General features: G+C 28.7%; 2 protein-coding genes across 3 annotated transcripts in view; both read left to right on the top strand.

Moving 5' to 3' along the window:
* Positions 1-15,062: 15,062 nt before the first annotated feature.
* LOC111679154 (runt-related transcription factor 3) lies at positions 15,063-32,853 on the top strand. Of its 2 annotated transcripts, none has more exons than XM_023440664.2 (5): positions 15,063-15,812; positions 22,537-22,650; positions 24,535-24,636; positions 31,094-31,288; positions 31,384-32,853. In XM_023440664.2, the coding sequence occupies exons 1-5, from the start codon at positions 15,284-15,286 to the stop codon at positions 32,247-32,249; spliced, it is 1,806 nt and encodes a 601-aa protein (XP_023296432.1). In that variant the 5' UTR covers positions 15,063-15,283; the 3' UTR covers positions 32,250-32,853. The 2 variants fall into 2 exon arrangements, with proteins under 2 accessions (XP_023296432.1, XP_023296431.1); XM_023440663.2 differs by having other exon boundaries at positions 24,520-24,636.
* Positions 32,854-71,043: 38,190 nt separating this feature from the next.
* Positions 71,044-72,089, top strand: part of LOC124419022 (endochitinase A-like) — a 3,959-nt gene continuing 2,913 nt past the window's right edge. The window contains exon 1 of the mRNA XM_046947141.1: positions 71,044-71,065. Coding sequence (XP_046803097.1) covers positions 71,044-71,065 — 22 coding nt within the window. The remainder of the gene's footprint in view (positions 71,066-72,089) is intronic.

Raw genomic sequence — 72,089 nt, 5'->3', positions numbered from 1 at the left:
CAAGACGATTAAATAAAACACAAACAAACATTCCTACAAGTGAGTGTTGTACTCTAAAAAGCAGATAAACATACTCCCCACTGCATAAAAACAAACAGAGAGTCAAAAGTAAAAGAAATTAAAACACACATGGAGCAAACAACTAATTAAAACCTACATGCATATGAAAACAATTAAAAAAGGATGTATGCAGATCACACAAATACTCTCACAGCAATAAAAGTGAAATAAAAAACAACAAAAAATGAAAACCTGCAGGCATACCAAACAGTCAACCAACCATTAGCAGCCAACTTTGCAGAAGCAACAACAATTATTACACTAACAAACACATAACTGTAAACTCTTCTCCATTTGATAGAAAATTATTTTGGATATTTCATTTGTTGTTTTTGTTTTAATTTTAATAGCAAAACAACACTTGCGCTCTCATGTACTCAACATCTCGTTCGTCGTCCTCATCTTTTTACAGCTCCAATATACAGCCAACAAAAACAACAACAACAACAACGTAAATTGAGTGTTTGTTTTTATTTCTGTTCAGTTCAGTTCTTTTTGTTTTTCTTTTTTGTGTTTTTTTTAATACAAAATGACTACTACCACTACTAGAGTCTAATACTACTACTGGTTGGCTAACTTTGGCGCTTGAAAATTCAACAACAAAATTAAAAAAAAAAAAAAAATCATAATAAAACAAATGAAATAAAATTGAGAAATTAAAAACACACACAGAACTAAAACCAAACTAAAAAAACGCAACCAAAATAAAATCAACACAAATTTTCCACACATCATCACTGACGCAACAACTAAACGCATTCTCGTCCTTCGTGTCATGTGCAAGAGTTAAAAAAAATATATATTGAAAATATAACGTGTTTAATTTTATTTATTTTTATTTAAAAAAAATGCATTAAAACAAAAAATATAAAATTCTGTGCAAAAATAAGAAAAAGAAATAAAAATTGTGTCAAAATTTCATTGCCGGTTGCAGGTTTTCCCAACAAGAAAAAAAAAACACAAATAGAAACCACCTCCAAAAAAACTCAAAAACCCACCCATCATCATATGTGGCCACATTTTAGTGGTTTTTGGGTTCAAACACAAACAACGTCTTCGGAAAGATAGTGAAAAAAATTTTGTGGAATAAATTTTAAGAACAAATATTTTCTAGTGCTTTTTTAAATAAAGAGGTAAAAATTGTTAAAAAATATTTAAAAATCTTGTAATAATTAAAATACATTTTATTTGATTTTTTCAAAATACAAGATTTTAAAAACGTAATTTAAAAACTGTAAAACTAAAAAACGTCGGTTTTTTTAAATTAAATATAAAATTTATATAATACGTTAAAAACCGTCCTTGCCTCTCAAAGTTTAAATATTAAACCAGTTTCGTGCCTGTATCTTGTCTACTTAGATGCTTTTCAATAGACTTTTTAAAATCCATCATTTGATGGAACAGTTTTTAACGTTATTGATAAACTGTAGATCGCAATATTCAAAACAATATCCTATACAAATAGTCTTCCATTCATATATAATGTATAATGTTATTCTAATAAGGAGAAAAATTGACAAAAATTGCGTGCGTTTCCAGTAGGTTAGTAGGTAGTATTGTAGTCTCTCAGACGGGAGCTTGTCTGTTCGATTCATATTAGAGACTAGTGCCTGTAGTAGGAATCGAAAAGACAAGCAAAGGAGTGTGCAACAAGCCCAATGAAGTATTAAATGTATTTCTAAGTATTTACTTCGTAATAGAGGGTACTGCCTTATAAATTGTTCATTTTTGAATACATTTGCTTTATTTTAAGAAACCGGTTTTAGAAATACACCAGATCCGGCTGCACAAGATATCTTTAAAAGTGAATATAAAATTATTGCAATATTAAGGAAAAATTCGGCGCTCTATGTTATTAGTCTAAACTCAGGCTTAGAGAAAACAAAATAATATATTTAATTATAAAGCAGTTGGAATAAAGCCTATTAAATTGGAAATCTGAGTTCTCAAAAATATCTATCTTATTTGATATTTCGGCAGTCAATTGGCTGCAGGATTCTATATGTTTTATTTATTACAAAACTACTACTTACTACTTGCGTGAAAATAATGTTGTCTTAATGTCTTAAAATTTCTGGAAAAGAACAGAATGTTGGGTGATTCAGAATGAATGTTTTGTGTCAGATGAAAGGTCGATTATTGATCGATGTGCAGTATTCCTGCGATAATGTTGTCAATGAATATTTCAGGGTTTATTCTGGTTTGACCTATAGGGTGTTAGGAAACGATATTTTGTGCTTCGGTCTTTATTTCAGTATATTTAAATATATTATGTATAGGAAAAATTCATACAGCAATAAATAGCAATCATTGCAGATTATATTTCTAGCTCATCTTTTGGTTGAAAAAAAAAAGAAAAATACACAATGAACTAAAAACGTCAAGATAGACGTTCACGTAGAGCACCTAACTTATCCACCAACTCCAAGATTGAACTATTATCACCCTCTTTCAAATTACAGTGTTTATCACACAACTATTGGGAAGAGATCTGATAAGACAATGCTTGTTATTTTTGCTTGGATTTATATGTAAAATTGAAGTTCCAAGTCTATCTCAATGAATCAACAAACGTTTAATTTCGAGTTTTTTTCTAAAGGAAAATTGCCTAGCCTTGCAAAAGATTCAGGGTTGAATACGACTTCTACCAAATTTGTGACACCTTGCTAACTGATCGACAACCGATCCAAAATATGTGAGAAAAACTTCAAAGAATCAATTCTCAGATATATTATATATTATAATAGAGTATATAATCTTTGTTCCATATTCTAGTAACGGCGTGAATGCACTTTATCTGGAAAAACTAACATTGAAAAGGAATGAGTTGAAAAGCTAATTAAATCACTTTCCACAACTTGCTCCTTGGCATTTTAAATATTTATTTTAACCCGGTGATGTCAATGGAGGCAAATACCTATCAGACTCGCTTCCAAATAAGGAGTTTAATAAGTATTTATAAAAAGATAGTTGAGTTAGTTGTTTTGCTTTTGTTATTAAAGAGGTAGCTGTGTATGAACCAGAAAATAATTTCAACTAAATGGGATTAAAAGTAATTCATTAGACTCCTTATGAGTAATGCAAAAGTTACGTAGTTGTCATTGACAAGTAACTTGTTGAGTAAGTACTAGAAATTAGAAGAAATTTGATATTTTAGATGATTATCAAAATATGTACATCAAATATCTCTATTTTTATAAGATAGAAAATTAAAAAAGCAAATGATTATCTATTTCAGTTTAACCTCGATTATTTAAATCTCTAGTAACAAAAAGTACGAAATTTAAAATTTATTCAAATATGTTCTTATTTATATCATATTTTGAATATTTTTTTTATTTCCGAAAAACTTTTCTTTTATTGAGTATGTTGGTACTAAAAATAAAAACTAATTTTTCATTTAAACTCAAATATGATTTTATTAATAAATTACCTCTAACAAAGTAAATTGCTCTTTAAATGAACAATTATTATTGTACTTAGTAATATATCCTTAAATTTAAACTATGTAACTTCAAAAACATTAAACAACTCATACTTCAATTCTAATTCTAACAAATAAATATCCTAAGGTAAACTATATACAATGACACTGTAAATGACAACATGTCAAAATAATTATTTTTTTTCTCTATTATCCCCTGTCCAAAAATTCTTTCTCTAAGAATAACAAACACAATGTCACAAAATGTCACAAGGAGGTGTTGCTGATGCAAAAGTCTTAAATAAAGTGTCGGCTATGAGTTTGTTAGAAATAATGCATTTAATATACATAAGTAAAGGGGCAAGTGATAGAGTCTGTAAATTAATAATAGTATTGGAAACACATTAAATACACAATGCTTGCATGTGTGCTACTCATTCCTTGAAAACAAAACTTACATTTAGATTTGAAGTAAAGAATTTTGCAACAAACTTGATAATTATTTGATTTGTAAAGAAGGAGTAGAGTTGGAGTAGGAGTTTTATAAGTTGGGAGAAGAACAAGGTTGATTACAACTGCATTTAAACATTTAAGGGTGTTATGTGATAAACACTTCTTATTTGTATATGGTTAGACATCTATACGTACGTACATAAATCTGTGTGTTGAGTTTTTGAATATAAGTGTGTATATGAAAGGACGTCTTGCAGTTTTTGTAAATTTTATTTAAGGAGATTTTTAATTAATTTTCATGCAACTAATCATGGGGCCTTTATAAAGGCTTTTTATTTCATGTCATAAATTCAATATTTGTACATATCAAATCTAAATGATATAGACAGAACTTGGAAACTAAACGTGGAATAAGAACTATAAAGAAAAGCTCGGTTTCGGCGATATATTGACTGGAACTCTACATATGTACTTCTTGTAATCCCATTGTAGTAGTGATTTTCAGAAATAATGATAAATTTCGTTGTCTTCTTAACATACATTCTTAATTCGTTCTAAAACGTGATGTCTCCTTTATTTCTAGAATTCAATTTCAGGAAAATTGATGTAAATCTTAGCTACTTCTAAGGCGTTTTCAAGGAAGACTCCCTTTGGTACGAGTCGTATTTTAGTACAACAATAATTTAAATATTTAAGTGCAGAAATTTCACTAGAATTTGTTTTATGGGAGAAAAATGAAAGACAAAGTACTGGTTCCAGATCGGTTCCAAAGTATAAGAGCCGACTCTACAAAGCTGCCAAGGAACATATTCCAAAAGTGAATTTTTCGAATAAAAAACATTGATCTCAAAGCCAAAGTACAATATCCAAAATCCTGGTTTCTAGAACTAGTTCTGTAACTGATAACATTTTTAATTACCCAAAGTTATTCAATACATTGTTAACCATAATTACTTGTAATTGAAATTTATCCAATTACAATTAAGCGTAATTGTAATTAAAGTTTTGCCCATTACAATTACACGTAATTGAAGTTTACCAATTACAATTACTTCTAATAAAAGAATTACTAATTACAAATGACATGTAATTAGAAACAAAAATAATCCAATTTATAAGTAATTGTAATTCAATTATAATTACAAATAATGAAAAATTTTTTAATTAATTGTAATTTGTAGAGTTTCAGTTACAATTAAGAGTAATTTTTATTGGATAAGCTTTAATTAAAATTACATTAATTGTAATTGAAAATGTAATCATTACCCCCCCAAGTCTGATTACAAGCGATGCTGTCATTGAAAAGTAGTTATTGGGAAAGTACATCTCATCATCAAATTTTTTCTGGGAACATATTAAAAAAGGCCCTTTTGTTGGTAAGCTACAACCCTAAATCCATATTTTCTACAAATATTAACAAATTTGTTACAAACTTTAAAAATCCAGAAATGGAAAGTCATTTAATTTGTTAAATTTCAACAAGAACAAGAAAATACATACAATTGATGATAGAGATGTGCACAGACAAAAAGGCAAGGGAAGAAACATACATACATACCTACATACATACATACATACATATGTAATCATGTAGAAATCTAAAAGTGTAAAGAACTCATTTGTAAAGTTAAAACTGCATTAAAGTTGGCAAAATGCAAAGTAAATTTTTTGCAACACGATAAAGATCATAATGATGATAATAAGGGATAATCAAACTTATACAAATGCACATATATAAAATATACATTTATATATATGTATATGTGTTAGATTTTGTAGGTATGTGTATAAAGAACATCATTGTTGCATATGTCTGCGGTTTTAGTAGGTTTGTTATTGTTGCTGCTTTACAAAAAAAAATAGATTTTTATTAGTATGCATTTTATTTTGTTAAATTGTAAATTTGTATTTGTTACAGTTGCAAATGTTATTGATGTTGCTGTTTTAAGACTTATGTATGTTGACATTGCATGTCATCATAAACAAACATGCACTCAAATATAGGAAATATTTTGATTTGTCTATATGCACATACTTCCGCCTATAACTTCCAACTGGTTGTCTAGCTATCTGGGCTCTCCCTAAATTTACACATAAAACATTTCTTCCTGCATAAATGTTTGTATGGTTCACTTCATTTATTCATTCATCTCTTCAAACCAATATTTCTTCGGAAATTTGTGTGTGTGTGCAGTTTGTATATTATGATTTTAGCACTAATTTTGTCATGTTAGTCATTGATTGAAGTTATGTTATGGTTTTCCAATACTCCGGTGTATATAAGTAAAAGTTTGTGTGTGTGTATAAATGTGGTTGTGTGTGTAACGGAAATGCAAATTATGTAATGTGTCAAGTAACCGGAAAATTCATTTTAATTGCTCTGAATCTGTATGGATTCTCTTCTACTTCATTCACACTGCAAATTTTTATCACATGAGTCTCGTAAATTACTACTACTGCCAAAGGTGTTTTAAAGGATATTGTTTGATTTTTATAAATGTGTGCATCTAAGTGTTAAGTTGCTGCAATTTGCAACGTATAATGGTTTTTGAGGTATTATTGTAAGAAAATACATACATATGTATATATATTTAGAGCGATAATTTAAAATAGTTTCAAAATCTTTAACTTAAAAGACAAAGTTTTATTAAAGTAGATTAAAAATATTTTACATATTTTTGTTATTTTTTTTTTCAACTTTTACAACTGCATCTATCTTCACCCTATAATATCTATTAAAATAAAAAAATACCGCCATGACGGTCTTTAAAAATACAAATATTATAAATATGTATATCTGACATTTCATCAACATAAAACAACAAACATCTATTAAATTTACATTACTGTAAACACACTTGTCATAAAAGAGAGACCACCCTACTAGAAGCCCTATTAAGTTGCATAAATATGTAGACATTCTTCATTAAAATTTAATGATCTTTATATTAAAGTCCACAGCAAACATTAAGGAAAACAAAAAAAAACATAATTAAATTGTAAACAAACAAACAATTTTTAAATATCAAAACGATCAACATGATCATTATTATTAGTCTTCTGTTATTGATCGCACGCGCTTGCGCCTAAATCCTTTTGATACTTGTTGCAACATGTGTGTAATAAAAATGAATGATCGTGTATGTCAAATTTTATGACTTTATTATGAATGTTATGAGTTTTTATCTAAAAAAAACACATTCACTCGTTAAATATTTTGTCTTGTTGTTGTTCTTTTATTATATTTTGTTTATACAAATTTTGTGTTTATCATAAAAGAAAATTATGAATTTTTGTATTTTGAATAAAAATTTTAAATTTAGAGAACTGTGTGTGGCTCTCTTAATATTCTTTAGGATTAAGGCCTACAATGGCAATTAAATTGAAATTACGCGGATCTATTCATACTCGTAGTACAATTGTAAAACTTGTAATAAAACTGTATAAACTAAAAAGCAGCATTCTTTGCTTTTTATCGTTCCTAAAATAAACATTTACCCAATTCACAATCGGTGTTGTATTGTTGTATATCATAATTTGTATTCCCTATACCACTATAGAGTAATAATATTATGATTTTGGGTTGATCTTTGTAACAAAAAAAAATCCCATATCCACCTTTAAGTATGCAAATCTATTCATAATCACTCTCTAAATGTCCGTCCGTCTGTCTTTCTCTATCCGTTCGCCCGTGTTTTAATGTAAATCTTGTGTCTTTGGACTAAATAAATATGTTAAATGTTATTGTATTTCTACAAAAAACGGAAAAACTTTCAATTTTGGTAATAATCTCGATTCATTTGCGCATAGTCCGCATACAAAGTCTCACTTAAGACATGAAGGTCAAAATTCACTAATATGACGATTCTTCATAAATAACTTTATTTGAGTCCCTCTAACACAATTAAGATGGAATTTTAATTCAGTATATTTTAACTCCAATGAAAAATATTTATGGACATTTTCAGCACTCTTCCTCATAATGTCTAACATCTTTATTCACAAACACAATTTTAATTTTGTAAATGGTTTATAAATAACATTTTGTATGGAAATTTTTGTTTATAAACCTTTTATAATATAAAAATGTTGTTTTTAAATAAGAGCCCAGTAAAAAATTTAATTACCATGGAAGGCGTTAAAATGCTAAAATTACTTGCTTTTAAGTCATTATTTTAACATTATTTCATTGGAGGCAAGTACTTACCACAAACGATTACAAGTAATGGGAAAAAGTTGTCATTGTAAATCGCATGAAAAACTGTATACATCTTCTATATCTTTACTGGCAAAATGACTAATGGATTAGAAAGTATTAATATAGTACATTATTAGTAAGACCTTATTAGACTACTTCTTGGTAATCGAGGAGATATCTATTAGTCATTGGAAAATATAACAACATATTTTCCAATGACTATAGATATCTCCTCGTAAGAAATTACAATTGAAAGCTATTACATAGTTTTTGCTAGGAGGTTATTCATAAACTTTTACCAAAGTTTTACAAATTTTATGTTCACACAAAATTGGTTATAAAAACCTTTGATACATGAGTTTTGAATAAAATCCATAGTTTTTATGTAATTTTTATTTTTTCTCTATCTCAGAAAATTTATAAACTTAACTAAGAACACATACAACATATATTCATATGTTTTCTATATTGTTCTGATTAATTGCAACAAATCACTATATCAAAACAAGTCTATAATAAAATTTTTCATTTAAATTAAGCTAAAAAAAACAAACACACAATTTAAGGAAAAATAAATTAAATTGCAGTAAATTTTCTAGGCTTTTTGTTCAACACAATTTTTCATCAACTTTATTAAATTAAAACCGACCAGTAGTTTTAGAAGAAACTAACAAACAAAAATCAGAAAGTACTGCTACACTAACATTCTTAAAAAGCAATTTTTCAATTCAGCAAACACATGTAAGAAAACTTTAACCAAAACCCAACAGTTTTTTGAAAGATTTGTGGTATCGCTTGGAGGCAGTAACTTCCATGACTTTTGAGTGTATTTGAAATGTTATGGAGAAAAAATCTCTCAGTGTACTTAAGATATTCACAAAGCAGCTCAATTATATTGAAGATTGTTAAAAATCTATTTAGGTCCAATTGTCTACTTCTAAGGCCAGACACAACTTCTGAAGAGTCACCTCAAACTGCAGGGAAATACTTCCACACACTTATAAACAGAAAAACCTAATCAACACTTAAAATTTTGCCAAAACAATTTTAATCATTTGATCCACAAAAACAACCACAAATAAACTCTTTTTTGTGGAAAGCATCTAAGAACAACACAAACATACAAAACACATATACATACGCACACTATATACATACGTACATTATTTAGAGCAGTATTTGTAAAATGCATTTGAAAATAATTCTTTTTCTCTTTTCTAAACTTTGCACTTGTTTCAAAGTGATTTATCTTTTCTTTTTCACATGCAACAACAAAAATTTCTGAAAAAATCTTGATAGAATTTTCAACACTCATACAATGTTATTATGCCACTTTGGGGTGCCCGAAATGCACACACAAATACACCTACATACTCTTATTGCTCAAACTATAGAAATGCATAGAAAACAGTTAGATTTTTTTCCATCATGTCCCCTGCTTTAAGTCTACAGTAATCAGGCTACAAAAGCATAAATTACATTTCCTGTATTTTTGAACATTTACTATTACCCTTCCATATACACACACGAAAGGAAATACTATTTTCCTGACACTTTTTAGCATACACTCACTCACACATTTGTAAGGCATGTTTGAAAATTGCATTTTCATCACAAGAGCTCCCAATTTTTCTACTGAAAAACAATTAAGGTCTAAAATTCTTAATTGTAGTACTCATTCAGATTTTTAGTCAACAAGACTTGATAGGCTGGAGACTGTAGAGAAAGAGAGAAAAGAAAAACAAACTGCAACAGCAATGGAAAATTTTAAAGATGTATGAAATCTAAACATTATTGCAACTGACATGCCATACATCTTTGCGTTTAAACACCAGGGTGTATGAGTGATTTTGTGTGTTTGTATGCGTACATATTATGTCGTTGTTGTCGTGGCTCCGGTGGGTACTTAAAAATGTCATCCTTAGGCTTGTAGCCTAATGTCTAACCATGGCTAGTGTATGAGCCTTAAACTGAAGTAAAGTGTTTGTCAACGTTGCCACAATGCAGTTTAAATGTGGCATCTAGACGCGACCACCACTGGCACTATGTTAGAACAGAAACATTCTCACCCACTAGGAAAACCTACAAGTTGTTGATGACGATGACGACGACAGTCACAAAACCTCGAAATTGACCAAAAGTATAGTTGATTTTGGCAACGTATTTCCCACTCCTTCAACACAAAATGATGTGAAAGATGTTTAAAAATGACAAAAACATTTACACATACGTTTTTCCATGTTAGAACAAGAACAACAACTCGTAAACAACATGCAGTTTGCTGTACAAGATTTAGTCATAGTATGAACAATAGCAACAAAAACAACATTTTGAGACTACATCATTTTGACATAAAACTAACTTTGTCGCCATCAAGGTTATTACCACAAAAACCATTACCACCACTATGTTACTGTTACTGTTACGACAGTCAATCCTACACCAAACACCGCCAAGAGATATTCAGAACAACAACAAAACAATCTTGTTTTTAGGGACTCTGGAGTTAAAGAATGATTTCTTTTGATTTCAGTATTAATAAATAAAATATTTTTTTGAATCAACAAAATTTATTTCGAATCTTTTACGATTATTTATAACTCGAAATAAATGATTGCTGTATACAAAAAAAAAAACTGAAAATGAGTTTTAATTATCAAAATAATTGTATCAAGCAAGTTTTGCACCTATAACCAAAATGATAATATCAATTACAAAATTTAAAAAAAAATAAAAATACATATTTTTTCAAAATAACGTATTAATCAGAACAATTAATGTCAATAATTGAGACATGATTTAACATTGATTAATTCATTAATTGTATAAATTAAATATTTAATAAATATAAAATTGATTTTTTATTAATTTTTAAGTCTAAAATAGAAAAGAAGGCCAGATAATTTTTTTCAATCAATTAAAAAATTAATTGAATTTATTAAAAATTTACTCAACATTTTACACTTTAGTTTTAAACAGTTTCAATAAACGAGATAATTAAGACAAATAAAAATTTGTTTAAATAAAAAATGAACATGTTAATTGAAAATAAACTACCGATAATTTTTTCTGTGTACTAAATTATTTGAATTTGTTTGCCGAAATGAAACTCAATTTTCATTTAGAATAATTTTTCAATAAATAAAACGAAAAATTATAATTTGATAGAGATAGGAAAAGAGATCTCCTGCACGCAGAGAAAAAAACATGTTCTAAGAGCAACATATAATAGATAAATTTATAATTGTAGTCTAAATATGTTATGGTTATTGTAACAATTTTGAAATATCGTATTATGATTAAAATCAGCTTAATAACATATAGCAACATAACATATAATGGTTATTTGTAAGTTGAAATATTTGTTAGTAACATAATATGTTTTCATTGTTACCATTACTTAGTTATTGAAAAAATTATTATTTTTCAGTGAATCATACTGAAATTTATAGTTGCCATATAGTTTAAATAGAATTAAAATATCAATTATATGATTTTGAAAACAATATATTGTTACAGTGAACATAGTTTAGTTATAGTAACCATGTCGAACTATGCTTTTTCTCTGCGTGTGCGTTTCCTCGGAAATAAATCCAAAAGCAATCAGAACAGTTAAGAATATCAACAAAAGATTCGGGGTATATTGTTTTTGTCATTACGTTTGTGTCTAAGGCTCATAATAATTTACGAGTATCGATCCACAGTTTACCTACATATAAGGTCCCCTTCAGCAAATAATTTTAACGCTCTATTGGCTTAAAAACGATTATAATGAAGAAATTCTACAAGAGATCATTACTTGCATAGTTAAAGATCCTCACCATTATTTATATTATATTTTCAAGCTATAAACACTACGAATTCATTCCTTTAAAACTGTAGCCATCAAGCACATCTCCTCATACAAATAAAGTCAACCAAAAATACAAGACACACCGTATCAACAACAAGGACAACGTAAGGAATAAATGCAACCTCCCCATTCAAACTAACCAGATGTTTGTACAGAAATGAAAACAAAAAGAAAATTAAACGGAAAAATCTCTTTTAGTATAGAATGCATTTTACGGAAATGTATTTAAACGTAAGAAATACTACAATTACCATAATTTAATATGGCAATTTAAGGATGTTGCAACTACAACTCATGCAATCGTCATTATCCATATAATCATTGTTCTTCGAATATTGAAGCAAATGCAGTTTGAACTACAGCAATAGCTCTGCATGTTGTTGCATTCATTGTTTTTCTCTTAAACAATTTTGGATGGAAAGAAAACTGTAGTCAACACTATTGTTTAAGTTAAATCTTTGGATTTTTTTTCCATTTCTGAGGACAATATACATATATATATATATAGTAGTCGTATGACTTTTAATGCTGTAGATGTTCGTTTGAGGTTATGGAAAGCAAACAGTTTTGTTTGGTACTGAGTGAATTTTTCTGGTAACCCATAATTGTGTTGGATTTTTTTTACTGTTGTTATTGTTCTTATTGACTTGTTTGTTGTGATTTGTGAAATGGTTAGTTTGGATTTAAAGTAGGATTTAAATTTAGGCTTTATTTTTAAGAGCAATTTTTGTTTTATAAACATTTATAGAAAATGTTTAAATTTAGATTTAATTTTAAATTGTAGTGATAAACAAACAAAGCTTTAAAGTTGTTTAATTTAAAATCGATTTTTAGCACCTTATGGTCATTTATTTTTGAAGCATCTCCATTTTTGTCCAAAATAAAGGTCAAACATTTTAATAATATTTTTAATTTCTCTATGTCAGACTCTGATAAATAACCAAATATTAAAATGGTTTTTTGTTTTAATTTTATTTTACCAATTTACTAAAGAAGTCTAATACACCCCTGCAAAAAAAAAGTATAAAAAATTAACAGCACATGTGGTATGTTTTCCTATACATTTATGTCTGTAAAAAGAACAAAAAAATACAAAATTCCAAAGAACACATATAAAAAACTTGCAACCAAAGTCCAATTAAAACTTAACTACATCACAAAAAATTGCTTTTAAAAAAGAACAATACATGTCCACAGAAAAAAACTGTATGTTAAAAAAAACTAATGGCATTTAAAAAAAATGTTTTTCCCAACAGTAGAAAAAAAAACTAAAATTTCGTTAAACCTTTATGTACCCCCAGAAAAATGCCAACATTGTAAATTGAAACCACTTCCGTTGAAAATAGCAACAACATCAAAATTACAAAAAAGTGAAACTTGGTTTATCATCCAAACAAGTTGTATAAGGATACTTACTACACTAACGATAAAAGTCACAAAACCATGAATTTTGATTTAACAAAATACTCATTTTGTTAACTCTTGGTTAAAAGGACAATGAAAAAATTTTTATAAACCGTAAAATCAAGGTGACAAACCGCGTTTTCCCAACTACCTTCCCTGTACTCACATTTTCTTTAACTCCATCATCATGGTTGATATTGGTATTAAAAGTTGTATTTTAATACTTTTAGTGATTGCCATGTCATAGACAAGCTGTCGAATAAATAAAGTATTACAAGCACCTTCTGAACTCATTGACATTATCGGTGATAAAAGAAACGGAAGAAAAATGTAATGAATAGAAAATACAGATGGATGTTTTGATGGATGAAGGAAAAAGTAATTTAAGTAAAATAAAACATTACAGTTCTATTTCAATTCTAGTTCAGTTCTAGTTCAGTTCTAGTTCAGTTCTAGTTCAGTTCTAGTTCAGTTCTAGTTCTAGTTCAGTTCTAGTTTAGTTCTAGTTCTAGTTCAGTTCTAGTTCAGTTCTAGTTCAGTTCTAGTTCAGTTCAAGTTCAGTTCAAGTTCAGTTCTAGTTCAGTTCTAGTTCAGTTCTAGTTCAGTTCTAGTTCAGTTCTAGTTCAGTTCTAGTTCAGTTCTAGTTCAGTTCTAGTTCAGTTCTTTCACTAGTTCAGTTCTAGTTCAGTTCTAGTTCAGTTCTAGTTCAGTTCTAGTTCAGTTCTAGTTCAGTTCTAGTTCAGTTCTAGTTCAGTTCTAGTTCAGTTCTAGTTCAGTTCTAGTTCAGTTCTAGTTCAGTTCTAGTTCAGTTCTAGTTCAGTTCTAGTTCAGTTCTAGTTCAGTTCTAGTTCAGTTCTAGTTCAGTTCTAGTTCAGTTCTAGTTCAGTTCTAGTTCAGTTCTAGTTCAGTTCTAGTTCAGTTCTAGTTCAGTTCTAGTTCAGTTCTAGTTCAGTTCTAGTTCAGTTCTAGTTCAGTTCTAGTTCAGTTTAGTTCAGTTCTAGTTCAGTTCTAGTTCAGTTCTAGTTCAGTTCTAGTTCAGTTCTAGTTCAGTTCTAGTTCAGTTCTAGTTCAGTTCTAGTTCAGTAGTTCAGTTCAGTTCTAGTTCAGTTCTAGTTCTAGTTCAGTTCTAGTTCAGTTCTAGTTCAGTTCTAGTTCAGTTCTAGTTCAGTTCTAGTTCAGTTCTAGTTCAGTTCTAGGAAATTGCCTAAAAACATTAAGATCGAAATTTGTTTATTGAAATTGCTGTATCACTTACATAATATTTGAGGATTTCGAAAATTTTGGTTGTTTTCAGAAAAAAGTATTAATATTTTCTGATGTTATTTAACACAAAAAACTTGGTGCCTTAGATGAAATAAAAACCTAAACGAAAGACAGACAAAGCTTAAAATTTAAAGGATTTATGGTAAACAAACAAAATACGTAAATTTTTTTTACTTCAAAGTATTTAATGGAAATTGAAATTTTTTGCTAAAGTTTTTTGTGTAACCGTTGGCCAAAAGTCAAACCAACAAATGTGGCCAACACGACTTTTTTCTGAAGGGGTTGGAAAAACAAGAAAAAAGAAACTATTAAAGCAACAAAAATAATTTTAGATTTAATTTTTTATTCCAACTTTTTTTCTTTGCAGATGGCTTGCTAAATAAAAGAAAACAAATTGAGGAAAAAGCTTTACAAAAAAATAATTAAAAACTGGCAAATTTTATAAAAAAATAAATAAAAACAAACAAAATAAAAATTTTCATACACAACTTGTTGGCTAAAAAATTCTACAAAAATTGTGCGCTTTAAACAAGTTGTTGTAGCCAACTACGGCCACACCCATCACTATACAACGCCTCCGCAAACAACACCGACAACGAGTCACCACACCACAAACAACACCAACAAAATGCATCTCACAACCACAACAACAAATGGCACGGCCAATACCAACAATACGGCCACAGCCAATAATAACAACAACAATAACAATAGCCAGAATAACAACAACAACAGTTCTTCAAATACAAATTCCAATAACAACAACAACTCATCAAATGGCAACAACAACAGCACAGAACAAAATACTCCGCCCACAGCAGCACAACTACTCAATGAGGCCTATACTAAAATGACTTCAGACATTTTAGCCGAACGTACGCTCGGTGATTTTCTAACCGAACACCCGGGTGAACTAATACGCACCAGTAGTCCGCTGTTTGTCTGCACTGTGCTACCGCCACACTGGCGTTCCAATAAAACGCTACCGGTAGCATTTAAGGTTGTTTCTTTAGGCGATATAATGGACGGTACTATGGTGACGGTAAGAGCGGGCAACGATGAGAATTATTGTGCCGAATTGAGAAATTCGACGGCAGTGATGAAGAATCAAGTGGCTAAATTTAATGATTTACGTTTTGTGGGACGCAGTGGTAGAGGTAAGTGTGCGTGTGTTTTGGTTAAATGTTTTTTTTTTGTGTCTTTTTCTTAAGTTTGAAAGGAAATGTTTATTAAAGTTTTGTGAAAGCAAAAAATATTGTTTATCTATTTATATTTTACATGTATAATGTAAATAAAATCTAAAAACATTTTATGCAATAAAACTGTAAACTACGAAATTCCCTTTTAAAGGTACTTTTCTACTACTTATCCTTGAAAACAAACTTGACACCAAAAATGTTCTTCAAAAAAAAAAAAAAAAAAAAAGAACCAACTTATGTTGTGATCTATGTTTTAGTTATCTTGATTTACTCATCAGAGCTAACGATTTACTCTCAGCCCATCACTGCTTCAGGATAATCCATGCAAAAGTATCCCACAACAGGCCCGTTACCGGACCGTATTTGTTCAGATTTGATGTAGTTTACCTAACCTTACGGGCTTGAGAGATTTTAAAAGCTTACAGATTTGAATGAAACATTATAATTATTAATTTTTTTTTCATTTTTAACTTTAGCTGAAATAGAATTTTCAGTTTTTTTTTTTCGAAATAATTACCTCTAAAAGCAACTTTCCTCTCTATTTAAGTATTTTAATTTATTATAATGTCCTTGTAATTGTTGTGAATTACTTTTAATTTTACAAAACACTTAAAACTTTGTTTTACTTTTTTTGCAGTATTTTGTAAATATGAACAAAATACTGCTTTTAACAAAACAGGACACTTGAAAAAAACCAATAGTGGTTGCACTTTAGTAAACAACAGCAACAAGATAACAACCAAGGATTAGTCGTTAAAAAATACTTGTTGTTGTATCTACACTTGGCCAGAAGAGTCCTTCATTTAAACAATATAAATAAAAAATGAAAACAACTGCGAATTCTTATGTTGAATGAGTGATTTTTTGTACATTTTTATGAAAAAAAAAATTTTATAAAAAAATGTTAAGGGTCATGTGCAAAGTGAACAGTTATCATATTAAATACTTAGCATTGAAATTGACCATTTGTTTTCGGACAATTCTTAAAAAATTTATCACAGTTAAGCTTCCATTACTGGGGTTCTAAAAGCTATTTATCTCCGAAAAACTTTTATTTAAGTTTTTTATTGCTTAAATTCTTTTTCTCAAATTTTCTTTTTTTGTGTTAATTTAACACGCAGCAATTTGCCTTTATTCTTCTATTTTTTACAATTTTTTTAGCAACTCAGTTAAATCTATTTTTACTGAGTTTTTTTTTACAAAAATAAAACACTTTATATTCTGTGTTTATCACAAAATTTCATTAAGTGTTGCAATGAAAAGTTTTACATGTATTTTATATGAGAAAATTAAATAATAAAAGTACATTAAACCAAAAACAGCAAAAACAAAACATAAAACATTTTTAGCACACAACATTTTTTAAACCAACAATTATTTTTCAAATAATCTTTAATTTTCAAACATGTTTGTTTGATAATTTCCAGTTTTCTTACTCAAACTTATAATGTCAGTTTACAAATATTAATATCAAATCAATCATTTACTCACAAGTATTTGCTTTATTACTCGTTATCATGCCTAATAATTTATTGTTATACCAATAAAAAATTTGTTTATCAACATCGTTAAAAATTGTTTGTCATTTATATCTTGTCAAATCCAGGTTAACCGCCATAATATCAGCAGAACACGCTAAACTTATTTTAACACTCTCTTTAAAATCAATACGAAAATATCTTAATTTATTAAACAAACACAGGTTTTACTCAGCCAACTGCATAAATATGAAGATTTAAAAATAGTAAACAATGACGATTTTTATGAACCCTTCATATATTTAATAAATGGGTTTTGTTTTTTGGCGAAAAATGTAAATCGAACCAAAAATATAATTTAATATTAGTTCAGTTTTCGTACAGTTCCAGTTCAGTTCTAGTTCAGTTCTAGTTCAGTTCTAGTTCAGTTCTAGTTCAGTTCTAGTTCAGTTCTAGTTCAGTTCTAGTTCAGTTCTAGTTCAGTTCTAGTTCAGTTCTAGTTCAGTTCTAGTTCAGTTCTAGTTCAGTTCTAGTTCAGTTCTAGTTCAGTTCTAGTTCAGTTCTAGTTCAGTTCTAGTTCAGTTCTAGTTCAGTTCTAGTTCTGTTCTAGTTCAGTTCTAGTTCAGTTCTAGGTTGTTTTACTCTATGTAGTTCAGTGCAAATTTTATATTTTACTTATTGTTTTGCCGTACATAGGGTACAAAAATGCTTTAAATTACCTGCTTAACAGACAATTCAATTTGTTTTCATTAAATATTTGTTTTAAGCGTGTAGAAACAATTCATTGAAAATTATTCAAAGTTTGCATGTCGTATTCCAGTAAAAATTTATTATTGTTGGTGTGTTTCTTATTTATTTAACGATTTGTCAAACAAAATATCTCCCACTTTGAAAACATGTATAGGTACATACATATGCATGTTATGTATAATTTCTAAAGAGAAATTTCCATAAACAAATACAAATAAAAAGACATATATACAGACAAATGTATCAATAGACCCACAAAATATCATATGAATGACATGTCTTTATGGAAGAAAGTTACCCTTATTCTTCAATAGTCATATATCAATGTTTATTTGTATAAATTTGCACCTACTTTTCGTACCACCAAGTTATATTATACGCAAATCAAATAAAAGTATATATGATGTCATGTCATAAATCAAATGCTTATGAATATTTGTAGAAAATTAATATTGTGCATATTAGGATTTTTGTATAGTCTTTAAGATTGTTACTCAAATGTAAGGTATTTAAATAGATATTTACATAAATACACAAAATTCATGTTTTTAACCAGTTGTGTGAGGAGTCAGTATTTTAAATTTGGGTTGTATTTATGTAAAATGTTTAACTATGTACTATGAAGTTGAGAGAGCAAATAAATTTGTTGAGGTCAAATAATTTTAATGTCTAAAGTACGAGTAAAATAAGCGCCTGTTCTTAAAAGTAAATTGCTAAATTGGCGATTAATAAGTTAAATTATATAAATCTCCATAAAACTTTATGCTTTTTTCATTCTTTAAATATTTGTTTTACCAATGGTAAACCCATCTTCGGTTTACCCCAAAAAAAATCAACAGTCTATAAAAATTTTTTTCTTATTATCCAAAAGGACAAACGGCACCCTTATAATCGCCGAGTAAATATGAAAAGGCGTTAAAAAGGAAAAACTCGTTGACAAAAAAATCCCTTACACTTGCCACCATAAAAGTAAACACAAAAGACTTAAGAAAATCTTTTTAAAAACTCCTTCAAAAACAAGTATTTTAACGAAACACCAAAAAAGTTTTTCCTTAAAAAATTTTTCAAGCAAATATTTATTTGTCGGTTATTTATGTAAAACTTGGTAGATGATGAAAAGATTTATAACTCTATGAGTTGCAACATTTTTTGTTTTAAATTTTGCGTATTTAAAATTTAATTAACTTGTTTTCTTTTTAGTCTTTGTTATAAGACAAGTGTTTTAATTAAAATATAATATAAGAACATTTAAATTACCTTGGAAATTTAGCTGTCTTTTGTTATTTTTCTATTTAACGAAAACAAAAAAGCGTTAATCATTTACACACGTTCACCATGGAATTACATATGTATGTAGTTAGTTAGACAGTCACATGTGTGAGTAGAGGAACAAATAAATCTTTATTTGTTTCCTTTTTATTTTTTCTCTATAAATTTTCAGTATTGTTTATACACTTCTTTTGAATTTAGTTAAAACAATTGTCTGGAAGTTGTCACTTCTTTCGGTTGCTGAAAATAAAGGGTTGTATTCAAAAATAAATGATTGGTTTAAATGTTTTTAATTAAGGTGGAAAAAGGAATTATATTTTAAAAGAAATTTAAAGAAGAATAAATTTAATATACTTAAGTAGTACAAATACATATTTAAAAATCCATTAGATTTTAGTTCTAAAACTGTGATATGCAACCATCTCTCAACTGAAATGACTAGAGTTTCTTTAATTACATAATATTAACTTAAGTCATTTAAACATTTCAAAGATTTCTAACTTGATCGACTGTGACTCGAGAACATTTTATTTACATTTACTTAGTTTATTTTGGCTTAGATTTAAAATATTTTCGTTTTCAGAAGAAACCAATTCAATTTAACAAGACTTTCTTTTTATTCCCGAATATATGAAAAATCATTTTACTTTGTTTGGGAAATAGTTACGAGTACATTTTGTTGCTTTCATTTTGTATGTGGCAAGACCACAAAACCAAAGCCTCAATAGAGGCAACACCGTGTCGTCAACACAATTTCAATCATTGTATAATTGTAAACACCCGCTTTTTCGAAAAACGAATAGACAAACTGAACTAGTGCTACAATCAATAGTCAAAATGTAATATATATATTAACCAGATGTTTAAAGGAATGAATTGACAGCATTTTTTTTGTTTGGATTTTAACTTAAAAATATTATTTTATTTGAATTTAATCTCCACTGTAGAAGGGGCTATAGCGTCAAGACTATTGTCCAATCTCCACTGTAAACTAGACTTTAGTCGGGACTAGTCAATAGTAATAGTCTAGTCTATAATCTAGTCTATAACATAGACAGTATATACTCTAGTCTATAGTACAGTCTATAGTCTAGTCTATAGTCCAGTCTATAGTCTAGTCTATAGTCCATTCTATACTCTAGTCTATAGTCCAGTCTATAGTCTAGTCTATAGTCCAGTATATAGTCCAGTATATAGTCCAGTCTCCTTTTCTAGTCTGTAGTTAAATCTATAGTGTACTCTTTAGTATTCTCTTTAGTCTAGTCTAATCCAAAATTAATTCCTTTAGACACCAGCACCAAAAAATCCACCAAAATATTGATAACTCAAAAAAATGCTTTGTAATAAATGTCACAATGTAGAAATCACCCATACATGCCAAGGCTGATGACGGCATAAAACATTAAATGTCAAACGATGAGCATGTCATGAACAACTATAGGCCGCTATGTCAGGATGGATACACCATTAAAAATAACCGATATATCAACAAAAAAAATTAAAAACATAGATTATTTTGAATGGAATAGTTAGATTTTTGTCTATTTGATTCATATTGTAAAAGGAGAGATTTTTTTTTATTTTTCTCTATTTGCACTATTGTTTTTGTTTGAATATTCGGTAGCAATGAAACCGCAGCATAGCGTTTACTCAAATAAAGCAATTTTTTGTGTGTTTGAATACGGATGGGGGCCAACGGACTGGACTGGCTGGACGGTCAGTCATCTAATGTAGCAGACAAACCAATGTAAATGGTATAGAAATTACGAATGTACGGGTGATATTTAAAATGAAATGCATTGTAGTTTATTTGTAATACAAGCATTTATTTGTTGCCTTCAGGGTGTGGGGTTAAATCACTTGTACACTTACGCGCTCATCTAACAACATTTAAATCGTATGGAAATGTTTCAAAATAAGTGTATATAGTTTTAGGCATACAATCAATTCAATTGTTTAGGAAAAATTGAAAAAAAAAACTTCAAAAGTTTTTTCTGTAGTTTGAGTTTTGATGATGGCTTCAAATTTAAAATAGTCTTCGGCGAAAAAAACTCGTTCTGTTTGTTTAGAATAACAGGAATCAATTCAGTTTTATTTATACGATAGTATTCTCTATGCATTGCTGTATTTTATGGTTGTGTTGTCGAAAACAAACAGCAGCTTCAGCAATGAAATATGTATGTTTTGTGTACTGGTTATCTATTACCAGCTTCTATTCGTGCTCCTCAGGGTATTTGTATGTATAACAATTAACTGTACTATGCTATATACTATCCTATACTTTAGAGCTGAACTATTTGTTTTAGGCTTCCTGCTCTTTTACGTCGATTGATGGGTATGTATGTGGAAACAAAAATCCTTTAACAATTATCATCACAAAGGCCACAAACATTTTCGTGCATCATTTAGTGTGGGTTTGTAGTATTTTTTTGGACTATTTGTTAGTTGCTAGTCTGTTGCTGTTGTTTTTTGCAACATTCTATTTAATGTTTAACACTTTTTCTCTTGTAATTTACACTAGGAGAAATAATATTTCTATGTTTATAAGTAAGTTAAGACTTAAGACTTGTCTTTTTATTATAATCTTAATTATATTTACATCAGTCTAAAGTATAGATCAGTTATAATTTACAATCTCGACTATAGATCAGTCTAAAATAGAGACCTAGTTATAGTCGAGACATCTATACTCTAGACTATAGATTACAATTTCGGATGCAAATCAGTTTATAATCTCTCTTATAGATTATTCAACAACTAAAGATCAATCTATGATTTCGCTTTTGGTCAGTCTTTAGTCTTGTCTATGGAAGAGTCTACAATTTCGGTACTGTTCACAGTTTTTACTACAGATCTGTCTGTAGGCGAGACATTAGAAATTAGTATTTGTAAACTATAGATCAATTTACCATATCGAATGCAAATCAGTCTTTTCTTTCTACTATCTCCAGTCTCCAGTTTCGATTGTAGATCAATCTATACTCTCGACAATAGATCAGTTTGTAATATCGATTATGGTTCGGTCTTTAGATTCGAGTATGAATCAGTCTATACTGTCGACTATAGATTAGACTCCAGTCTAGCTTATAGATTAGTCAAGAGAATACATTCTAAAAAAAACTAGTTTCAGCATTAAAATCTATTAAAATTATTCATTAAAAATCTTTTCTTTAATTTACTTTCAGGGAAGAGTTTTACATTGACAATCACAGTTTCAACAAATCCGCCCCACATTGCCACCTACAATAAAGCCATTAAAGTCACCGTCGATGGACCCCGGGAACCACGTTCAAAAACCAGTAAGTAGTTCATACAACAGCTAAATAAAAATGTTCAATAATACATGAATAAAATTACACTTTCTACAACAGACATTGACAATATAGTATAAAACTCATAAATCCTTGAATATGAAATGGGGGGAATAAGATTTAATTTTAGTTAAACATTCTAAAATGCAAGACAATTCATTAGATTTAGTGATAAATTTATACAAAACACTCACATTAAAAGAGAAAGAGAAAAATTTACAACAATTTTTAAATGGGAAGTATGCCCGGAAATAGGATATGATTTATTCGAAATTATTTGTTTTTTAAATGTATTATAGAGTACTTGCTTAGTGATGACTAGTTCGATCCCTAACGATGTCTAAGCCAGTTAAAGAATCTGCACAAATATACATATGTATATCTGAGTCTAGCTTTACTTCCCTTCCGACTAGTCTAGCTTTTGCCATCCATCCAAAGATAGTTTATGGCCATTTACATACGGTTGGAAGTTGTTATTGTTTTGTCCTTGCTTAGTTTTAAACACTCATTCTCTATGCCATACATTTTACATAAATACATACATACATATAGAAAACAATTCATCTTTTAAGAATATTCATTAATGCTAAATAACATTACAATAAAAAGGGTTAACAAAAAACAGCAATAAACAACTAAAAATGAACGTACAACTTTTGTAAAACAAAATTGAAAACACTACTCTTACATCTGCATTGTACAATGAATTTGAAAGTCCATTTTGTTTTTAAAATATTTATAAAGATGCAAATATATTACATTTTGCATATGTTAAGCCCTAGGTTTGCTTTATTTCTTTTATACTAAAAAACACACAAAAAATATTACAGTAAAAAACTATTTTTTTTATATACAATCTGTTGGTAAAATATACATTTTATAGAAGTGAAATAATATAATCCTTTATGTTACTCATACTTAAATATGTCCTTGTCCTTTAAGTTACAATAAAACACAATTGTTTTATTTATTTTACTTACTATTCCACAAAATGATTTATAGCATTTATATACACATACACATTTAAAACATTAAGTTACCTCCTCTTTTCTAACGTCTTCTATTTTAATTTCTAAACTTTTGTAGTTTTTTTATTTTTAGGAAAAGAGGAGAAGAGCATTTTTAGTTTTAATATTTTAAAAGTTTTCTATTGTTGCAAGTTTTGAAGAAGGGTTATTATATTTTAATGAAGGCATTTATGTGTAATAAGGTGGCATTCCTATATTGAGTTTTCCATTTTATGCATTTGTTTCAAATTCTAAATGACAAAATCGTAAAATCAGTCCTCGATGCATTATCATGGAGTTTATTTAAATATTAGAATATTTACATTTTCAATTTTAAGACTGTCAAATAATCTCATTTTGATAAATATTTAAAGTTTACCAAAATTAGTCATTAATTAATATTAATCATACGCCATGTATGACAATAAGGCCTTCAAGAAATTAATGTTACTAATTATGGAACTATAAAAGTGATCTGTGATTAAGTCGAAATATAATAAACAAAGAAATTAAGCTTCAAAGTAAATGTTTGATAGAATGCAAGAAACATGCTATGACTATGACTACCCTCAATTAATTGAATTTTTTAACTTCATTACAGACCTTACTTAAAATTTCGATTTATTTGTAGCTCTAAAACTACTACCCTAATATATACATTTACTAGACATTTACATTTATGTTAAACTTTATCAAAGAAGCATTACTACAAAAAAAAACTATTAAATTTTTGAAAAGGGTTAAATTTTAACAAGTACAGTTTACACCTTAGTCTTAACACTCAAAATCACACACTCACACAAAAACCTTAATTAAGAGCGGATTATTAAAAAACATTCAAAACATTCAGTGTTATCAATTTTAGGACAACAGCAACAATTTCATTTCGCTTTCGGCCAAAGACCTTTTCATTTTTCAACGGATCCTCTATCCGGTTTTCGTATGCCACCAATTGGCAACTGTCAAAGTAAGTATGGATTAAATTTAAAAATATTAACATTTTAATATCAAAACTATACATAAGCACGTTTTTAATCGTTTTTTTAATTTGTTCAATTTGAAATGTTTTTTGATTAAATATTTTAGTTTGTTGTTTATATTAACAAAGCTACACTTAAAACCATAATATTAATAGCAGTTAAGTGTATATATTTTACGTTTTTCTATTTAAAACAAAAAACAACCATAGAATCTGTGAAAAAAGCGGCTGCTAAAAAAATAATAATACCACTGTCAGACACCACAAAATCGAACCTCAAAAAGCCGCATAAAAATCCACACAAAAACGATTAGTTTGTTGGTCGGTTTGTTTTTTTTTTTTTTTTTTTTGCTATTTTTTCAATATAGGTACTTTCACAATTATTTGTTAAACAAATATATAAACATATACAATTTTTTCGTAATAGTTGAGGTAGAGAGATTGATATATGAATTTTTTGTATTTTTCATGAAAAAATCTAGTTTTAGTGCAAAACAATTGAGGTTTTATTTTGTCATAGAAAAATAGTTATTTTTACACAATTATATAAAACCTTATTTTAAATAGTTTGAGAATATTTTAAAGAAAAAATGCACAAATATAACAAATTATCATATACTGAGATGAAATTTTGAATTCTTAACACAACCCAAGAAAAATCAAAGCAACATTGCAAATTCGAAACAACTTGTTGAAATGTTATCATTATTAATCATACGTTATGTATAAAAAATATGCTTATGAGGAAGCCTTGAGGATGGGATCAGGGGTCAAATTAAAGCAAATAGTTAAACAGTAAGTTGGAAATTTAGTAAGTTAGTAAGTTCGTAGGTTAGTAAGTTAGTAAGTTAGTAAGTTAGTAAGTTAGTAAGTTAGTAAGTTAGTAAGTTAGTAAGTTAGTAAGTTAGTAAGTTAGTAAGTTAGTAAGTTAGTAAGTTAGTAAGTTAGTAAGTTAGTAAGTTAGTAAGTTAGTAAGTTAGTAAGTTAGTAAGTTAGTAAGTTAGTAAGTTAGTAAGTTAGTAAGTTAGTAAGTTAGTAAGTTAGTAAGTTATTAAGTTAGTAAGTTAGTAAGTTAGTAAGTTAGTTAGTTGGTAAGTTAGTCAGTTAGTAAGTTAGTCAGTTGGTAAGTTAAACTCTGTCAGATTTGGGGATGCTTATAACTTTGTTTAATACATTACAGTAGATCTAGCTGAAATTAAATATTTTAAATATACAAATATTTGAAACCAGATTCTCTAGTCTGCTTCTTCTCTAATTTAAAAATACTTTAAATCGTATTCATTTCAGTAAAATAATTAGTATTAATTACACTTTTATATACAATTCAAAATGTATCTACAATAAAATAATTAATAATCTGCTAATTTCAGCGGCAGCAACAAAGTATAATTTTAAATTAGTGGCCTTTATTTTATAATGTCTGCTACAAACTCCATTTTGTTTAATTTACAAATAAAATGATTTTAATGAAAAAACACAACCTTAGCATTTATTTAAAATACTCTGATGAGGTTTTTTTAACATATACAACTATATGATTATTATCATTATTATTATGAATATAAATATTTTTTCCTATAATAATAAATAATTTATTCATATATAAATTACCTTGCAGTTGTAGCTGCTTATATACAGAGGTTTATATTCATATTTTTATGATTGTCGTTTATATATTTTTGCAATATTTTTTTTATTTTGTAAATGTTCGTTTGTTGTTGTTTTTTTTCAGCAACCAAACACGAAATAATAAATTGAATTATGTGTTTTCTGGAAAAAGGCATTAAATTAATGTCATAAACATCAGTGGTATAAATTTAATAAATTAAATGTTGTTTTTGTTAAAGCAGTTGCTGCTGCAATTATATGTTGCATGTATATTCTCTACTGTCAACAGCTAATGAATTGGTAGTTTTTTTTAAATGTTTGCAGCGTGTTTCGGTGATTAAATATGTCTGTTTATGAGTTTTAAACAGGATCTATGAGAATCACCTTAAGTAACTTCTTTTTACTTAAGTCTTTTTTTTGACACATGAACTACATACATACTATGCATGTATAAGTTTAATTGAGCAGATATCTTAACATATTTTCCTAAAAAGAAAACATGATCTGTTGCACTTCTAGTCCAACCGAAATTGAAGTTAATTCTGTTAATACGTTCACGATTAAGAGAATTATTTATGTTACCATTTATAACAACTCCCTGAGAATGCTCCACTTAAATGTTTTTCTAAAGCTTTATTCTCAAAAAAATTTCATATATAAATTTCTGTAAATTTCGATCATAAATCTTTCAAGCCTCCATGGAACAGCTTTGAAAAAAATCAAAATTTTCCACAATTTTATTCATTTTTCAAACACCTCTATGTATTAGTACATTATAGGACTTACGCCCTTAAATTGTCTCATCTTCCTATAAAGGATATCAAATAATATATATTATTTGTATTTATTTATTTATGATTATGTATGTGTGTTTAACTGTTAAATACCACTATATAAAATTGAAAATCAAAATTGTTATTTATTATTTATTTAAATATTTTATTAAGCTAAACCCGCACGACTTAATTACTGGCAACGTAAAAAAAACATCAACAACAAACAAACAAATATTTTATTAATTTCACAATTTTAAATGACAGCCACATACACACACGCATATTTACAAACAAAAAAATTACAAACAATAATTTCGTATTGGAAAAAATGGTAAAAATCACAATATTCAACAAACTCTGTGCTTAATACTAAAGTGATCAAAATACAAATACATATATATAATATGTATGTATATACCCTGCAGTATGGGGTTGCTATCCTTAATTAATGCTTTAGCATTTTATTAATAATTATTGCACAAATTTACATCCTCTTTTTTTACGTCTTCTTCTATTTTAATTTCTTAACTTTTGTTTTGAAGGGTTATAATCAGGGTAAAGATTTCTATGCAATTAACGAGTCAGTAACTCAAAAATAACTTTTAAGTAGTTTTCTTTTCGAATCAATGAATTTGCTACAAAATGGCAACGATTTGTTTTTGCATATTTTGTTATAAATGCATAAATTGCCATCTGTGTGTCCATATAAACAGATAACTTGATGAAATTTTTTTTATTACATCTTTCTCACGTCCATAATTGACTTAAAAACATTACCAAACGATAAAATTCGGAAGAAATATAATTTATATAAAAATACATTCATTCAACAAATTTTATTAGAATTGCTATCAAGATTTCCACTTTCAGAAATTAAATATATACTATTTAAAGTTCTTTCTTAGTCTTTATATTTGTCATTCTCGAGGTCGTGGTTCCGTTAAAGTAGTAATATATTTTTCACATTTTTAGTGCATATTTTCCCTTTTTATAGTGCATATTATAAGCGCATTTTTTTAATTTCTTAGTGCATTAAAATCCTTGCCCTTTCAAAGAAAAAAATTGTAATTCAAGACAATTGTTTAACATTTTCTGAATGTTTAACTGCCAATATTGTAAGATTTGACAACCGTGTATGACAGATTTAAGTGTTCTTGTTTACTTAGGAATACTGATATAATGATGATTAAGCACCCATTAGATTACTTGGGAACAGTAAAATGACAATTGATTAATTCTATTTATACTTTAAAGAAGCTATCCCTTTAAGTAGTAAGAAATTTGTGAGAGGAGTCACACTAACTCATAACAGAATTGCTGGGTATTTTATATGTAGTTTTTTTTATTTATGACTTTTTTTGTTGTTATTATTTGTTGGTAATAAAGCCACATAATTAAAGGAGGTAGAAAATGTTTAAGCCAATAGCATTAATAAAGCCACCACAAAATCAATATTCACCATTTAAACTGGTACCGCGCGCGCCTATAAAAACTAATTAATAATTTTCGAATGGTCTATTAATTAAGCCTAATTATTATACATACATGCATTCATATACACATAAATACATAAGTATATATGGATTTATTTATTATTTTTTTTTGCAACATAAAATTTTTATATAAATTATAAAATGTATATTTACATATAAATACATTGTATAGTGTAAAACAGATATTAGTGGGTCTATTGGAAATTAATCAGAATTTTTCCTTTTATAACATTTAATTGTATAAGTACCGTCCAATATATGTTAACTTTTAGTCTGTTAACTAATCAAGACCAATTTCACAGTCACCGTTGTCGAAATATCCGAGATCATCCTAAGTGTTGTCATAATAAAGGCATTGGGACAAAGAATTTACTAACAGATAGCTACTGGAACAATTGATTTAGTTTAGTTAAAAACTTAACTAAACAGGATTTTCCTTTTACTTTTCTATTGAAGAGTATACAAAATATCCATCTGGTTTCTCTGAGAAAAAAGTTCTTTTAACAATATTTCATCGTGATTAAACTTTTCAATTTAAACACGTTTTTATACAGCCTACAAAAATATTTTAAAATTCGAAAAAAAATCTACACAAAACAAAATATAAAATGTCTGCTGCAGCACATACACACAAACAGAATTTGTTATAAATTTTATTTGAAAAAAAATGTATATAAAAAAACATTGACGCTATCATACAGGACACAAGCAAAAATATATAGTATTTTATATATATTTCATTGCATAGAAAACTTACATAGATAGGCACCAATATCACAAACCTTCATACATATGCAAATGACCAACAAGGCGACAGACATTGAAAATCTAATGAATTCAATACAACATGTGTATTTTAGATGAAATACAAAACATAAAATTACAAAAATAAACACAACGCTACCATGGCTAGTAATATAGCTCCATTGCAAGCAAATGCTGCAATTAGTTTGATATAATATAATAAAATATTACACACACATACATACGAACTTATTTATATATACATGTTTATATAGGAAATTTTTGTCATGTTTACTTTTTATCCCAACCGAAGGACGGATAGACAGACCCATAGATTTCTTTTTCTATGGAAGTTATGTCTATGTTGTTATGTCCAATAATCAGTAGCCAAAACCCGCATAATGGTTGTCATTCATTTACACTAGGGCTGCATATACAATGTAGTATGCGACACGCCATATTGGCATAATTAGCGGCCCACATTTATTTTATTGATGGTCATTTGCTTCGGTAATTTTTTTTGTTATATTTTGAATATAACAGTATCCTTCTAATGACTTTTAACTACACGCAATTTTATTTACATGTGCAGTTTTTTTTGTAAATTTTTAACATTTAATAGATAATATTGGAGGAAATTTAAAAATCAGTTAGGCCCATTAGGAAAAATAACTGTGCTACTGAAATAAGTTTTTTAAACTGTAGTTGAATACTTGCAAGGCTCAGGTTAAGATATCCATATTTTTATCGATTTTAAATATCTATTAAATCAGCACAAATTGTAAATCACATATTCATCTATTGAAAATTAAATTTTATAGTTTTTCTATTGAAAATTTTATTATAAAAGATTTTTTTTACAGAAAGGTATGAGTCAACAATAGTCGAAAGAAAAAATTTTATTAAAAAAAATGTTAGTGTAGGGGGAAGGAAATTTACCCTAGAGTATACCAACCAGCTCAGAATTACTTTCTACATCGATCTTGCTATGTCCGTCTGTCCGTATATTCGTCCGTCTTCGTATCCATGTAAACCTTGTGTGCATGCTACCCAATGCCTGTTGAAAATGGTAAAAATCGGTGAATGCTTTCGCCTAGCTCCCTTACAATTCCCAGAATAGGGTTTTTAAGCTATATACGGGGAGATTAGAGACTAGAACATTATATTTAATGTTCTAGTCTCTATATTAAAATCAGCAAAACATATTTTTATTTAAATCTATACAGCTGGTTTTCGTACTGGACGGGCCTCACTTGAACCTGGCCCTCATATAAGGTGACCTTCTAAAATTTACTTGATGATCAAAACTCACTCATTAATACTAATAACACGACTAAATTCTGCATAAATAACTTTAATGTAGATGTATATCACTCTACCAAAATTTGTAAGGATAGACCCATATTTCCCTTGGCCCCTTTTGTATAAAATCTTTTTATATGTCAACAAGTTTTTAAAATATTTCTCAATTAAGGTAAAATACAAATTAAGTGCTTAACTAAAAAGTAATCCACATCTTTATTTTGGAAAATAAATTATAACACTTTTCTATAGAAATACATTTTTTATGTTTTCCATGGAAACTTAACTGTTATACCTAATAAAAGTTAAGTTCTTAAATTGTATTATCTACTCCAAGTTATTTATTATTTTTGATAATTTTTTTAAGCTTGGCATGTGCATGTTTTCCGTTTTTACAAGTTTTTCGGTTTGTGTTGTGTTTTTCTTGGTTTTTATTAAAAAAAATATTTATAAAATTAAAAAAAATAAGCAAAATCACTTAACACTTCACCCACCCTGTGTTCCAATTTTTGGTTCATTTAGGTGCCAGCAATACACACTGGGGTTATGGTTCTGCAACCGCCTATTCACCCTATTTAGCCAGCAGTGGTTTATCATCATGTACAACACCAACTTCAGCACAATTTAATAATCCAGCTTTGGGTTTCTCCTGTTCATCCAATGAACAGCCGAATAATCAAGATTTTACAGGAGCTTCCAATAGAGATTGTGTGCCAAGTAAGTGTTGAAGAACAAAGAAGAAAAAAGGATAAAAAAGTGACAAAAGAGTAAACAATAAAAATAACAATTATTAAATTTGTTTTCTATAACAGTGTTACCGGACTCTACAGCCTCCGATTTGGATCAACATTTAAGTAATCTAGTGGGTTCTACTACCGGACAAATGACACATCATAGTTTATTGGGCTCTACCGGACAAACTGCTATTTCATCGACGGTTAATGGTGGTGCAGTGGCGGGTACAAATTCGATATTAGTGCCGCGTTATCATAATACCAACAACGATTACAATGTACATTCAAGTCAAAATGGTCCACGCAGTTTAAGTGATTCTTCTCAAGCTGAGTCACCGGTGCAGGAGGATTTACTATCGACTAACACACCCAATTTGGGAGGTACTAATGGTAATGCTACCGCAAATGGAGGCACGAATAGTAATTCGAATGGTTCAGCCAATAATTCGTTGGTGGGAGCAAATCAGAATTTCAGCGGTATTGTTAATCAAACACAAAACCCAGCAGCTTATGGTGGGGCAACTGGTACGGGTGTGGGAGTGGGTGGAGGACATACTGGTGCTGCAGGTGCTGGCTGTAATGGTTCTTTATATCCTGTCCTACCGGCTAGTTTATTGTATTCACAACTTTATACCGCCGCCAATCAATCGCATGGTTTCCATTCTCATGCCTTACCCTCCCATACTTCCCCCAATTCCACAGTCCACGGTGAATTGCAAAGTGTTATGGATCATATCAGTAATGTGGGTGTAAGACAACAGCATAATATCATGTCCGGTGGTGGAGTCACCCATCCTGGGGATTTGACCTTAATAGGAAATTGTGGGGCTTCGGTAAGAAATATAGAAGATGGTAATACTAATCGACAATTGACCGCCCTGGCTGCTCATCGTGGTCATCATAATCCAGCTGATAATGGGGGTAGTGTTTGGCGGCCATATTGAGGTCAGGTGCTTTGGTGCGGCTCGGCTGTCCTTTAGTGTTACGAGAATCCAGCGGAAGAGAGTACGGCTGTAGGTACAGAGAGCAAGCACTGGTAAGAAGAAATCTAAAGTTGAAATAAATAAATAAGTGTGATTTTTGTAAATAGTTGTATAAATATAGAGAAAACTAGTTCAATATTTAAAAAGAAATTAAAAGAAAATCCAAAATTTTAGTTAATTTATTTCAAATTCAATTACCACATAAGACTAACAAGAGTTTTAGACAAATGAAAAAATATCATTTGAATAACGTACTCGTATCATTGTTAAATTGAATGTTGAATTTTGCGTAAAAAAGAAACCCCAAAAAAAAGAAAAACTAAATAAATTTTTGCAAAACCACTTTAAACAGAGCGCATCTAAGTTCCTAAAAAGAATTAAAAGAATTTTAAGTTTAATCCTTTATATGATTTTTAAACTAAATCTTGTAATTTATTGTAAATATCCTTTATTAAATCTATCTTTCTGTTTATTTAACTGTAATAAATGTGCAATTTGTTTTGTCGGTTTTTAGTTTGTTAAATGATTTTCTAATAAAATTAATTAAATTATGTATTAATTACAAAAAAATATTTAAAATAAATGTCGTTTAAATGTAGTAAAAATAATATATATTTAAAAACTAATATTAATAAAAAAAACTTTTTTGTAAATATAAAAATGGATAAAAAAATATTAAATTAAAAAATTAAGAAAAAAAATTAACATCCCCCCAAAAAAATCTAGTCAATATTGAAATAATACAGAGCTAAATTACTTTAGACTTTACTTTAACATAATAATGAAAATAATAACTAAAATTTTCAACATTTTTAAAATAAACTCAAATATAATAATAAAAAAGAAACTTAAAAAAATTTAAATAATGAAATTAAGAAAGGAAAATAAATTTAAAGTAAATTTTAATTAAGATCATCATACAGAAACTCCATAAAGTTTATTATTTGTAGTGTCTAAGCAGTAATTGAAAATGATTTTAAATTAAACAAATTATGAAAATAAATAATATATAATTCAATTATAGAACAGAAAAAAAATAAAAGAAAAAACTTTATTATCAACTTGAATATGATGTGAGAAAATAAATGATTAATTATTATACATACAACCAAAGTCTATGTATTAATATTCTCAAAAGAAATACTTATATCTTAAAATGAGTTTTATTTTGAGTTATATAGTCAATAAAAATGAGGTAAGACGAAAGGTGTTTAAACATAATTTAAAATAGAAACGATTATACACATCTTTTTCCTAGCGAAATTTTACAGAAAAGACCATAACAACAATCATAGTAATTGTATAAGGGTCGAATACGGAGCGGTCATTTGGAAAAACATACAAGGTTTACATGGACAGATGAACGTACATAACGCAAAACTAGAATTACTAAGTAATAGTTAAACACTTACTTACATAACATCATTTTTAGTAATTATTTTAACACGAAGAAGTACCAACCAAGTTCACTTACTAATAGGCAGTTAAATAAGTACCTCTTGCATTCGCTTGCTAATAAGGAGTTAGGTAAGTAGCTTTGTTTTATAATAAACAAGTAAGATTGCTATATATTTGGCTATGCCGAATCTTAAGATTGCTAAACCGTAAGCCACAAATGGAATGCTTCCTTATAAACATTATGTAGTATTTTAAATAGGGCTGAAATATAATGTCAATGCTATACTCTTATCTGAAAGGATCTTATATGTAGAGTCAATTATTGACCGTTTCTCATAAAATTAGGTAGAGATATTTTTGATCTTAAGAAACTTACTTTTTTTAAACACCAGCTATGTACTCGTAAGTAATGAGTAATGGGCATTAAAGTTAATTTTTGGGGAGTAGATTCAACGGACGGATCCTTATAAGTTTTAAATCACTTAACCCTATCCCTTATATGAGGGGTAGGGTCAAGTGTTTGCTTTAAATGCATTTTTTTATGTCGAATTTCATCGCTACAGTTATGAATACGTTGTTGAACGGACATGTCTATATCGTCATAGAATTTAATATACTTTTGTGGGTCTATGACAAATTTTTGAATATGTTACAAACGGAAAAACAAAATCAATCACCTTTAAAAGGTGATGAATCCCCGTACCTTAATATCTCTTTATAGATCTTATGATGGATTAGTTCTATTAAAATTTCTGTTCATTTATGACGACTTAAAAAATAAAATACCCCAGTTGACCAACTTCAAGATGACTTACAATTCAGCCCCCACCCCTGACATATTGCCTTGATGATAGATACCATTTCGGTGTATTGAAATCCGGGGGTAAAGAGGTGCTACCAAACTCTCTAATCAGTCGGGATATTTACATTTCAATCTTTGGCTTGACCTTGGATGATTAGAAAAGCGATCTAACCAGAGCACCACATAATCTGATACTACGGGTGGCTAGTTGCCCACGGGACTATGTCTTGGCTGGTTTGCTGGTTGAGGTTTCTTCGAGTTCCACGTAGTGTTTGTATATGAAATCTAAACCGCAGAAAGAAGGTGTTTGATTAAAAAACTAATAGAATCGTTTCTAGATACTAGGAGAGTTATAAATTACAGAGCAAGATTGGGTTACACGAAATAGATATTATATGGAGATAAGTATGGTGCGAGATTGTCACTGCCCTCTGGAGTTTACTCTAAAACATTCTCAACTTATAACGGTGGGTCTTTGTGACCACTGAAATAATGTCTTGTCAATTAAAATGATCCGTATTTCGGACTATCAATTACGTCCCTCTAGGTGCTCTTGCCGAATAAAAGAGCCATCTCAAAAGTGTAGTTAGGCGACATATTGTGCTTCACCAACGGGGCTACTATTGCAAAATAATAAATAGCTCGAGTACTTGGGCAAAGTTCACGTATGGTCCGAACAATATACCTAAATTGCAACCTGCGTGTTAGATACACAAAGGGGCAGTGGTGAGTTATTGTTTCAGAATGAGTATTGTGGATTCATTAAATATATACATTAGCACAAATACATAACACTTTAGTAAGTAAAAATAAAATTTAACTTAAATTTTAAAAGTTAATATATTCGAAAAAAAACAAAGAATTTGCCACCAAAATATCTATCCAAAATACACCTTCCAATCCGCTCTACAATAGGTATACAAATAACTAACAAATTGACATTCATACTATGATACAACCGACTAACACCTACGGAAAGTAATTTTCTGCTCAATTAAATAGAACACATTGTGGCAACCAATTACGTTAAAAATATCCATAGATAAAGTTACAATAATTGTTACAATCTAACAAAAAAGTAATAAAAGACAAACGAATAACAGACCAATTCAATAGATTGAACAGAAACTAAAAATAAAAAGTGGCAAATGAAACGAAATGGAACAAATAAAAAATAGAAATAAAAGCAGAAAAGAAAAACCGCAAAAATTAAACTTATCGAGAAAGAATACTTCAGATAGAGAGAAACAAAAAACAAATTAATGTTTTATTTATAAAAGGAATTTAAAAACTAAAGATATAGTTTTTCTTGATAAATTTAATAAAAGGATTAATTAAAATCCTTCGTTTTATGTTAGACAAAAAAACATTCCTTTAACATATTTCGCATAACAAATGATTATATAAGTTGTAAAACAAACAATGCTCATACTTAATAATTATTAGCTGGAAAAATGAAATAAAACTTTATCTCTTCAAACTCATCGACAACAAGTATATTTACAAGATACATTTGCCTCTTAACTTATAAAGGGAGTTAAGATTATCTTTTCTTTATACTTTGGAGTTGTTTTACACTAACACATGCACACACACACAATTTACAAATAAAATGCCTAATTAAAAATTCTACACATTACATTCGCCTTTTTGAAAAATTTTTCACTTTTTATTTGTTGTTACTCATGCCATTAAAAGAAAAGGACGAAAGTTTTTTGTGAAATACAATGCAAGTGTATGTGTGTATGTTAAATTAATATTTGTGTGTGTATTTGAGGTCTGCTGTCTACTTGTCTAACCCTTTTAATATCTATCTAGTAAATGTATTATGTGGCGGTATTCACATATGATACAGGGAAGTCTCTATAATCGCAAAAAAATTGTCAAGTTCTTTCAAATTTGATACTCCTTTTGTTTAATTAAGATACTACCACCCTGTTTGTAAATACTCAGTGAAGATTTTATTCCTAAATGTCTTCGTATTCTTAATGTTACACACTTAAATAAAACATAAGTATGAGTCATTATATCCTTTACTTAGTAACCACTTGAGACTGTTTTTCTGTTTTTCTTAAAACTTTTCCAAAAAAGTTGAAAAATTAATCGTGTTTGAGTGTGTGTGTGTGTGTGTGTGTGTACAAAGGATATTCACTAAGAAGTATGTTTGTTATGTAGGAAATTGAAACACATGAATACATTAAATAAATTCTTGTAAAAACTACTTGTTTCTTTTTTGTCTAACTGAGAACCGTAAAATAAATGCTTCAAACACGCATTCGAGATGATTGTCTCAAAGAGTTAACATGTAGATTGTTAGTAAGAGTATTTAAGGTGTTTTATCGCTACGTGTCATATGTTAAATCCCTTGGCGACCACATGTGTTAATGAAATCTACACTTGTCATTAGGCAGCTCAAAACCACTTTAATAAATTTTATGAAACATCATTAAAAACATTAACACATTTTTCGTACATAGAAATGGGACTAAATAGATACGAAGATGATAAAAATTATTTGCTTCCTTCATTATCTTTCATTATTGAGGTAAATGTTTATGATACAGGAAGTGCTTTATGTCAAAGTAAAATAATTATAATTTTAAGTAAATATGTAAGAGAAGAACTCGTTTTATATAAAAAAGAATTAGATTTCGGCAAAAAGGACAGGTTTTCGATAAGGATCTGCAGGTTTGTCAAGATGTCGAAGATCTGCCTTCGCCTCATTTCACGATGATACTTTGTCCACCACATGGCATACTGACTAGACATTTTACCACCGCTATATTGTGAAATTTTTGTACATGGTTCTGCCGGTCCATGTACAAGCATTTTGCTCAAGAACTAAAGCTTTCTTATATCTGACGATTCTTGCTGTCTTACTTAACTTCTGAAATGCAGAAACATCACTTCCGTTTACAACCACACCGTTAACAGCACCTAAACCGAAACAAGAATCCATCAAAAAAGTCGAAGACTTTTGGTATGAACAGAGTAAACATGGAAGGAAAATTCAATGTTGTCAGTTATATATGATATCTTTCATCCTTTACCATTCAACACTGCACACTTCTCATTCATTCGATACACTCATAGCGAACAATATACGATAACTTCACTCTAGGTATACAGGTGGGTAAGTTCCGTTTACTCTACATCTATCCAGTATCGTATATACCTAACACTAATTTATATCCAACGCTTAGTCCCACAGTCACAACTCTATGGGGTGTCTTATGTGTTGGCAGTAGCACCGAACCTATCCGAACCTTCCCACGAATTTGGGTTTTAACCACAGCAAAACTCTAACTTGCAGTATACTGGTTCCCATATTAACAAATTCTGTGGTTCTCTCACCATATCACTCCAAAGAAAGGCAGAGAATACAGTTGACCATAGTCCCGGCAGACTCGAGGTACTGGCAGCATCTCTTTTCGCCGGGATTGTATAAAAACAAGATGAGGATCGACCATTAAGGTAAGTTGTCAAATATAAATCGATGTTTGGTGTGCAATAAGATAACGTTATCGAAGTGTCAACAGCCGACTTCCGGTTTGTCATACAAAAGTTGATAAACTACTCTTATAAACTACACCACTTTAGTGGGGAGGGTATACTGAGTTTGTGTTGTTGTTTGTAAAGCATAATATTGATCCTATACCAATCGGCTCAGAATCATTTTCTGGGTCGATTCAGCTATGTCCATTCGTCCATGTAAACCTTGTAATCAAACTGCGGGTCGCAATTTTTTAGATAATTGAATGAAATTTGGTACATGATCACAAAGCTTATTGAAAATGGTTAGCATGACCCCCATATAACTGAACCGGCTGAATAGAATATTTAAGTTCAAAATTATGTTTAATATACGTTTAATATACAAAAGGCTTACTCGACAATAAGCTGCAAACCAATTGTATACTAGCCTTGATGACCCTTATGAACTTCATAATTATATGGCCTCATTTGACCTTAGACCCTATAAAAAGGCCCTTCAAAATTTGACAATTTTATTCAACAATAAATGACTTGAGTATATCTGAGGCAAGGTACAATTCAACTTAAATGATTTGTTATGAAAACTAAATCATATTTTATTTTGTAACAGGTGTAGAGCCCCGTCGGCCCCGCCCGACTAAAATTTCTTACTTGTTTAAACTGAAGCGTTATTTAAGTGTATTTAGGGGGAAATGTTAATGTTAACAGATTTTCACTATTTTCTCAATTGGAGTGTCAATTGAAGAATATACAGATTTTTCTAGGATTTTCATATGAAATATAAGTGATCATAGATTATCAATTGGGCCTCGATTTCCGGTAAAAAAAAAATATGATTAATCGCAAATTTTCAATTATATTTTCTAAGCTGGTGCGTTATTAGAGAAATATAACTTATTTTATGTTTTTCATACAGAAATCGTACTTTGATGAGAAATTGATCACAAATTTTCAGTATTTTCCGAATTTAATCAATATATAAGGCCACACAGTAACTTTTATGTTTTTCATACAAAATACGATTTTTGTTGGGAATGAGTGATTCTCAATTGAGCGCTTCGATTTTTTAAGGAAAATATTATGGATTACATTCTTTAATTTTAAGTTGAGCAATATTAAAGACTTTTTGTAAAAATTTAAATTTGGTGCGAAATATGAGTGAACACAGATTTTCACTACTTTCTCAATTGAAACGTTCTTTAAGAAACTATTAGAAGGACATTTATTTAAAGTAGATACATACATCTCCTTAAATTGAATTACATTGATGAAAAAATCTATATTAAATTAAAAACCAAGCTAAAATGAACACAAATACCTTTTGCAAATATTTATCAATTGATGATGATATTTAAAATTTTAATTAAATTTATTTGAATTGTTTTTTTTTCTATTTTTTTTTCTGTACTTTAGCCATGCAATAATTATTAAAAGTACTAATAAAACTATAATAATTGCATTACTAATTAGTTGGATAATATTAGATAAAAATTCATATTTGTCATTTCATTTATTTTATTTATTATAACCAGGTTTTTTCTATAATTTATTTTTTTGCCAGAATTTATAAATTATAAATTATTTGCAGCAACAACAATATCAGCACAAAAAAAAACGTGAAATAAATATATTAAAATATCAAAAACTAATTACCAATTTAACAGTTGAATAGTCATTAGATTTTCAATAAATTAAAAATAAAATTTGATTATGAAAAATATGCAACAAAAAAGGGAGGAAAAGAAAAAAGTTATAAAAACAAATAAAATTAAATAAAAAGGTTTTGTATTTGTATATGAAATGAAAAGTTATAATAATTATTAAATTGCACAGGAATCAAACTATTTAATTAAATACCCCTAAATTTCTTTGGAATGGTGTAAAAGTCACTGAATCATTCTGTCTGTCCGTCAGTTATGCATTCTAATTTTTATCATAATCATTTTATTATTTGTTGGAACATTTTTGTTATTTATAAATTTATGAGATTTTACTATTTGTTTTTTCATTTAAATAAAAATATTTCCCAAAGCCACATTGAGATTTTCTATGTTGTTTGTGGTGGGCATTATGTAAAAATTTTTAAAACGAACCTTTTTTTTTGTTAAACAAAATGTTTATTTCTCTATTAAATAAAAACAAGAAATCAGAAATATTTAACATAAAACTAGCGTTAAATTTTGTATATTTTTTGTACAGACAATTGTATGTTTTTGTTATTTCCATGTGGATCAAAAATTTGCAGGAACGAGTTTAAGTTTGAATGTATACATATGACTGCATAAGGTTAAAATAATTTTGACCAACATAAAAATATATAAAAATCACTGCATTCTATATACATAAGTAAGAAAATTTTTCAAATTTTTGTTAACGTGTTGTGCGAGTACTTACACGTTGTTAACAAAAGAATTTTACTAGATTTGTTAATGTGGTGTCCATTAAAAATATCGCATTAATATTAAGTTTGTTGGCAAATTTTAAAACGAAAAAATTATAAAATTTTAATATTAATATGAAGTAATGCTTGAAGAATATATCATTTCATTCCATTTCGAAAATCGCATAAAACATAAGGGTTAGTATGTAGAATCAAATCTGAATGTTATTTTTTTGGACTTTATAACATGAAAGTTACAAAGTCAAACGTTAGTCTTGCAACAGTTAAAAATTTCAATACTAACCCAGGGTTGTACTTCCATAACCACTTACATTTCAATGACTACTATTTACCGTCTTCCTTACTTATAAGTACTCTAGTAATGGCTTGCATATAATGTGTTACAGAAGTACTTTATTTTCGTGTGATTTCCGAAATTTTATATTAATTCATAATAAAATAAATTCGAATGGTTGAATTTATGGTAGTTACATTTTCCAAATTGACCGTTTGTTCAAGAAAAATATCTATAAATAACATTTTAATATGTTGAAGATAATATTATATTTGCATCTGGATTTCTCTTGTCATTAAAATTGTCAAAAATTTAATAATACTTTTTGAAGCTTACTAATATAAAGTTAACTAAAAAAAATATCTTTATAATATTCTTTCTACGCATTTATTTCTTATTTCGAATTTATACCTAACATCATTCATTGTGTCATTCAGTTTAGCCTTGTCCTTCTGTATATTCAAAGCGCAGTAGGGCACCCGCCAGTAAGAGTTAGAACATTAAAAATGGTCCACATTTTTAGCTAAATCCCATAATTGGATCGCCGGATCCAATTAACCCAAAGTTGATGAAACTTCTTCTATCTTTTTGTTATTGTAATCCTAGTAGAAAGGGGTGATAATCAAATGTACCCCATTACAATCATTTGACATGAGGTGGAACCAAAAAACCATACCTATAATCTGGTACCACAAAAACCGATAGCCAACTATAATTCGGAATTCACATTGGGTTCAAAGGTGATGGATATAAGTTATCTTCTACAAGTGATTTTTTATTCATATTAGTTTACCACAGTGTGTGAAAAATATTCTTCATCCAAAATTCAATTCTTTACAAAAATTGTAATAACATTAAAATGCAATCTACGCATATTAAGCAAGATATTTGCCAATAATTGATTATTGTAACCTTTGACCTCCAAGATATTTCCGGTGACTTTGAATCCCTTAATAATTATACAATCATTAAGCTATCTGAAATTCCCTAGATTCCCCATTATTTTGGCTAATTTTTCTCGGGTACTAGTGTAATATCAAATGTTCACCAAATTCAAACTCAAATTCAATTAATATGTTAATACAATAACACAATAGTTTTAATAAATTCATTGAAAATCTACCTTCTTCAGAAAAGTGTAGAGTATCATATAATCGCCATGACCGAGTACACCTTCTAGCTTTTTTTAGTATAAAATTTTAATTAAAACATACAACTGTCAACATCATCATACTCCGGTGTTTTATTATTATCACTTTTTGTTTTTGCTTTTATCATAACCTAAAACCACTTTTCATATGCTGAATATAAACAACAGAAAAAAATACTTCCAGTCCTAGGTTTTTTTCCCATATTAAAAGATAAAATGGAATCAACAGCTTCATCGTTCACAGGAATAAATTCTCTAGTAATATCTACTTAAATATAATATGTTAAAAAAAACTTTTCTACTTATATTTTGCAAGCATAAAAATATGATATATTTATTATGCATACATACACATGTGTATGAGATATAAGTGTTTGCTTATGTGTGTAAGAATATTTTTTAAGTACAAAACTTTTCATATCCGCTTAATTAAATTAAGCATACAAGTCGAGTACATAACTGACAAAGTGGCATAAACAAGAGATTAATAATATGTAGCATTTTACGCGTATATTTTTTAGCTTATTGTAAAAGTTTAAACTTATAGCTTTACTTAAGAAGTTTGAAGAACTCATTGTATAATGAACACTAATGAAAAAAATTAATAATAAATACTAGAGGAAACACCGTTATCCCTCCGCTCAACTTCGAATCCTTTCACGCCCAAAACTAAACTGAAACTAAATAAGAAATGGGAAAAGTGGTTTCGAAGGATATCGCGGAATGTTATTTTATTTTGTCATTGTGGTTAGTTAGTTAATTAGTTAGTTAGTTAGTTAGTTAGTTAGTTAGTTAGTTAGTTAGTTAGTTAGTTAGTTAATTAGTTAGTTAGTTAGTTAGTTGGTTAGTTAGTTAGTTAGTTAGTTAGTTAGTTAGTTAGTTAGTTTGTTAGTTTGTTAGTTTGTTAGTTTGTTAGTTTGTTAGTTTGTTAGTTTGTTAGTTTGTTAGTTTGTTAGTTTGTTAGTTTGTTAGTTTGTTAGTTTGTTAGTTTGTTAGTTTGTTAGTTAGTTATTTAGTTAGTTAGTTAGTTAGTTAGTTAGTTAGTTATTTCAATGGATTTCCCAAAGTTTAAAAAACATACATCAATATTACTTTCAAAAACTAATTCCTTTTTAACTGCATAATTTATCTAAATATTATAAATTTAGAAAACTTAAACATAGACATTAGCATAACATATTTCAAATTAGAAAATTTTTAAAATATTATTTAAATGCATATAACGACATGAACCATGAAATCAATTGGTAGCCAAATTGCATAATGAATAAACGAACTGAATGATAGAATGAATGAATGACTGAATACATGAATGCACACATCTAAACAAATGTTTTTTTTTTCTAAAATCAGGCTTTACAAAAAAATCAAACTAAATACTACAAAATCATTCATGTGATGCTTTGCTTTAACAAAAAAAATGCAGGAACAGGAAACAACATCAGCAACATTTTTAGATTTGTATGCAATATTTTTCAACATTTTATTTTTAACAAAAAAATATTGAAAATATATAAAATCCTATTTTAATTTTCGCTTATAGTTTTGTTCGAACAGAATACATATAGGGGAAACATTGAATAAAATTAAATGTATGGTGGTCAGAGACAACTAAAATCATGCATATTCAATATATACAATCACAAATACATCCATTTTCGCTGTAAGTATGTAGTATGTATTTTACCCTTTTCTGGTATTAGAGGACAAATATGTGCGTCTAAGCGTATATAGTTTAAATGAATGCGTATCTGTGTGTATTTTTTGAAAACTATGTGTTTATGTGTATTCGTGCATTAAAATTAATTAGATTCAAGGGAGTTATTTTGCAACTCAAACCGCAAGAATTAATTGATTCAAATCAATATTCAACATAAAATTTAAATTCATCTACACCCCTTTAAAATCAACACAAACGTAGATATATACATACATTCTTCTGGCGTTAAAACAAATATATGGAGATTTACACATATATACATTTTTATGTTATTATATATGTATGTGTGTGTATGTTTCTTGTTGAGTATTTGTTTTATGTTTTTGATATATTTATTTGTTGTTTATTTTTTTTTTTCGTTCTAATGCTATTTGTTGAAATGTGTGTTTAGGTTGCTGTGTGTGTGTGTGTGGCATGATATTTAAAACTAATACTCAAAATTTTTTTATTGGTTAGATTTAGTAGATTTTATTCTTTTCATTTATTTTATTTATTTAATGTAAATATTGAAAATTTATTCATTTATCTATTGTTGTCTAGGTGCAGGAGTGTGTATTTAGTCCTTTCTATATGAAGCGATTAAGAGGAATTTTTTTAAATATGCTATTATTTATTTTTTATTAAATAATTAGAAATTTATTGCAGACCACTCTTTTTGTCAAAATCTTTAAATTTCTAATTATTTAAAAATGTTCCTAATCGCTTTGTAGAACGTCCTTTAAGAAAAATCTTAATAGTATTGGAGAACTCATTAAAAATTCAAGCTCATTATTAGCACTCAAAGTTTAAATTTAAAAATAATTAAAGTTATTTATTTTACGACACTTTGTTTTAAAAATGATCCTGCGATATCCTTTGAATTCATATTTCTTTTTTGTCAATAATTAAGTATCTATGTAGTGGCCTCCGGAAGGTTAGTGGTTAGTGTTCTAGTCTGGGAGACCAGAGGTGGTGGTTAGATTCCCACTTTAGGCACTGTTTAGGGAGCGCACAACAGGCCCGATAAAGGTCAAGGTGTATTTCTTCGGATTTAATGTATATATATCCATCCTCCTTCCAAACTCGCTAACTACCGAACTATCTAGGTATATATGCACTTTGAAATAAAATGTGTGTAGTTGAATCATATTCCTAAAAAAGTTCAGCGGATTAGTTTTGTGCTTCAAAGAGTTGATGTAATTTGCTATTGACTTCCAATTGTAACAACTTATCTATTAACATACTTTTCAAGAAGTGCTATATATAGTGCTGATTACATAGAAGTAATTATAAATTCTTTTTAATTCACTAACTAGAGAAAGTTTACAGCAATGGAATAATGAGATCTAATCAAGACATCTAAAGTCAACAAGTTCTGAGCGATTTCCCATTAATTTTCTCCTCTGGTTTATAATCTCATTAATTTTATTATTTACTAAATTATTTCTTAATAAAACCTAATTTGAAATAAATTGTTCTTACAGCAATAAGATTTATACGATTGTTTTTAGTAAAATTTAAAATTCCAAAAATGTTTATTCTATGGTCTGACAGGAAAAAAAGTAAAAATAAAAAATTTGTTTTGTAATAACTTGCATACACATTGATATATTTATGTATATCGTTTCACATACAAATATATAATCACACCCAAACACGCCCGTTAGTCCCGGACGTACCGATATATCTTAGATAGTCAGTTAGTTTGAAAGAAGGATGTATACACACCAAATTCAAAGAAATACACCTAGGCCTCTATTGGACCTGTTGTGCGCTCCTTAACCAGTGTCACAATTGGGAGTCAAACCCATCACCTCCGGTCTACGAGATGAGACGAAACACTAAAATTTTGTAATGTCTTCAAATAGAGATAAATTAAACTATATGACAGAAACAAAGTAGGCTTTTGACTCGCAAATTAGTATTGCAAGCACTGTCGGGCACATAACCAATTTTAATACCAACATTTTAATAAAATAAAATGATTTTTAATATTATTGATGCTGATAATGGTCAAAACAGAAGAGAGAGATTGAACCAGAAAAAAAATCCTTTTTGCTTTTTTTTGCTGTTGTTATTATTGTATTTAGGATTTTAGCTAAACAGTTTACAAAACTAAATCGCATTGGTATGTACAATATAAATTTTTAAATCTATGTGTGATTGTGAACATACATACAGACATATGATATGGATGTATGTATATGTAGAGGGGTTTGAAAACGTTTTGTGGTTAAATGAGTTGCAAATCATTTTAATTAAAATTTTAAATTTAGAAAATTTTCACAAATGATTACATTATTCATTAGTTTTCATAACAATATACATAGACACACATATATACATTAGGGAGGGCGAGTAAATATAGGGTAATATAAGTATCCCAGCTAGATCAGTTCCATTGGAAAATTTTTCACAACAACTAGTTTAAAAACTAGTTTTTATAAATCAAAGGTTTTTATACATATTTTGCATTATGTCACGTTATTTTTTCACACCCCCATTAATGCAGCTTCCCTAATATTTATATGATCATATATATGCAACTTTGTGAGTCTGTGTGTGTTTAAAACATTTAGGAATAAATAAAATAAAATCCATTTTGTAAAATATTAAAATTTTCTAGTTGCAAAATTAAAATAATTGTTGTATTTAGTGGCTCAAATGAAAATTAAAAACAACTAAAAATAAGTGCTATATAAAAATTGAATAGAATCATTTGGGGGCGCTATAGAAAAAATATTTATTATGTGAATGTATTTATAAAATTTTGGTATTTTTTTTTTTGGGTTAATTCAGATTTGTTGTAAATATTCTGAAATTTGTTTAATTTATATATAATAGGTACCTATAAGGTATCAAGCGCTTGGCGTTGTGTTTTTGTTTTAACAGCCAAAAATATTAGTCTTACCATTCCCCCGGGGGCATGTTACCATGGTCAAACTCCCACCTTGGTGCTTTCCAATACCTCAGTCTGGCCGGGACTATAAATTGTGGTTTAAACCCAAACTCGGGTAAAGTAAATATTTTGGGATAAGTTCGGTGCTGTTGTCAAAACAACAGATACAGGACTAAGCATTGAAAATGAGTTGGTATTAATTGTATATAGTACGGGATGAATGTGGGGTACGGCGGGCCTCACCTACCCGTCTACCTACAATAAATGTGTCGTATGTTTTTCTCTTATGAATGTGTCGTATAAATGAGATGTATGCTGGGTTGTATGATGATGGATAAAAGGTATGTCCTTGTCCAGATATGTTCAGAGTATACTCTGTTCAAATCAGAATTACCACAGTGTTCCTGTGAGTAAGAACAATGTCTCGGCTTATTAGATGGATTCGTACTTCGGTCCACCGGTTATGTCTCTAGGTGCTGTTGCCGAAACAACAGAGGCCATCCCATCTGCGTGGTTGTAAACGGAAGTGATGTTTTTACTTCCGTCATACTCAGATCATTTTGATCTGAGTATGACAATCCAAGTTCTACAGTGGTCTGTTAGAATATGTCTTTGTGTCTTTGGTACACGATTACGTCTTATGGAATAAAATTCTTTTGAAACCATGTAAAAAATATTTGATTATTTGAAACCGCGAGCTTTTAAGTATGGAAAACTCAAATAAAACGGACATTCCTCCTATGAAATGCCTGTGTAAAAATTATCACTTCTTCATTTCTTTTTCAGAACTGCCATTGAGTAAATTCTACTAATATTTCACTTCTCTGGAAGTTATAATTAATATAGATAAATACTTCGACTGTCGTTCGGTTCATGGCTTAATTTTTAGAAACAAAAATAAACTTTGAAAAATATTTTAAACTCTTTACTATTTTTAATTCAATTCCTCAATTACTTCCGTTGAATTTAGTATTTGACTAAGTAAACGTATTTTAAAACATACAGCGCCCTCTCCAATTAAAATCTGTTAATAAATATTAAAAAAAAAAAAAACAAAAAAAATTAAGAGTAAAAAAAGAAAATCGCCAAAGAGATTTTTTTCATAGACTAAAAATAATATTAGAAAAAACACAAAAGCTTTCTCTTTTTTCTTCAACTAAGAAATTTTTCTTATAACTTAAACGAAGAAAAAAATACTAGAAAAGTCAGAAAGTTCTTCCAGTTTTCCCCCTACCTATATAAGATAAAACATTAATAGAAAAAAAACAGGGAAATTTTTTTTCTTTGCTTATACTTCTATAAGGGGTGGTTTTTTATGCTTTATATTTCCTACTAAGGGTTGAGGAACTTTTTTTTCGAGGGGGTTTAAAAGACTTAGAAGAAAATTTACTGATGAGGGTGGTTACACAACTTTGTTTGAGTTATTTTTTCTTAAGCTTATGAAAAGTTTCTTAGGGAAAAAATAAGTTTACTTAAGGCAAGAAAAAAATCTTAACGGAGCAAATAATAACAAAAAAATGTAATGTAGTAAAATTACCAGAGATGGCGTTTTAGTAAATATTCAAAGCTTTTTTATTTAGACTAATAAACATAATTATTTCATTTATTTTCTAAATAAAAATTAATTAATATTTGTTTTATATTTATTAATTTTAAAAAATTCTTAAATTATTCTAACAAGACTCCATTTTCTTTCTTACACTTACCGTTACATACTTTCTTTGCTTGTGTGTTTGTTTATTTGTACTCTCTTATTTTCTCTCTCTAAAACTGTTCATCAACCAATTATATTTTGTGGTTAACCGCAAAATTTATTTTAAAGATTTTACGTTGCATGTATGTATAACAATATGTGTGTGTGAAAGTGTAGGCTATATTAGTTTTATCTCTCTCACTCACTATCTATGATTTCTAAATTTTCTTGTGGAAAACCTTTTATATGAAATGTGTGGTGTATTTGTGTAGTTTGTCATAGTTTATGTTAAAAAAATATCTCATCAGATATGAATGAATTTGAAATTGTACATATTTTTATATATTTTCAACCCTTGTTTATTGTTTTTGTGGTCGAATTCCCTTATTGATACATACTCGTAGTTTTGTTTAGTTTAGTTTAATATTATAAATACCTTTTTGTAGTAAACAGGAAAAAAAGAGGTGAGTTTTCTTTAAGAGGGTTATTTTTTTATACATTTGTATTTATTTTTTTTTTATTTGTATTTTCCAAGCTTATTTTTGTAGGCAAAAATAAACTTATAACTGACTTGTGGTTAACCACAAAGAAAATAAAAATATACAAAATTCATTCCGCCTTTACTTTTTTATCATTTCCTTTCTTAGCAAAGTTCAATACTTTTTTTATCCAGAATATTTGTAGATAATATTTCTTTAAAATTTTTTTTATTTGTTTTTCCGACTAAAAATTTTTTATTGATCCCTAATGATAAATTTAAAATGATAAATATTTATGTGTATTTAAATCATTGATAATAAGAGTGGTCCAAAATGTTGTTTCCAATTAAAATGAAATAGATTTTTCAATCTATAAGTAAACTTTATATAGCTTTTATTAATTCGTTTATATTCCCAGCAAAAATAAAACCAAGTACTTCCAATGAATAACATTTATCACCATTACAAAAGTATCACTAACTAGCTATACCCAGTGTGCTTCGCTACCCTCATCATAATGGAATAAAATAAATATCATTATTGTAAATGTATATATATATATCTGCAATATCAAAAATTCCCCTTTTAGAGAACTCTTTAAGTTTGATTGATTCTAGCCTCAATATTACAGAAAATTAGAAAAAACAGTTGAAGAACGAAAAAGTACCAGACAGTGCCTTTTTATACATTTTCATTAAATCAGAATGACGCATGTTTAATTTTCAACCAGAAACCAAGAAAATCGCATAAAGATTTTTATACAATCAGGAAGCTACATGTCCAATTTAATATTTTTAGGTTCAATATTATAGAAAAATCGAAAAGTATTAGTAAAAGAACAAAAAAGTACCAGAGTATGCTTTTTCAATTTTCGTTCAATTGGGATACTGCGTGTTTAATTTTATGTTTATATATTCAATATTTTAGAAAGCTCTAAAAGTACCAGTACCAGTGAAGTACGAAAAAGTACCAAAGGACCTATTTTATTTAATTTCATGTTCCTAAGTTCAATATTATAGAAAATTCAAAAAGTACCAGAAAATATTCCAGTTTAAATTTTCATTTACTCAAGTCCCTGATTGCTTTTAAAGATTCTAATTAACACAAAAAGTACCTTTTGAAGAACGAAAAAGTACCCTTTATAGTTTCTCACTTAATCCAGGCTCTAAACGCTTAATTTCATGTTTCTAGGTTCAATATTATAGAAAATTCAAAATGTACCTTTTAAAGAACGGAAAAGTACCAAAAAGTCCCCTTATATAGGTCCTCACTTAATCCGGGCTCTACATGCTCAATTTCACGTTTCTAGGTTAAATACTATACAAAAATCCAAAAAGTACCTTTTGAAGAACGAAAATGTACCAAAAAGTCCCCTTTTATAGATTCTCATTTACTCCGGGCTCTACATACTTAATTTCATGTTTCTAGGTTCAATATTATAGGAAATTCAAAAAGTACCTTTTGAAGAACGAAAAAGTACCAAAAAGTCCCCTTTTATAGATTCTCATTTTCTCCGGGCTCTACATGCTTAATTTCATGTTTCTAGGTTAAATTTTATAGAAAACTCAAAAAGTACCTTTTGTAGAACGAAACAGTACCAAAAAGTCTCATTTTATAGATTCTCATTTACTACGGGCTCTACATGCTTAATTTCATGTTTCTAGGTTCAATATTATACAAAAATCCAAAAAGTACCATTTGAAGAACGAAAAAGTACCAAAAGTCCCCTTTTATAGGTTCTCACTTAATCCATCCCTCTACATACTTAATTTCATGTTTCTAGGTTCAATATTATAGGAAATTCAAAAAGTACCTTTTGAAGAACGAAAAAATACCAAAAAGTCCCCTTTTATAGATTCTCATAAAAAGTACCTTTTGTAGAACGAAACAGTACCAAAAAGTCTCCTTTTATATATTCTCATTTACTCCGGGCTCTACATGCTTAATTTCATATTTCTAGGTTCAATATTATACAAAAATCCAAAAAGTACCTTTTGAAGAACGAAAAAGTACCAAAAGTCCCCTTTTATAGATTCTCATTTACTCCGGGCTCTACATACTTAATTTCATGTTTCTAGGTTCAATATTGTAGGAAATTCAAAAAGTACCTTTTGAAGAACGAAAAAGTACCAAAAAGTCCCCTTTATAGATTCTCATTTACTCCGGGGTCTACATGCTTAATTTCATGTTTCTAGGTTAAATTTTATAGAAAACTCAAAAAGTACCTTTTGTAGAACGAAAAAGTACCAAAAAGTCCGCTTTTACAGATTCTCATTTTCTACGTGCTCTACATGCTTAATTTCATGTTTCTAGGATCAATATTATAAAAAACACAAAAAGTACCTTTGAAGACCGAAAAAATACCAAAAAGTGCCCTTTTATAGTTTCTCACTTAATCTAGGCTCTAAACGCTTAATTTCATGTTTCTAGGTTCAATATTATAGAAAATTCAAAATGTACCTTTTAAAGAATGGAAAAGTACCAAAAAGTCCCCTTTTATAGGTCCTCACTTAATCCGGGCTCTACATGCTTAATTTCACGTTTCTAGGTTCAATATTATACAAAAATCCAAAAAGTACCTTTTGAAGAAAGAAAAGGTTTCAAAAAGTCCCCTTTTATATGTTCGCACTTAATCCAATCTCTACATACTTAATTTCATGTTTCTAGGTTCAATATTATAAAAAATTCAAAAAGTACCTTTTGATGAACGAAAAGTCCCCTTTTATAGATTCTCATTTACTCCGGGCTCTACATGCTTAGTTTCATGTTTCTAGGTTAAATTTTATAGAAAACTCAAAAAGTATCTTTTGTAGAACGAAACAGTACCAAAAAGTCTCCTTTTATAGATTCTCATTTACTCTGGGCTCTACATGCTTAATTTCATGTTTCTAGGTTCAATATTATACAAAAATCCAAAAAAGTACTTTTGAAGAACGAAAAAGTACCAAAAGTCCCTTTTATAGGTTCTCACTTAATCCATCCTCTACATACTTAATTTCATGTTTCTAGGTTCAATATTATAGGAAATTCAAAAAGTACCTTTTGAAGAACGAAAAAGTACCAAAAAGTCCCCTTTTATAGATTCTCATTTACTCCGGCTCTACATACTTAATTTCATGTTTCTAGGTTCAATATTATAGGAAATTCAAAAAGTACCTTTTGAAGAACGAAAAAGTACCAAAAAGTCCCCTTTTATAGATTCTCATTTACTCCGGGCTCTACATGCTTAATTTCATGTTTCTAGGTTCAATATTATACAAAAATCCAAAAAGTACCATTTGAAGAACGAAAAGTACCAAAAGTCCCTTTTATAGGTTCTCACTTAATCCATCCTCTACATACTTAATTTCATGTTTCTAGGTTCAATATTATAGGAAATTCAAAAAGTACCTTTTGAAGAACGAAAAAGTACCAAAAAGTCCCTTTTATAGATTCTCATTTACTCCGGGCTCTACATACTTAATTTCATGTTTCTAGCTTCAATATTATAGGAAATTCAAAAAGTACCTTTTGAAGAACGAAAAAGTACCAAAAAGTCCCCTTTTATAGATTCTCATTTACTCCGGGCTCTACATGCTTAATTCATGTTTCTAGGTTCAATATTATACAAAATCCAAAAAGTACCATTTGAAGAACGAAAAAGTACCAAAAGTCCCCTTTTATAGTTTCTCACTTAATCCATCCTCTACATACTTAATTTCATGTTTCTAGGTTCAATATTATAGGAAATTCAAAAAGTACCTTTTGAAGAACGAAAAAATACCAAAAAGTCCCCTTTTATAGATTCTCATAAAAAGTACCTTTTGTAGAACGAAACAGTACCAAAAATTCTTCTTTTATATATTCTCATTTACTCCGGGCTCTACATGCTTAATTTCATGTTTCTAGGTTCAATATTATACAAAAATCCAAAAAGTACCTTTTGAAGAACGAAAATGTACCAAAAAGTCCCCTTTTATAGATTCTCATTTACTCCGGGCTCTACATGCTTAATTTCATTAACGAAATAAAAATTCTATTCCAAAATGTTGCAACATCGTAGTGGGAGCCCGTTATTACGTATTTTATGTATAAGTTAATAAACCAAAATCAATGTTTTATGAAAAAAGTACCAAAAATAGGTACAATTTTCACCCCTTAAACATCCGAATAACCAAAAAGTACTAAATTTATATTTTTATTTTTTCGTCAAGTTATGAAGGAGTCAAAAATATTGTTTGAATGTTCACTGGTTTTAAAGATACATGGGGTGCAAAAAAAGTACCAAAATACAGTTTTTACCCGTTTATTCCCTAAAGGGGCCGAAATTGAAAAAAGTACCAGACACCTGTCCGCTTATTTTTTAAATGAACGACGATAAGCTTTAAACTATTTTTGTATCTTTTCTAGTTTAGGAGATATGAGGTTACCGATTTTACCCGTTTTTACCCTTTTTTACCCCCTAAACATTCGAATTTCCAAAAATCCCGTCTTAGTGGATCTATTTGGTGGGAGACCAACCCCCTGTCCAAATTTCAGCTCTTTAGCTTTAACCGTTTAGGCTGTGCGATGATGAATCAGTCAATCAGTCAGTCAGTCAGTCAGTCAGTCAGTCAGTCAGTAACGTTAGAATTTTATATATATAGATGACTAAATAATTTCGATTTCATTTCTAAAATTTTTTTTTAGTAAAAAAAGTTATTTTTGGTCTTTTTATTAAATGTGTTTATTTCCCTTTTATACCCTTCATGAGAAGGGTATATATAAGTTTGTCATTGCGTTTGTAATTTTTACAATATAATTTTCCAACCCCATAAGATATATATTTTTTGAATCCTCGAAGTCAATGTCATGTCCGTTTGTTTGACCGTCTGAATGTTTTGAAATCAGTTTTTAGAAGATCCCAGACATCTGCGAGATCCGAATCCAAATCAGCAAAATCGATCCATAAATAATGGAGATATTAGCAAAAATCGGAGACACCTCTGAAAATTTTATAAAAATTTTGATTTTTTATTCATGCTCCGACAAAAATTGCCAAAAAACAAAATCAAATTACAAAATCATATGGTAAATTTTGTTGTTGTATGTTTATAAAAACAAAGCAGTGCGGCAGCAACAGAGCAAGAGTATGAGAGCTAGCAGTACTAATGTGTTGTTATTGGCTAGAAACATTAAATTAAGTATGTAGAGCCTATATGAAATTAGAATCTATAATAGGGCACTTTTTGGTACTTTTCCGTTCTTCAAAAAGTACTTTTCAATTTTCAATAATATTGAACTTTAGATTTTAAATTAAGTATGTCCGGATCAATTGAGAACCCATTACTGGTTCTATTACAGAAAATTTTTAAATTTTCTGATATATTAAACCACTGAATATGTCTACATACTTAACATGAATATTTAAATTCATTCATTCATTCATTCATACATATGAAGAACCCGAATTAGTTGAGAACATAAAATGAGGCTTTTTGGTCCTTTTTCGTTCTATTATATTGAATCTAAAAACATGAAATTATGCATGTTAGGCCCGTATTATTTGAGAACTTGAGGGGACTTTTTGGCACTTTTCGTTCTCCAAAAAATACTTTTTGAATTTTTTAAAATATTGAACGTAGAAACATGAAATTTTTTATTTATAGTGAAAACATGTAAAGTGGGACTTTTTGGTATTTTTAAGTTAATACAAATCTGGAGGGTATATAAGATTCAACACAGCCGAATATAGAACTCTTACTTTTTAATGTTAATCAAAGTCAAATCACTTGTATTCTATAATACTACAATTTCACTTCCATATAACTACAAAAAAAAAAAACATTAAAATGACTTCAGAAGCGGTGAATTTGGAATCGAATCTTTTTTGTTTTAAAATCATCTTTAACCATTTTCGACATGTAGTTTAATTACAACGGCGTACATAACTAAATTCTGAGCAGATTGGTATACTTTAGGGTGGGTATACAACCAATATTAGCGTGCGTTACAAACATCAGTACAAACCCAATACATAGGACTACTTAAAAAGTAAGTTTTTATGTATGTTCAAGTCATTGCTGAGTTTTTGCTGGGTACTTAAGTATTTAAGACCTTGAGACTTTTAAAATATAGTAAAAATACAAAGGGTAAGTCTGTGCGTAAATCATTGGCAAGCAGTGGATGTTATATTCCTATCCTTGTCGTATATATTTTCAGGTAAACAAGACAACTTATTTAACTGCCTATTTGTAAGCGAGCGGGATAAATACTTGCCTCCAATGACATTGCCGTGTATAAGTTAAGAAGTCAATGTAAAAGTATTAAGGCCAAAAACTTGGCAATGACTTGTTGTTAATTTTGGTAGAGGGATTTAGTTATTTATACAGAATATCATCATGATATTAGTGTTTATAAGTGAATTTTGAATATCAAGTTATTTTCTAAAGAGGACTTTGTAGGGGACATAAGCTCAAATAATAAGGCCCGATAATTACGAAAATCAGCAGTAATTTTGAGACTAATATAAAACAAAGTTTTGCTTTGAAGTGATACAAGAACATTTATGAGTGGGCGTGGCATTTCCCATATACTGAAAATAAATAAGGTAGAGTTCTCAATTTCTGTAAGAGCCACTTTAGTAATAATAAAAAATTTTTAAACAAAAATGGGTGAACTAGAAAAAGCAGCCGTTGTACTCCCCATATGAATGATGTACAAAAATTAGTATATTTATATTGTAAAGCTAGAATCCTTAAATTTTTGCATTCGTGGAAAAATATTGGAGCAGAATGCTCAAATTTTTGGCATACAAATATACAATATAATCCTTAATTATATAGATTCATAGTAGAACAGATTTCATGAATATAGAATATAGATTAGATGAATTTCCTTTACAAAATCTTAACAATTTGTTTAGTTTTATTTTCTTACGTTGCTATGGTCGACAGTGATGTATGTGAAGTCATGTTAGACTCGAATATATAATGTTAAAGTTTAAAGCCATGTGGTAAATATGAGGCACTGGTTAGGGATCGCACATACATCATTTTTTTCGGATTTGATGTATAAACATCCTCAATCTAACTAAGTCAAATTTCTTTATTGCAAAAACGGTTTTATTATTAAATTTGAAAATCCTTAGCGATTTATTTCCCTACTGGGTTTTTTATAAATGCCATCTACTTAAAAATATTTGCAACATATCAAATGCATGTTGTAATTAATAAAATTTAAAAGAAAACAGCAAATAACGAACTCAAACATCGTTACAAGTGATTGCTGTGTAAGGTTTTCTTGTGCAACAAAAATGAGAGAAATTAAAAAAAGAATTAATAGTTTATACAACTTGAAAAGTATCGCCTTTCAAGTCACTAACCACGAAAGATATTTCTCCGTTTAAAAAAACAACAACAAAACAGGGAAATATTCCAGAATATTATTATACTGTACTTGCAACACACTACATACTACAAGTGAAAAATAAATATAGAAAGAAATTTTCAATTTTAATGCAATTAACCCATTAGAGTTTTATAACTACGATACACTATACATTACACTTTTCTTTACAAGTTTTTAAAAATCCCAAAATTATATAAAGCTTTTTCACCATTTCAGGACTACATTGTAAAATTTCCAATCACTAACGGGTTAATACTATGTGTAGGTTATAAAATCTCGTGGTATGTGTATGCAACAGCTATAGATTATAGTAATTTATAGAGAGTTTATAATTAAAAATTATCCTAGACTGGCAAAGGAAAACCAAACAACGACTAAACTTAAATGTTAAAAATGTTTGCTTCTAATAAAAAAATAAAGAACTCCATAATATTAAACATTTAGTAGCATCTACAAAATGTTTGTAAGTTGTAGCAATATTAAAAATTATTTTAATTTTTTTTTTTCATTTTGCTGTACAACAAGACTTTTGTAAGAGAGTTTGTTTGGAAAATATTTGCAATATCAGTATGTTTGTTGTTCTATATTTACAAAAATTATTATAAAACTCAATAAATTCAAAGTAATGTTAAAAACATTTTTGGTAATATTAAAATTATATTGCTTGTTTTTTTTTGTGTTGCTCTTAATCAACATACAAGTTTACTGCAAGAGCTGGGAATATTTGCTTGATTTTATGTAGAATTGTTTAGGGCAGTTCACTTAAGTTTAAGAACATTTAGATTTAATGAAATTTATTTAATATCAAATCCGCAATTGTCTCTGAAGTTAAATTATACATATTGGGAACATCGCAACATATTTATTAAATTTAGTATTTGGTAAAGTTTGGTCTATTATAGAACCATACAGGCATTTTATGTACGTACTTTAAAGTACACCAATAGGCTTTGAACCATTTTTTGAGTCTGTCCGTCTATCTGTCTGTTCATGTAAAACTTTAAAAGAAAATTTATAGGATCGGTCCATGTTTGCCTTTAGCCTGTATTGCTTAAATATATCGTAACCAAGCGAAGTATAACTCATGTAATACAATATTTGTATTTGGACAACATATGGTCTGCCATGGCTGGCCATGTTTTTCTACACAGCGGGTAAAAAATAAACGCTCCTCGTACCAAATTGACACCAAAGTATCTACTATTTTTTAATAACATCCGTTGTCAAAGAATGTATGGATACGTGCGACAACACTAAGTAATGTTGACAACGCAACGTTTCAACATTACAACAATTCGTTGTCGAAATCTAAATTTTAAACAACGTATGTGTATTAGGGTTATGATTTTTTGCAAGTTTATAGGGCGTGAACAGATGTTAAGTAATATGGTAGTATTTTTTCACAATCATGAAAAAAGCTCCTGCACCAAAGCGATGAAGTTTTGTATGAATTTTACTTTTTCTATATAAGAAAAATAAATATTTTTTCAAAATTTTTACATTTTTAGTACGTAATCTTAAAGATAACATTGTTCTTAAAATCCTATTTTTGAAAATTTTAACAAATTACGATAATATTGCTCGTTATAGAAAATAGTATACTTTTATATGGAAATTACTTATTAAATTAATTTATGAAAACGAACGAAAGCATTTCAGAAATTTCTTTAGGTGCGGGAAGTTTTCTGACCGAATTGACTTAAAAAAACAATCTTATATTATCAGAACAGTATTGCCTATAAGGCCGTGCTATGGTATATTGCCGCCCAAAAAAAGGCATAACTCTTATGTGTATACTGGATGTTATTGTGTATACGGACGTTATTGAAAAATGATAAACACTTTGGTGTCAATTTGGTACATCTCTGGACATTTAAATAATTTTTTTTTCATATGTTTATTTAACTTAAATTTTATCACAATTTTGACTATTAAAACTGTATTTTGGAGGCGTAAATCGTAGACGGATTTTGCCAATTTTTGTCACAAAACATTTCTGTTCAATAGATAACAGTTTAAAAGTAATTTTTGGGAATGCTATTGTCCAAATATATCTTTGACGCTGGAAAAACTAGGCATATATCTATTCTCATCCCATCATCAATGTAATTATCTAGCTCTGAAACTTATCCAGACGCTGAAAAGGACATATATATTTATAATATATCTGATACTTGACTAAATGCTTTAGCTTTGTTTAATTGGATTTGATTGCATGAACTTACTCATTTATATACTCACGAAATTCGTCCTAACTCTCGTCTCTTTCTCTCTAATCTCCCAACCTTTATGAAGCTTTGTGTTCTGGTAACTTGTCTTTATTCTTATAGCCTACTGCAAAGGAACCGTAGTAGGAACCATAGACTACGATAATATCAGCAGTATTATTAGCAGTACCAACTGGTTCTCACGGGATACACAGGAAGCACATAGTCAACGAAATTAGGGAGAGAAACCATTCTCTATTTGAAGATAAGCGTTCAACATACGTGTATAATAGTTCTGAAGGAACCACAATGGACCACAAGGCCTTCAAGTCAGCTCGCTAACTTAGGAGCAACCCATGTAACTCAACCTATTCTAACGGCCTGAACACGAGTAATTACCAAAAATGTATTTATTAGTGGCATTCTGTTTTCTTCACTCTCCAAGTGAATACCCCTATTAAAAGTTGATACTTCTTCATACAATTTTGTTAATATTTTCTGTAATATTTTGGGGAAATATTGATTTTTGTTCTTTTTTATGATTCTTTATAGAAAATACATGAAATATTTATATATTTTTTCCAATATTTTAATAAACATTCATGGCATATTTGTCTGTTGTGTAGACAAATTACAAGGACGTTATAGTCCATTGAAGTGTAATAGATATAATAGGATAGAAGATAAGCAATTTTTTTCTAATAACAAAAAAACAAGCAAAAAAAATTAAATTGATTAAAAACCGTTTAATTTGGTTTAATCTAATATTTTATTTGCGTAAGCTCACTTTTTTCGTCAATTTTTCTTTTGTTTTATGGTGTCTATCAATTTGTTTTGGGTTTTGCTGGGAAACTTTTAAATTAAATTAATTAATTTAGCTGATTAACAAACGTTATATAATGTTATTCTTGTTGTTTTATTCCTTTGAATATAAATACTAATTTATTTACAAAAACTTTATCCCTTTCTCGTACCTTCATTTCTCATGTTTATTTTATTTTTATATACATTGTTTCTTTAGTCCTGGAAATAAATGCAAAATTTTCAACATCCACTTTACATTTTATATTTTATTCCTTTATTACTCTCAACTAATTTCCTTTTTCTTTGCCTGCTGCTGGTCTTGTTTTTTTCTGAGGTGTTTTTTGTTGTTTGTACTATTTTGTTGCCCTGTTTGTCTACTTAACCTAAAGTAAATGCCAAAAATTTCAAACACTAATGAATTATCCTTGATTAGGATAATGTATGATGTGGTTCTTATAAAATGCTTCCATTTAAAAAAAAAACTTAAAAACTTTATTCTACTGTTGCCTTTAACATCCTGACTGCCATTCATTTGAATGACCAAGATGAGGGTGATAGTGATGATGGCGATGATAAAGATGATGACGACGACAACAACAACTTTGCTCTTGTTGTTGTTATTACTTAAATACAGAAAATTAAAAAGGGGCAAATTTATTATAAAACACTTTTTTCCTAACAAAAGTGCTAGAAGTGCTAGATAAAAACTACTTAGCTACCATTTAAAGGCTGCTGCTGTTTCTTTTGCTGCCACTGCTGCTTAATTCATAATAGCAATTTATGAAAAGAGCCAAATTAATCAGACTAATAACGAAAATATGCCATAAAGATGGTTGTGGCATAAAATTTTATACAAAGTTTTTGGAAAAAAAGTTCCACTTACTAATGAAAAGATTTACGCCAGTAGAAAATTTTGTTAAAGATGTTGCAAAAGTAAAGAAAGTTTGGTTACAAATAAACATCTTTAAACATTTTGTAGTTGTTTCCCCTAAAATATATTTTCTTAAGTGGTATATTTTTTAAGAAAAAACAAAATTAGCTTTTTTAAGTGAAAAATTTTGCATAATTTAGGGCAATTAAGATTGGTAATACATTTGGTGGTTGCAATAACGAAAATTTTGATTTATAGAGATTATTTTCATTTAGATATCCATATAGCAAAATTAATTGTTTTGGTACAGAACTATTTCTAACGAAAATATACATATTTAATATAAAAGCAAAAAAATCAAATTTTCAATTCATAAAAATGTAAGAATAAAATATATATATTCAGTACTAAAAAATATATATAAACTTCGCTTCTTTGGAAGTCTTTAAACATCACTCCCACAGAAGGTGTTACTTTTGAAGAGAGAAAAAGAACTTAAAAATGTGTACAACATTTATTTAAAATATTGTATTAGGCATTCTTCGCCAAAAAGATTTGTTTATCTTTTAAGGCCAAAAGCGAATCAAGCTTATTACCTATAATCTGCACAGAAATAAAGCGTAATCCAAAATACATCATTACGGAAACAAATTGAAGTCGGACGGACTATAAGGTGAATGAAGTAAAGCTTCCCAAACACAACTCTCAAAATAGTTTTTAACAGCTTGATTTTTCTTGTCGGACTTATCCTCGCTTCGAACGAAATATTTTCATTCGGTACAACTTCACTGTTATGACCTAGCCATATAGAACCCTTTTCGTCCCACCTAATAAAGAGCATTATCTTAGCGCAATAGATTACCATGAAAAACCAACATTGAAATGTAAAAAGTTAACCCTTTCGCTAAATTGTATCCAAATGGATACGTTCAAGATTTTAACACATAAGTCCGATAATTCCGAATGTTTTGAAAAAAACTTTCTTAGTTTGTTTTTGGAATATACTTTGAGACATTTAAAACTTATTTCATTTTAAAATTTATTTCATTGAATAATGGGTCTAAACAGAATTTTGAATTCCAAAATTGTTTTTTTTTTTTTTTTAAGTGTCATTGATTATTTTCAAATAAACTATTAAATTGTATGATAAATTCAATTAGTCAGAAACATATTAAGAAAATATAAATATAAATAATATTGCAAAGAAAGTCATTGGGTTCTTCAGGATAAGCTTGCAGGACTAAGAATTAAATGTCGAATATCAAACCAAGACTCGTAAGGCCTTAATATTGGTACCAGTCAATATCGATATCAATAACAACCTCTTGGTATACTTAAAACATCTATTGATACACCCACAACTTCTTTTTTAGCATTTTAACTTATTATTTTAACAAGGTGATGTCATTGGAGGCAAGTACTTCCATGCTCGCTTAAAGAGGAACTTGCATTTTCTCTTATAAAGAAGTTGTTTTGTTTTATAATAATAAAAAGATCCAGCGAGAATATAAACCAGGGACTTCGGTTCGTTAGTCAAAACTTCTACTGCGTCAAACACTTCTATATCATATTAAAAGAAAGTCATTACTAGAGTACTTCTAAATAATACAGACGGTAGGCCCCACTACCGATTTTTTGCTTGGCTAGTTATTGAGCTTCGGATACGATATCTTATACTTCGAATTATAAATACCTATTAGGGTTGTACTCGCTTTCTCTGATTATATTTGTATCCTGCTGCATGCAAACTATTGGAAATTGCTACTATAGTAGCTCCAATGTTTTTACATTAAATTGAATTTGACAAAAATCTGTCCCCATTTCTTGATATTCAAAGTTTTTTACCTTCCTTAAAATAAACTACCACCTAGTGATAGGGCAACAATTTTCCCTTATGTTTGTTATAAGGATCTAAAGCAAATTATCTAAACCATTTTTGTCATGTTAAATGTACAACTAACAAATTTACACATCATTAGCTGTCTTTTGTTTTAAATAATTTAAATTAAGAAAAAAATTCAACCCTTTTAAGTAAATTACTTAAAACATAAAAAAATAAATAAATTTCTTATTAGACTAAACCCCTAAAAAAAGAAGAAAAAAAGTTGAAAAAAGGATTATTTGCATTAATAAACCTTAAAATCGATTACAAAGCTAAAACCTTTTAAATCTTTAGATTTCTTTTTTATTTTTACCGTCACATTATTTTTCTACTTTTAATAACCCACATTGAATAATCTACTTTTTTTTTCTTATAAACTTTGGCCAAAAAAGTTGTGAAAAAAAACAAATAAAAATTCTCTAAAATCTTAAACCAAAGAAATGAAAAAAAAACAAAGCATTTAAAATAATGGAAAAAGAAGGAAGGGAGGAGTAGAAATGAAACCGTATATTTTTTTCATTTTGTTAAACCACCATGAAAATATGCTGTAAACTCATAAGACGTTAAACAATTTCAATTTTTAAATCAATACTTTAGGTTAAATTGTTATATTCCTTTTCAAATACAAAAAAAACTTTAACCCTTTAGCACGTTTCGATTTCATATTCTTGGTAAAAAAACAAATCGCCCAGTGTGTTTTACAGTCTGTGCATGAATTGTCAAAATGTCAGTTATTTAAAAGGATTTCTTGAGATTTACTCTTTATTAATTGAAAATAATTTGCTAATATTACAAATATAAAAATAAAACTACAAGTACATAAAATATCAGAATATTTTGACAATTGAAACCGTATTGAACTTTCTTATGATCATTGCAAATGCCATTATAGTATCAGTTCAATAACTAAAGAATTTGATGACTTAGCATTAAAATGATTTTTACATTTTAAAGATCTGTCTCTCACACAGTACGCCACTACTGGCAGTAGTAAATATCGCTATTATTATTATTACTTTACATTGAACTTATTGCTACAGTTTCTCAGTCGCTTTCAACCCTTCCATTTGTATTCATTGACTCTTTTCTCTCTACTTTTCTTTCCGTTCACTGCTGCCGTTCTTTTTCCTGTCAATTTTGTTTATTCCAATTCTTTCTCCTTTAGCTATCTATCGTTCGACAAGAAAACGTACAACAATTCCAAATTATTTGCTATGGAGTGGTAAATATTTTCTCAGAATGCAACCAATACAAACATACATATATTGAAACACACTCAGACACACACACATACTTACATTTACTATAAAACGTTTATGGAACATTATTGTATCCTTTCGTTCATAAATCAAGTCTTTGGTTTAATTAAATCTTGTGTTGGCGGTAAAAATTTTATGAAAAACGTTTTTACTGCCATGTATAGCGAGTCATATACAGGCAACGAGTGTATGAGTAAGTATTAGAGTGTTGTCTATGTACGTGTCTGGAACGGGTTTAATAGCAAACAGGAACATATAACAATGGTGACGACACATATAATATATTTTTCTAAAACGAGCAAGGAACGCAAAAATATAGGTATGTGATTAAAAAAATACACAAATAAAAATGTCGATCTATATATCAGACAAATATGAAGACTCTGAAGTCTAGATCACAAAGTATTTTATAGAGTATTTTATAGTCGAAACTATAGAGTAATCTATAGACTATGATATAGTCTATAGTCCTAACTTTACTATGGGCTGAATAATGGACTATAGAGAAGTCTATAATGTGGACTACAGAGTAGTCTGAAGTCTATGCTATATAGCAGTCTATAGTCTGTACTATAGAAAAGCTTAAAGTCTAAACTATAGTGTTGTTTTTAGTATGGACTATAGAGTTGTCGATAATCTGGACTAAAGAGTAGTCTATACTCTGACTAAAAAATTGTCTAGACTAAAGAATTGTCTATAGTCTGGAATAAAGAGTTGACTTTAGTCTGGACTATAGAGTTGTCTATAGCCTGGACTATAGAGTTGTCTATAGCCTGGACTATAAAGTTGTCTATAGTCTGAACTATAGAGTTGTCTATAATCTGGACTATAGAGTTGACTAAAGTCTGTACTATAGAGTTGTCTATAGTCTGGACTATAGAGTTGTCTATAGTCTGGACTATAGAGTTGGCTATAGTCTGGACTATAGAGTTGGCTATAGTCTGGACTATAGAGTCGTCTATAGTCTGGATTATAGAGTTGACAAAAGTCTATTTTATAGAGTTGTCTAAAGTCTGGACTATAAAATTGTCTACAGTCTGGACTATAGAGTTGTCTATAGACTGGACTATAGAGTTGTCTATAGCCTGATCTATAAAGTTGTCTGTAGTCTTGACTATAGAGTTGTCTATAGTCTGGACTATAGAGTTGTCTATAGTCTGGGCTACAGAGTTGACTATAGTCTGGACTATAGAGTTTTCTATAATACAGTAGTCTATAATCTGGACTATAGCGTTGTCTGTTGTACGGACTATATAGTAATCTAATAGGGAGTATTCTATGGTAGCCTATAGTCTGGACTATAGAGTAGTATATAGTATGGTCTATAGACTATATAGTAGTCTATTAGGGCTGTGCGTATTATATGGTATGTACTGTAGAGTCTGGTCTTTATAGTCTTAACTATGCAGCTATAGACATCAAACTTTAAAATTTGTTACTTTTCTTTTAGTGTTATAGTACATATAAAATGCATTTTTTAATTAATAACAAAATATTATTAACTTCATTTAAAAATTTTACTTTTTACCATAAAATATGTTTAACTTTAAATGGAAAAGTATTTTACACTTTAAATATTCTTAAAAGGGCACTAAATATATACGCAAAAAATTCAAACTAAATAAACTTAAATCATTATAAACTAAGAATTAAATTCCCAAAATACGCTTACTACTGTGAAAAAAACATTATTCTTTCAAAAAAGGTTAAGAAAATCAAGTAGAAAAATATTTTTAGAGATTATCAAAAAACGTGTTGAAATGTAACAATTTCACATGTATTTTACACTGTATTTAGCTTAGCAAAACAAATTTCACGCATGTTAACATTCGTTTAAGAATGTGGCCTTCAAGTTCGTTTTTTTTTAGATTTGGGATTTTCTTTACTCTTTTTTTTTCTTTCTTTGCAATACCCAAAAATATCTCTGAAAGTTTTTTTATTTCCAATACACGACTACATGATTTATGATTTAAAAAGAAATAGGTCCTTTTTTCAAATACTGTTAGCCACATGCAATACGAATGAATTTTTCTTTAACACCCGCAATATATTCTAGATTTACAAAAGTATCTGTATCTGAGTATTTGTGTTCAAAAAGCAATTTGTTTTGTTGTGTATGTGTATTGAAATGAAAGTGTTAAACGTATGTTTATTTTGACTTAAGAAAACGTGTTTAGCTTTTTGATACAGAAAAAAATGCTACGTATGATAATGAAAGAAAAAAAAGTCGGAAGTTGTAGACAGAAAAATAACAATTTCCCTTAAGTCCAATATGTGGTTTGTGTTTAGGCTTAGCACGAACTTGTTACTAAATTATATGTTTTTAGACTTTTCCTTGAAATTTGATTTATGTTCTTAGAATATGTTAGATTTTTAGGGGTTTCTTTACAAATACACTTGTTTTTCTTACATACATATGTGTTGTATTGTTTTGTTGTAGTTATATAAATCATTGTTTTTTTTTTGTTGATTTTTCTACAAATTTGATTAATTTCTTAATTGAATTAACTTTTCTATTCCGTTATGTTGTGTTTAGTTATTGCTGAAACATGAGTGGCCTACAGAAAAATACCTACTTGAGGTTTTAATTATTTAATTGATTTTTAGCAATGACTTGAAGAAAATTTATTACAGAAAGTTATTTTGTTAAATAAACATTATGAATTTTAAAAACATTTTGATTTTAATTATTTTTTATAATTTATAGACTACGTTAGTTTAAGTATATCCTGTACAAAAATGTATACATATTGTCTACTTATTAAATTTCCTTTATAATTTAACTAATATTTTAAATTTTAATTTAAAAATATTTAATATAAGCATTAATCAAATGTATCTTAAGTGTTTGTATTCATGTCCCTTAGAATTAAAAATAATTGATTTAACACCCACTGTAAGCTACAGAAATAACATAAGAAAACATAAACCTTATCCACATAAACTAAAATAAGAAAAAGCAGCAGCCTATTTCCTTTTCTATAAACAAATAGATATTTTCCAAAACAATACTACCACCATACGAAAAAACGGATATACTGATAAATGAATAGAGAAAATGTAAGTATTAATAAATGAAATAACACATGAATAAACTTTACTACATAATTTTTACCAAAGTCAAGACAACCAAACCAACCAAGGAATCAAACCAATACCATGGTAATCTCTTACAACTTGGTGTGGGTCATTTTATTTTTATGGCAAACCCCATAAAAAACAAAAATTCAAATACATGTTTCTAAATCTTTTGAAAAAACTATATAGAAAAAATTTTGTAAACGAAAAACGGAAATCAATCATTAATTTTTCTGTCGTTAGCCAAATAACATGGATATAACAACATACTACATACATAGACCAAAAACGAAATAACTTTAAATAGGATGTAACATATTCTCATACATAAGTATGTACATCTGTATGCTGATTGTGAGGTGTCAGCAAAACGTTGCCCGCTGTGAAGAGGACAAGGGTGTTGTATATTGGTGTTTGTGTGTAAGTGTTGACAAAAAGTCTATGATTAGATTTTTGAGATCTCTATACACTGTTTCCAGTGATATAGCTTAATGATGTTTATATGTTATGCAGTGAGCTTATACGAATCCTATTGAAAACTGTAAAAATATTTTACCAATATCAACCAAAATCAATAGCGTTCTACCTACCAAATATCATCAAATTATCTTATATTTACATCGATAGAAAGACGGACAAACATTGCTCAATCGATTCTAAGTTGATTTGTACAATTAAGGAAGATTTAGGACCATTAATTCTATACATTGCAAACATCAGCTTAAATCCAATATACTAACCCCAGTTAAGTGGTATAATAAAGTTTCATTGTTGTTTCAAACATTTGCTCTTACCTCCCATTGATAAGAGAAAGAGGAACCAAAAAATTCCTATATATAGTTTTTTAGTTTTCTCTCTTTAGTGAAATATATTCTAGTCTGTGAGTCCGTAGGTTGTGGGTTCGATTCATATCAAAAACTCTGCCAATGGAGCGTACAACAGCGCGAAAGTGTCCTACTTATATTTCATTGGATTTGATTAAAAAAAAAACCTACTTTAGGATCAATCTATCATTGACCCCTTTAGCATTAAAAACTTAAATCACAATATATCCTTGTGCTATATTGCAAACGGTGTTTCTTTATCCACGTCACTGATGTTGGCTATTTAAAAGTATCTACATCTTGCAAATTTGAAAGATGAAAAGTGGGTGTTTGTCTTAATGTGTCTAGAGAATAAAACTAGAAAAAAAAACGAAGACAAACACTTGATAATGATTTTTGAATGTAAAATTTATTATGTTCATTTTATTGTTAGACACACTTACACTAATGTATCTGTTTTTAGATTTTTGTATATGTATGTGTATATGACAGCACCCTGTAGAGCTGGGAAATTTTTCTTCCTTACTACAATTTATTACTAAGTATTCCTATGTTTAATTACTAATGTATTGGCTTTTTTGAGAAAAAGTTATTAAAAATTGTTACTGAAGGACACTTATTGACAGTCTTTCTACTTTATTTAAAAACAATAAACTAATGAAGATTTTCTATGTAAATTTCCACTATCTTCTATACTGTTGGGTAATCATATATTTACAAATTTCTAAATGTATGACAACAACACAAGAAAAATACGATTACAAATCTTTTATTCATTTGTCTTTTTTTCTGTTCAGTTTTTTTTTTTTGTTCGATTCACAAGAGCCTTCAAACAAATGTGTTGTTTATTCGACGTAATTTTCTAACTGACAATAAAGAAATCAAATTTTCTTTAACAAAAAAATAAATTCATTTTGAGGTTCTTTTCTCATAATGCCAGACACTTAAGAACATTTTAATCAAATTGTTTATTTTTTTTCGTCATCTTTTGTTCATCTTAGCTCAGCTCATCTCATTTCGAGTCTTGTCAATATGGCACATCATTAATTTTGAAAAAGGTATTTTTTTGTTAGCCGGCTTTTTATATTTGATTTCGTTGGTTGCAAAATTCTTTATTTCTGGGGTTTCTTTTGCCATAAATATTTAAATATTTTGTAAATAGTTCGGAGAAAGAGTGTGGGGGGTCAGTTGGTTTAATAAATGATTTGATATAGTTTAAGTTACAATTTTTGAATGGTTTTTAAAGCTTATATGGCGAGGAATATTTTTTAAACAAATATATACAAAGAACTATATACATTTTCTTCCATATAGATAAAATTGCCATGTCAAGTTCTAAAGAGATTTCCATCGATATCAAATGATACAATTTGTTTCAAGATTTGCATATAAAATACTCTGTTTTAACAACAACTACACAGATCTTGGCAAATTAGAGAATTTTTTCGTTATTTTTTTTTTTTATTTAATTTAAATTGCAAATATAAAAATTTAAATTTAGTTTGATTAACTATTAAAAATGTAAGTTTATTTACATATTTATTTCTCCATTACAACACAATTACAAATTATATTCGAGCAGAGTGATCGGATACACCCATTGTAGTAAAACCGACCAGAGTCTTTGGTAGTAATCAAACCCACAATCCCTAGACAAACAGCACAAACCAAATAGTTTTAGCTTTACTATTTAACCCCTTAAAGTAGGCTTTAAAACTTAACTAATTTACACATGCACACACATTAATTTATTTTCAACATTATTCTCTTTTTTTTCAACTCAATCATCTCTAATTTTCTACAAAATAATTGAAAAATCAAATAAACTTTGATGTCAAATGGTGACATGTCGGTTTATTTAACATCTCAATTGATTTACAGCAGGCCAACACAAAAAAAAAACAACACATACAAAAAGCAACCTCATGCTTTAGTAAATAGCTAAATGAGAAGCGTTTTAAAGTTTAAACTAACAAATACATATATAAAAAAAGAATCTGCAAAATCATGCATAATCATGTTTATACAATGAATTGCACAAGTAAACCAGACGTTGCCGCCGATAAATATGCAAACAAAATCACAAAGTATCACTCTCACTATATCTAAATTCAATTACTACATGGTGGTCATTTTCAAAATAAATTCTATAGAATATTTTAGGGAAATATAAAGAAGGGTACGAAGGGTTTTATAATAAGGCCAGAGACTAGTTAATTTATTGCAAAATTTAAATAGAAAAAAAAATTGCAAACTACTACACTACATTAAATTACAATTTGAAAAATTTTCAGATTTTTATATAAAATCTTGATTTTAGACCTTTTGGACCAAATTAAAAGTGATCAGACATTTTTTGCAATAATAACACAGCCCTTCAAGTTTTCCTTAAATTTCTAAAACTTACCGCTTTTTCTCGCCTTAAATTTAATAAAGCTTTTGTTAAAACTATAAAAGGATGCAAAAGGAGTTAAGTACATAGAAAAAAATTAACACAAACAATTTAAACAATTTAAGTGTAGTGTTAGTTTGAGGTTTGACGTTGATGGATTTGCTGACTATATCATCTAGTATAATATAAATTCCCTTCTTTTTTTCGAAGTGGGCATGCATGTGTATGTTCGCTAAAATTAAACTATTGTTATACATAGACAAAGCATATGCTAAGGCGTCTTTCATACAATTCCAATTACAGTCTCATTATGTCAATTGCAAACGTTTCATTTCAAAAATATTCGTAACGAAAAAATAACAAATGAAAATTGTACTTTGGCAAGTGCAAAAAATAAAGCAAACACATCGACAAAAAGACAAAAAAAAATCTGAATCTGAAAAATAAATATAATGCTGAAATTAACAAGCAACCAACACTAGAAAACGGACCCACATCAAACTGACCAAACATAACAACATGACTTGGTCTCACTACATTCATTCATTCATTTAAACATTAAAACACATTTATACCCAGACATACATACTACACCATGCCATAGCATGAACGACAACGAACGACATCTCATTAAATGTCGCGTTGCCAACTCAACTACACTCATTGCCAGGCACTGAAAATTTCAACTTAATACATTTCATTACATTGAAATTGAAGTTGAAACTGAAACTTCAGCTACCGTTCATTTCGCGTTATTTTTATGTGTTTGTGTTGCATAATTTCGGGTGTCATTTTAGTTCATATGACAGTGCCTACATTTAGGCGCGTAAGCAAAAAATTTTTTCATAGAAAAACAAGGCAAAAAAATATGTTATACATAAGTATGTAGACAGTGTAGTTGGCTGTTGTAGGCTCAGCATATTGGTTGATATCAGTTGGGTTATGGGTTCTCAAATTTAAAAAGGCATTTTTATATTTTGTTCTATGAATTCTAAAATACTTGTTAATTTGTATGTGTCTTTTATATAAAATGTTGTTATTTTTCATGTTCTATTTTTCTATGAGTCGCAGTTTTGTGTTACTCTTGCTATAGTTATTTTCTCGCTAGTTTTTTTCTTTCTTTTTTGCGATTTCTGTTCTGGTCCATGGTTAGTTATGGTGCTGACGTTGTCATGCTTATGCAACCACAACATTGTCTGTTTTGTAGGCGTGCCAATGTCGCTGATTTTGTAACTTACAACTAGTATTATGTTACTCACAGTTATACACCAATACACCTACTTACAAGTGTACAACGCCAACTACAAATGTTTAAGCTTCCTGTTTCCCCCAAAATCTACATTGTACTCGTACATTGCTTTACATTTATTTTGTACTGATTTTTCTTTTTTCACCCTCCTTTCCACCATCTTTTGCCTTCATTAATATTATTGTCCTAGAGCTGATGTTAGTTAGTGCTGGTCCAGCAGAATTTTGTTGTTGTTGTTTTCTGGTTATCTTAAAAACATGTTCAAAAATACCTCTTTAAAAATATTATGGTACAACCAGTAAAAGATATAATGTGGTCATTTTCAGAACTGCAGTATACAATATTGCAGAATAAAAATTGTTTGGCGAAGTTAATGTTTTTAACGGACGCACTTATATGTATGTACATACATATGTACATATATATCTTTTTGTCCGTACATAATGTGACTTATGGAAAAATAATTGCATACTTTGAGGATGAGTTTATATTAAATTTATATTGCATATATTTTAAGACAATTAAGTAAAAATGAGTATTTTAGAATATAAGAGTAAACTGCTATAATTAAAGTAAACTTAACGTCGATGCTTTAATGAAAAAGTGCAAAATTTAACAGTTTCTTTTATTGTTCTTTATCGGCCTTACTCTCTCACCGATTCTTTTTCTAGAACTGAACCAGATTTAAAGTTAACTTAAGTAAAGTAATAACTTATGTATTTTCACACATACACAGAATCTTACATACTTATAAAAGAAAATAACTTTTAAATGCATTCCACTTCAGTAATTAACATTTCAATTATTGTCTTTTAGGCCTCATAATTAAACTATAAAATACACAAGTGACAATAATATCATAAAATACGCACTCATGTACACAAGACAAATCTTAGAACAAAGTTCTAAATAAGGAATTTCGAAATGTCATGTTATAGATTTTGTGCTAATTATGTCATCATTATCACATACTCACCATGAAACATACCATAAATAAACGCATACTCATACTCATACTCATACACATACACATACATACATATATTCGTAAAAGCATACTGTAATAGATGTGAGTAATAAATATTCTTAAAAGATCTAAAGGAATTTTACTTACTCACGCAATTGCTTTACTCACACACATACAAACTAATGAACAATGTAATGTAATGTTGAAAGCAGTGAACAACTTGTTATAAGATGCAATGCAGCATGTACTTATTTATAAGCATAACAGAAGTTGTTAACAGTTACGGGGGTGCTTCAGATACAAACACACTTACATACAAAATATTGTTCATACATATATACATACATATGTATACATATAATAGTTAAATTACAAGTAGAGAACAGGATAGATACTTTCATAGTAGGCCGTGACAATATTTCAATCAAAATTGTTTTATGGTTTGAGTGTGTGTACGAGGTAAGAGAGGAAACAAAATTAATTTTACACATGCATGTCGTTTGTATAAGTACTTGTATATAAGTATGTATGTTTGCATGTATTCTTTAAGGATACGTGTGTGTAAGTACATGTTTTAATGGAGAAGAAATTAATAAATTGCTTTTAATTG

This window comes from Lucilia cuprina, chromosome 3 (assembly GCF_022045245.1).
Source record: "Lucilia cuprina isolate Lc7/37 chromosome 3, ASM2204524v1, whole genome shotgun sequence".
NCBI lineage: Eukaryota > Metazoa > Arthropoda > Insecta > Diptera > Calliphoridae > Lucilia > Lucilia cuprina.
The sequence above is the reverse complement of the archived record's forward strand: the minus strand, read 5'-3'. Positions and strand labels throughout refer to the sequence as shown.

Bases quoted from the DNA above. Each gene is read 5' to 3' on its own strand.
- LOC111679154 (XM_023440663.2), top strand. From the start codon at position 15,284: ATGCATCTCACAACCACAACAACAAATGGCACGGCCAATACCAACAAT. The intron at 24,637-31,093 runs GTAAGTATGGAT...TGGTTCATTTAG, and splicing joins ACCAATTGGCAACTGTCAAA to GTGCCAGCAATACACACTGG. The intron at 31,289-31,383 runs GTAAGTGTTGAA...TTTCTATAACAG, and splicing joins CAATAGAGATTGTGTGCCAA to TGTTACCGGACTCTACAGCC.